This window comes from Cornus florida, unplaced genomic scaffold (genome assembly GCF_030987335.1).
Source record: "Cornus florida cultivar Cherokee Brave unplaced genomic scaffold, ASM3098733v1 CherokeeBrave_3.0.0_Hap2_Chr08, whole genome shotgun sequence".
NCBI classification, from domain to species: Eukaryota; Viridiplantae; Streptophyta; class Magnoliopsida; order Cornales; family Cornaceae; genus Cornus; species Cornus florida.
Window position 1 is genome coordinate 97,958,167 of NW_026775578.1, and position 72,089 is coordinate 98,030,255.

The window sequence follows — 72,089 nt, forward strand, 5'->3', positions numbered from 1 at the left end:
ATAATTTAGTTTATCTAATTAGACAAGGAAATATATAAAAAGTTTAATAATGAATTCCTATTTAAAAGTTTAATACTTTAAATCCTATTAAAGTTTAATAGAATTCCTTATAAATTATTCCCATAATTTAATACATAATCATTTTATATATTTTACATAAAAATAAAAAAAGTAAATAATATTAAGTATCTCTCAAATTTTCTTTTCTCATTGATTTTTCCATTCACCAAGAAATTACTATAAACTTAATTTACTAAAAAAAGAAATATAGATTTTTATACTATAACACAAGTTTATATTTATTTCTATATGATTTTACTTAATTTAATCCAAAAAGTAATGTTATTTTCTAGTGTTACAAGTTTAATCTCTCACTAAATAAAATATAGTTCATTAAATCAATATATTTCTTTTCAATATTCTTCAAAAAAATTTGTGTTGGAACTTTTATTTTTTTAATTTGATGTTTTATAGTTTATATGAAAATTTTAATCAATAATTATTTTTGAAATCGAATTCTCTCCTAACTAACTAAATGAACCATATTGTCCTAATTATATTTTATATGTAGGAATGAAAGTACACAAAGTAACAAATTCAATTATATTTTCACAATATTTATCTCATACTTCATTTTTTCAGCTATTCACGATTCAACATTCACAAATAGTGGGTTTAAATTATCACTACCAATATTACCATCCATTTTTAAAATTATATTGTGAAAAAAAGTCCGTTAGAGCTACCTTGTCCAAACAAAAAAATAAAAAATCTATTAAAGCTTCACACCCAAAGTAAAAAAAGTAGTTAGAATTATTTTATACACTTATGACTCACAATTATGACTAATGGTTTAAAACTATGAATTTTAATATTTATCTAAAATTAGTATTTATATCATAGTTAATAATTATTTAAGTAAAAATTTGTAGCTCCTTCAATTTTAATCTTTACTTTTAGAATACTATTTGTTGCTCATGATTCATGAACATGCAAAATAATAGTAATACATTTGATTTCATTAATATTTAAAATTATAATTACCCAAACAAGTTGCTAATTCGTATATGTGGCAAGCTACGATGTTGGCAGCCTACCTTTCGGCACATAGGCGATTCATATGGAGCAGCTAGTGTGGTTATCCTATTCGAGGATTGACTCTTAATCCTATTCTCTGACTGACATGTCGTTTGTGATTCCACCTTGTAGAAGTAAATTCCTACACAAAGTAGCCCCGCTGGGAGCTAATTGTCCCTCGCGAAATAAATCTCTATTAGAACTCTACCATAAATCTCTTCTTTATCTTTTATGTTCTTCTTCTATAAATCAAGATGGTTTGAGTAGAATTTATTCAAATTATTTCCATTTTTCAGAAAGCCAAGTAGTACCAGTCGTAGTGAAGTGGTAAGTTCCATGCCCTTGTTTTCTTCCTTCTTTTATTTAACTCGTTGTTGCTTCTTCCTCCGACTCAGTAATCCAAGCCTTCTCTGTCATTCAACTAGATGAAGCGAGTGACTCCGAGTAGGATAAATGTGTAGTTATTCATTTATTTGCTCCCACTTTTCTCTTTGTGGCTGAGACTTCTCTTTATTTGCAATTAGTTTCCATTTATATGTGTAGGGTTGATGAGTAGGATGGACAGTTATGTTTTGCCATTGCGATTGTCGCATTATGTTATTTTATAATTGAGTTTATTGACATCTTTAGTCGGCTCGTCCCTTTAATAAGGGAAGTAGATTAATACGAGCTTCACCCAGCTCACCCTTTAACGAGGGAAGTAGATTACTATGAGCTTCACCCAGCTCATCCTTTAACAAGGGAAGTAGTATGAACTTCACTCAGCTTATCCATTTAACATGAGTATTGATAATATTTCTTCAGATGCTCAACATTCCATGGGTGAGGCAGTGACTTTCCCTTTAAGTCCTCCAACCAGTATGTCCCTGGTCTCTGAAGGATTGTTCTGTTAGTGACTTTGACTTGTCCATTCGCCTAGGGTGTAGTTATTATGCCTACCTGGGCTCACCGGATGGCGAGACGATCTGTTAGCCTGGCTGCCTGAGAATTCCTTGTACTTCGATTCATTTTCCTCCCTAGTGCTAGGTGCTGGCCTCTTTTTTTCGAACTTCTTATCTTCCCCATCTTTGTTTTTTCGTGCATTCATAGCATCCTCAGCGTTCATATGTTTCCGCCCTCGAACCATCAACTTTGCTATGCTCATAGGGGCTTCCTTTGACAAAGAGAATAGGAACTTAGAGGTCTGTAGTCCTCCCATAAAGGCTATGAGGGCAACATTGTTGTCCAACTCTTTTACTTGCAGTATTACAGTGTTAAAACGACTTATGTAATCATGAAGAGGCTTTCCCTTCTACTGCTTCACATTCAATAAGTGTGTTGCTGGTCTCCTATGCCTCTGCCCAACAATGAAGTGTCCTATGAATTGTTTGCTCAACTCATCAAAGTTTTCAATGGAGCCTGGTTTTAATTTATTGAACCAAATACGAGCCCAATCCTTTAGTGTGGTAGTGAAAGCCCTGCACATAATCTCGTTCGGTACGGCTTGCAAATACATAAGAGCTTTGTAGGTCTCCAAATGATCGACAGGGTCCCGCGTCCCATCGAAGCTCTCCAGAGTTAGCATATTGAATTTACTAGGTAGAGGACAACTCATAACAACTGGGCTAAATTAATGCTAGGTTGGTCTTCTGTACCAGATCGTTCACTGCGGCCTGGCCCTTCCCTTTCATTGCTTGTATGACGTCTTCAACCCTAGCTCTCAAATCTTGCATCTGTACATCGAAATGAGTGACATCCTCAGTTTTGTCACCAACACAACCAGAGGTATCTTCACGGAGCGGGGTGGTATTCTATTCAGGAGACCGATGGTGATGGCTCCTCTGTTAACCCCCTATTTGACTAAGCTCAGCGTCATTGTTAACCCTACAGGAGTCATTGTTGGGTACTTTAATGTTCCCCACCTCGTTGGGGGCGTCTAAGCATTGCAGAATTATCGCATTTTGCTGGACTAACTGGTTCATTCCCTCATTTAAGGTTTGACCCTATTGTTCCAATGCTGCAACACATTCCTGATTGTTGGGACAACAGGGGGTTGCCTTGTCGAGTCCCCTTGGTCAGAAGCCTATAACGCTTCGTCCTCGCCAGCAGCTAGACCAGATTGCAATCGAACCATGCTTTTTTAAGAGAACTAAAATCATTCCCACAGACGACGCCAACTGTTGATGATGGATTTTGCGCAACCCAGATCTGATCTAACTTCCTGAACAAAGAGAAAAAAGGTGATCTTACAGGCACCGGTGTGTTACCGGAGGAGTAGGCTCCGACAAACAAGTCAGTGTATAAAGTAATCTCTTTGGAGAAATCAAGAAATTGAGTTAGGATCTATTGCATACCTTAAAACGTCGATTAACCCCTTTCTTTATAGGGCTTAGGTCAGGATGTAACGTGTCGTAACCTATGAGAGAAGTTAGTCTTATCCTTATCGTAATCTGTAGAGTCTATCTCAATTTTATGAGATAATGCATTAATTTAACAACCTTCCCCTATCCTCAGGTATTTAAAATATTCATTCATCACAAATAAAGAAGTGTTAGAAGTTTGACTAGTAGATGCAGAGAATCGAAGTTTGGAACACCAAACTCCACCGAAGGCACTAACCCACTGGACTATTGAGGCATCTATAATTCAAATAGTTGATAAGTGCTTTAAGCAAATAATAATAAGAGTAAATTGCAAAAAATCCTTTTTACTTTTAATTTTTGACAAGAAATCGGCATGAAAAAAAAACTTAACAAAAAATCTCCCTAAATAACTAATTTATTGCAAAATGATGTTATAATGATGCAAATCTCCTTTAAAATAAATTTAAGAAATATTTTTTATTTTATTTTTATTTTTTCCTTTATAACTTTTTAAAAAATAAAACTTTAAGAAAATTGTTAAAGATGCACACCATTAAAGTGAAGTTATAAAATGAAAATGCCCCTTTAATGTAAATTTAAGAAAATTTAGTTGGATTTAAAATGATTTTTACATTTTATTATTATTTAAAAAAAATTATTTCAAGGTATTTTTTATTTCCTTATAAATGCATGGTAATTTTTTTTTTTAATTATTTGTATTAATTTTAATTTTATATTAAGAAAAACCATTTTTTGAATTTATACTAAGGGACATTTTCATAATAATAACATCATTTTTGCAACAACTTAAATAATTTAGGGTTAATTGTCAAATTTTTTTTGGAGGAGTTTCTTGCCATAAATTGAAAGTAGAATTCGCTTTTCTACAATTTAGCCTAATAATAATGATTTGTTTATATTTATTTCGGAGAAATGGAAGAAACTTCAACTCCCCCAAAAAAAAAAAACTAAACCAAGTAGGAAAGCCTCCCAGGAGAAGCTGGTGAAGATTGAAGAAGGGGGAGTGAGTGACTGACTGGCTGCGTATGAATTTACAATGAGCCGTACGTGGATTCGGCAACGTCATGCCGGATTCCCTGCCATGTCCCTCTCCTATTGGCGTTATATTTTGTTTTCCTCTCATTCATCTACTGCTGCTGCTGCTTCCTCCTCCTCCAACAACAGTAAAGTACCTGTTGTTTGGGATTATTTTAACAAACCCACCACCACCACCACCACCACCAATCTTGGCGGTGGAGGTGGCGGTGACGCAATCACGGTTCAACTCTTTTCGTGGGGGCATGGCGCCTCTGGCCAACTGGGCGGAGGTATCGAAGAGATCCGACTATACCCGGCTCCTGTTGCCTCCCTCGTCCTCCCTCCCTCTTTCCGCATTTCCCACCCAATTCCTGGCTGTCTCACCACCACTTTACCGCCATCCCCACTTAACAACAACAACAATAACAATGTGGCTATGGATGTGGGTATCTTTTGCGGCCTTTTTCATTCGGCACTGCTGGTGGATGGCAATTTCTGGATCTGGGGCAAAGGTGATGGTGGTCGACTCGGCTTTGGCCATGAGAACTCTCTATTCTTCCCCACCTTAAACCCTAATTTAGATTGCATTCGAAGGGTTGCTCTTGGTGGGCTTCATTCCGTTGCTCTTAACTCTCTTGGACAAGTCTTCACATGGTCAGTAATACTGCAATCAAATCATTTATATATTAATTTATTTTTAACACAGTATTCTAAAATTTTAATCCTATAGTTGCTTTAAAATCATTCAGACATTGATTTCTAGCCTACTTCCAGATGGGCAGAACTCCCGTGATTGATTGTAAATATTGTCATGATTGTTTCAATTTACAAGCTTTCCCAAGGAGCACTTGGTCTTCAACACTCTCAAAGGATAGGAATTAAGTTCCCAGAGTTACAATGACATCTGTGAAAGATAGATGTGCATATTTAAGCTTACACACCTAGACTTACTAATACATTAAGTATTCCATAGAAAGCTCTTCTCTAGTATTTTAAACACTATGAATGATAATGCAAGGTTTATGTTCAATAGTGGTGTTACCAATTCAAGGTCTAAAGCTCAAAAGTAGCTTCTACCAACAAATGATAATGAAAATGTACGAACAGTGGTAGAAATCTCTTTCTCTCTCTCACTTGTAAATGACCATTACAAGGATAATTTATAATCCCATTTTTGAAATATAGCCGTTAGACACATTTGGCACTCATTGGGATTGCTGTGCTAGCCGTTTGTAACATTTTACTCTACCACATGGTATGATATTGTCTACTTCGGGCTTAAACCTGTTCGGTTTTGTTCTGGGTTTTATCCCAAAAGGCCTCGTACTATTTGGAGGTAGTACTAGCACATATAAGTATTTCACCTTTACGTTACCCAAGCAATGTGGGATTGTGCAATCTATAACTCGCCCAGTGTCTCACTACACCTGCTAACATAGGTCGCCACAATCACCCCTCCAAGTGGCCTAACATCCTCATTGACCACACTTCCGGCTGGGCTCCAGCTCTGATACTATTTTTAATAGCTCACTCCACCACATGGTATGATATTGTTCGCTTTGGACCTGAGCCATCATGGTTTTATTTTTGGGTTTTACCCTAAAAGACCTCATACCATTTAGAGATAATACTAACACATATAAGTACTTCCTCTTTTCCACACCTAGGTGATGTGGGATCGTGCACCCGTAGCTTACTAGCAATGGTAGCCTGCCAGTGCCTCGCATCCACCTGCGCACACCGCCCACAAAGTTGCCACAATCCACCCCCTAAGAGGCCCGGCGTCCTCATTGGCACACTTCTGGCCGGGTGAGTCTCTGATACCATTTATAACAACCCACTCCACTACATGGTATGATATTATTTGCTTTAAGCTTAAGCTCGCACGGTTTTGTTATTGAGTTTTATCCCAAAAGGCCTTGTACCATTAAGAGATAACACTAGCACATATAAGCACTTCACCTTTGCCTTACCCAGGCAATGTGGGGTTGTGTAATCTGTAGCTCACCCAATGTCTCACAACACCCACCCACATAGGTCGCCACACCGTTACATTTGAAATGTCAGAAACAATCTACTGTCATGAAGAGCAGTCGACTAGTTTGGCTAGACAAGTAGACTGATCAACTTCGTCAAGTGTTCTACTGTTAGGTTATAATCAGCCGGGTCCTTTTGGGATCAGTTGCGAAGCCAATAATGGCTACTTTCTGCTATGTATGAGTTGATGGAACCAGTTTAAGCTTTTGCTAGAGATGCCACTCGGATAAATGAGTTGACCAGTGCTTAAAGAGCAATCCAAGTTGGCTTGTTATGAAGATTTCATCCTCCTTTTGAGTTTAACATAGGGTCAATTTCATTCCATCCTTATTTAGGACTTCAAGAAAATATTCATTTAGTTCAAGTCCTAATACTTTGAAGCTCATTCCACATCTCACACAATGAAAGACAAACTATTGAGGTATTTGTTTACAGCCACCTTATGGTGCATTTGGAATGAAAGAAATAATAAGGTTCATGGTGGACACTCTCTCAACCCTCATCAGCTGGCAGTGAAAGCTTGCTTTGAAGCCCTTGATGCAGTTGACCTTTCTTTAACTGATCTAGCATTCTTATTTGATGTTGCTGGAAGTTGAAATTGCTGCAGTTCCTTTGTGTCTTTCACATTTCTGTTTGTTTTTCTTTGGCATAGATCAAAAGCTTTTCCTACTTCTTCTCATGGATGTAATCTTAGTTGTTTATTGTGGTCAGTTTTGATCACTTTTCCCATGTACTTATTTATTCTTGTATCAATAAAATTTGTCCCATTCAGGAAAAAAAACAAAATTAGCTGAGACTGCACTAGGTAATGACCCTTTCTGAGACCTCCCCCTTGCATATGATGTCTCTCTCCCTAGTTCGTTCATCTCTCTTCTCTAATCTCCCATTCCCTCCCCCCGCCCCCACAAAGAATGCCCGACTTGGTTTGTATGAGCTCATGAAAACAATACACTCAATTAGCTGAGACTGCACCAGGTATATGACCCTTTCCTCTCCTGCTCTCTCGCATATGATGTCTCTCTCCCTAGTTTGTTCATCTCTCTTCTCTAATCTCTCATTCCCTCCCCCCGCCCCCCTTCTGTTTCATCTCCTTGTTTTAAGTCCCCACCCCCTCTTTGTTCAGAAATCTCTCGCAGCTGAATCAACCACTATCACTGTCATTTGTTGGAGAAGATTCTAGATTGGACTGGACATGGGAGGTGAATATCGAATGTGTTCTTTCGAAGTCTAAAGACAACCACAAAGGCTAAGAAGAATGGACAAATCTATGAAGTAGCATTATCAGAGTCAAAAAAGTGTTGGGCACTCCTGAACATGTCTCCGACACATCTTTAGCTTATTAATAATTGAATTAAAAAGAGATTCTTAGTCAGATACATAGCTAACACTTCTTGAGCATGTCCTAACATGTGATCAATGAACCTGATCAAATTGTAAGACACCTTTTTGATCTGGAAAAAAGCATGATAGTAAGATAAATCATAGGGAAAGTTTATATAAAATATCATGTATAGCTTAACTACATGTAAAAATACAAAGGAATGACTCGCTGAATGAGTGAGCATGAAAGTAGGAGAGGAGCCATCAATTTATATTTAAGGGGTTGACACAAGCGGGTAAGTCACCTGGCCTGGTGCCTCAGGAAGCATCAGGTCTAAGGTTTGACTCTTATGTGTATACATATGTATATACATACACAAACAAGCACGTGCTTAAAAATGCTGTATCTTGTTGTGTCTTTCTCTGCAAGACATGGTTAATTAAAAATTAAAAATTATCTGATTAACAAATTACAACTGTCATGTTACAGTTATAGAACATTATTTGACTTATAATATATTTCTTTGCTTCAAAAATATTTGATTGCCATGCCCATGCTGCGTTCGTCTCCAAATTTTTAAAGATTTATCTTGTCTTGTTGTAATTGTGTCCTGCGTTCATATTAATGCCTCTTAGTATGAAGGAGACTCAAAATCTAATATCGGAAGGCGGAGTAAGAGGCGATAGACATGTAGTTCTTCATCTATATGTCTCTCTTTGTATATATGGGTGCCTATGTTCTCTACATTATATATTTATATACAAACAAACTGATGTATGCATATATATATAACCTACATTCGAAAAACCAAAAAGAAGCAAATGAACTCAAGCTCACCCAGGGTCAAGCTCAAGCTTGGCTTAACAATGTCGAACCAAGTTCAAATGAGCTCAAGCTGAGCCAAGGTCAAGCTCGAGCCTGGCTGAACAATGTTGAACCAAGCTCGAACTTGGCTAGGGGAAGCTCACTTTTCATGGTTACCCGAATATGAGCTAAGCCTGAGCATTTGTCCAACCTTGGCGAGCTGAGCCAAAAAAGCTAGAGCCCTGCCTGTCTCTGCTTGGCTCGGTTCATAATTCAGCCGTTGTCATTATTCAGATATTTTTAGTCATTTTGCACATTTTGTTTCACAATCAGAATTGCATTACAACCAAATACGTAGAGTCCTGTTGCCTCATGAAGCATCAGGTCTCACTATCAATTCCTGCTAGGTGCAAACAATTCTTTGGGGTGGGGGGAGGGGGGAAGTGAGTACCAACTATGAATATATATATATATATATATATAGATAAAGTCCTGTTGAGTAGTATTTTTATTTATTTTTTGTTATATTGGATGATTATTAGCTATTTGAGGGTCAACTATAGTTCATCTTGAATTCCTATGTAAAAGAAATGGAATGCTTTTTGATCATTCTGAGTTAAAAAAAACCTATCATAATTAAATAATCAAATAAATGATTTTATGATTCAGATTACTCAACCTAGTTGGCATCATAACTTGATGTTTTTATCATTAATAATGAAGTTTCCAGGGGTTATGGTGGTTTTGGCGCTCTTGGGCATTCAGTTTATCATAGAGAATTGCTCCCTAGATTGGTGGAAGGTTCTTGGGAGGGAGAAATATGTCACATCGCAACTAGTGGGACTCATACTGCTGCTATCACCAAATCAGGTCTGACACTGTTTATTGTTTGGTTTGATAATTTACTGAAAGATTTCTATCTTCGCATTGCTAACTCGTAAAAGTTTACTTTGAGATCAGTGTTTTCTGTTTTTATTTTTCCGACTCTGGATTGATACATTTGGGTTAGGTTAGAGTGTGTGTGTGTGTGTATATATATATATCAGAGCTTCCAATAATTTCTTTTTGTGGGTGTAAAAATTGACGGGGAACTCAGATGACTTCACAGGTTGGCTGTTACAATTGAGTTGCATATTTTATTCTCAGTTTGTCACTCAACAGTATGCTCAGAAAGCAAATTCAATATATATATTCAAAATCTGTCAACGATTATGTCCATGACAAAAATGAGTGGAGCCTTCCATGTGAAATTTCTAATCATTACTGGCTTTATCCCTGTAAATTTCGATGTTGCCATGCCCTTTTATGCCTCTAATGCATGGAAACTGCTGGTGTTCAATTAATTAAATTAAATTCAATTATAGAAAAATCTTAAGATTTTTATGATTAATGTTACTAATGTGATTGAAGTTTTAAGCTTACTTTGCTTCAACTTGACAAATCTTCTTGTTAATTGCTCATCAGTTTTCTATTGAAACAACTAGCCAGCTGAATGGCTGCTCTTCCCTTTATTACAATTCGGCCAATTTCTGAGCTTTCAAATGTGATTTTCTTTTTCATTGTGTTGATGATAACAAGAGGGTGAAATTCCTTGATTTAATCCTCCTCCTTATCGTAGTTTCTACCAACTAAATCTCTTTATCTTTCAATGTTCTTACATAACAAGAGCCTAATCTGAAATTCCTATCATAGATTTAAATTCTTTATCTGTGCTTGTCCAGAACGACGGGGGAATTCTTGTGCACTTTGTACTGCATCTGGGCACCACCTGACCCTTTTTTGAATCATGTAGAAGCTGATGCAACATATCAATTAAAGAGAACATCCTGGCATCTACTCAAATATTCTCAGCATATATGTTTACAAGGGTCTGACAATCAATTTATATGTAATGAATGTTGAAAGTAAAGGAAACGAGATTCTATGATTTCCTTTCCTCTACTTCCTATTATTCAAACGCACTAGGACGCCACACTTAACATGTTCTGTATATTCTAAGGATTCATGGTCATAGGTCTTTGACAGAGTCTTACGCTGGTTGTCAAGTAATGCAATGCTCTTCTTTTTTCTCTGCTTGGGAGTTGGGATAGGCTGTGTAATATGCGAAGTTCTGTTACTAATATGTAAAGCCCCAGTGAGGAAAAATTAATGCCCTTACATAAGCAGATGTACGCGATAAAATCAAGATGTTTAGAATTGATACAAGGAATTGGATGATCAAACATAAAATTAAAAACTGTCTGGTTGCAGTTGCACCTATTCTTTTGGTCTAGATTCAATTAATTTGAATCAACCTGATCCACGTCTCAACAGATTGTAGGCGTGCTTATAGTTTAGGTATCAAGCTATGGTCTAAATCAGAGCTGTGCTAGACTAAAATTGTATAATTGGCTACTTTTAGTTATTGCAAAATTTTTGAACAGAACATTGGACTTGGCATATGAAGAAAAAAAAGGGTAAAGTAATCCCTTATTTCATTCATTCTGGAAACCGTAGGGTACAAAGAATTTATAGGAGAAAAATACAACCAACCTATAATTAAATCTCCTTAATTCTAGCAGCTAATTACAGGAAAGAAGATCAAATCTAATAACTAACAGATTTGAAAATAAAAAAATCAAGTAACCAAATCTCCTACTTTCTATATTCACAAATTCAACTTAACTAAAATAAAAATATCTTCCCTAGAAAATAGGGATCTAAATCCGGAATTCAACACTCCCCCTCAAGCTGGTGAATAGATGTCAATCATTCCTAGCTTGGTGATTAAAGCATCAAAATTAGTTCTTGGAAGTGCTTTAGTAAGGATGTCTGCAATTTGATTGTATGTAGGAGTGTACACCATCTTGATTATTCTTTCCTTGATCTTCTCTTTGATGAAGTGGCGATCAATCTCCACGTGCTTGCTTCTGTCGTGGTGAACCGGGTTCTTAGCAATACTTATTGCTGCCTGACTGTCACAGAACATCTTCATTGTCTTCTCAGTTGGAACTTTTAATTCTTCAAGTAACAGGACAAATATCATTAACTGTATTACCTGGAAGTGACTCAGGATTGTTTGAACTCGGGTTGGAATCCTGGTTCTGCTCGGGAAGTGTATGATGCTCTATCTCCTTTTGAATTTTCTGTCTCCTTGAATAAACATGTAACTCTTTATTATTTGCACACTGTGTGTTGGTTTGAGAGTTAGTGTTTTGTGTGGGTTCAGATTGGGTATTCTGGGAATCTGTGATTTGAGTGGACTCTGGCTGGGTATTGTGTGAAGGAGGAATCGGTGAAATGGGCAATGTAACTGGTGAATTAGGTCTGACAATATCCTCATGAAACCAAAATTAATATTCTTGTGTGTTTGAGTTCTTCCCCTGAATATGAGTTTTGGGGTAGAAAGGTTCATTTTCAAAAAAGGTTACATCCATAGAATGATAAAATTTCCTAGTGGCAGGAGAATAGCATTTATAACCTTTCTGATCGGGAGAATAACCTAGAAATACACACTTTATGGCCCTAGGATCAAGCTTGCTTCTGTGATGTTGGTGAACATGAACAGATGTTGAACAACCAAACACTTTTAATGGTAAGGAAGAAATGATTCTAGTTTGAGAATAGATTCAGGTGAGGGTTTGGCAAGGGGTTTGGAATTTTAGAACTCTAGATGGCATCCTATTGATGAGATAGGCAGCTGTAAGAACTGCTTCTCCCCAGAGATGTTGGAATACGAGTTGTGAACATGAGAGACCTTGCAACTTCTAGAAGGTGTCTATTTTTTCTTTCGGCGACTCCATTTTGTTGTGGGGTGTCCACACAAGAACTTTGGTGAATAATGCCATTACTTATTAGGTAATCCCCGAGAATAGAATGAAAATATTCTCTACCATTGTCTGTTCGAAAGACTTGGATTTTGGCTTGAAATTGTGTTTGGATCATGGTGTTGAAGTGTTTGAAGATTAGACCAAACTTCTGATTTTTCTTTCATAAGAAATATCCAAGTAGTTCGAGTGTGGTCATCAACAAAGGATACAAACCATCTAGCCCCTGAAACATGAAGAAAAAAAAGGGTAAAATAATCCCTTATTTCATTCATTCTGGAAACCGTAGGGTACAAAGAATTTATTGGAGAAAAATACAACTAACCTATACTTAAATCTCCTTAATTCTAGTAGCTAATTCCAGGAAAGAAGATCAAATCTAATAACTAACAGATTTGAAAATAAAAAAATCAAGTAACCAAATCTCCTACTTTCTATTTTCACAAATTCAACTTAACTAAAATAAAAATCTCTTCCCTAGAAAATAGGGATCTAAATCCGGAATTCAACAGCATATAATTGGATGGTGACAAAACATTGATACGGATTTATAACTTCAGACCTTATTAAATTAATCAACTAGTTTCAGATACTGGTAAAAGAAAAACTGTTTTCAGGTTCTCTTTTCCCAAAACACATCATTGTACTTTGAAAGTTAGGTAATTTTAGGTTAGATTTAGTCCTCAATTTCCATTTCCCATGTTAGTTGGCAAAATTAGTAAGCTCATGCAGTCAGTACTAGAGGTGCTGTTTCTCCCTAGTAATTGTCTCTTCTAGTTGATTATATTTCTACCTCCAAATTACAAATACACTAAGGCATATAGATATATGTTTGTTTGTAGAAAATGCTCTGATTTGTAACCAAGTATATTGGATTACCTTGTAACTGAGAGAAGCCAGACCTTCCAAAGAAGGGGGAAAAATTAGGATAAATATAATTTAGGAGTATGTATTCAACCAGATTGCAGACTGGGAGACTGGAAATTATCTTGCTAATGACATGGTATAGCTTATTTGCTTAAAATTATCCTTTTATGCTGCATACCTTTTCTAGATTTTTTTTTTATATATTGGAAAGGATATAGAAATTAATGTCTTTATTTGTTTTAATTGTTCTTTTATAAGGTTATTTGGTCATTTGATGCAGGTGAACTTTATACTTGGGGTCGAGATGAAGGAGAAGGTAGACTGGGCCTTGGTCCTGGTCGTGGCCCAAGTGAGGCAGGTGGATTTAGCATTCCTTCCAAAGTAAAAGCATTACCTGTGCCTGTGGCTGCTGTTTCCTGTGGTGGTTTTTTTACTATGGCAGTGACCGATGAGGGGCAACTTTGGAATTGGGGAGGTAAGGCTATGATGTCCTTTGTTAGCAATTCCAAATCCTCCACTTCTTTTTGACATTCACATTTCAATTAAATTGGTGTACTTTTATTCTAAAAATGTGAAGTTGTAGAGGAGTGTTAAAAGGAGTAATTCCATGCCTTAACCTGGAATTTTGGAACTTCATGTTGCCTGCACCAGATAGGTGCAATACGATGTTGTAAGTGATGATGCTAATTTTATTAAGGGGAACCCGAAAATATTGAATTACTTGTCAGCATTAATTTTTCATTAATGAGTGCTCAAAGGGGGAGTACATCCCAATTACATTGCACTAAAATAACTATATCTATACTTTCAAAGTATCCACAAAGTCCATAAATTCCTTGACAGATTTACAATTCCACCCATGGACCCAAAAGAATTGAGAACTTGAGAACCCAAATGGGGATCTCCTCTCCATCTTCTATTATGCTCACGCCATAAACCCCACCACAAGAGAAAGGGGGCTGCTCTGCACGCATCTCAGGCTGGCCTCCACACTATAGAACCCTTCGAAGACTCAAGTAAACTCATCATGGGACTCGGCATAACCCAACTGTTACCGAGCACTGCAGAGAAAACATAGTCAACCCATCCCAGGCCATGGGACAGCACGAAAGGAGGTGATTCACTTTTTTCTTGTTCGTTTTGCACATGCAACACCAATTCACAATAATCTGTCTTCTCCTCCTTAGATTATCCATCATTAGTATCCTTCCATGAGCTGCTGTCCATCCAAAGAGCACCACTTTTAAAGGGGCTTTGGTCCTCCAGATGGCCTTCCATGGAAAAGAGTGCTCTCAAACATCCAACAATCTCTCATAGAAAGATTGAACCACAAATCTACCTCCACTATTCCCTACCCACATCCACTCATCCTCTATATCCCCTCCTACATCTTGGCGGTAAAGCACCACCAACTCTATAACATGCTCCAACTCCTTAGCATGAATATGTCTCACCAGCTGCACATCCCAAGTCACCCTACCGATCGAAATGATAACAATCGGCAACCAAAAACTGTTTGTTTGTGGCAATCCTAAAGAGGCTCAGGAACATGCACCCTAGAGGCCTATCACCACACCACTTATCAATCCAAAACTGTACAAGCCTCCCACTCCTTACCCTAAATCAGATATGTTTCGAAAATTCATCCCGCCCTTTTGGATGAACTTTCAAACCCCCACCCCTATTGGACTCCTCACCTCCTCTGATCTCCACCCACCCCAATCCTCTCCGAAGTTGCTCACGATAACGAATTCTAGACAATTTGATCTCGTTGTCCTTAATCTTCATAGCCACTTGCCTAACAAAGCCTTGTTGAACAAACTGATAGGCCTAACACCCAATCCTCCCATCTGAATAGGGTTACACATCTTCTCCAAATTGACTAGTTGGAACTTGAACTCTTCATCCATGCCCCTCTCTATGGGAAGTTTCCTTGCAACTTCCCTAGCTTCTTCACCACTGTAGTGGGAACCTGAATTTATAATAAGAAATAGATAGGGAGACTGGATAATGTACTCTTTGTAAGAGTTAAGCGGACCACCTTAGACAAATACTACTTCCAAATTGCAAGCCTATTCTTGAACCGCTCCACCACCAGGTCCCAGGAAGCCACCCTCTTGGAGTGTTCCCCAACGGTAATCTCAAATATGTTACAATCAATCTCCCCAACATTCCCCAATGGCACTATCTCGCTCTTTCCGGTATTGATCTTCAAACCTGATACTGCTTGAAAACACACTAGGACACAATGTTGCAAGGTCTCATCTGCGAAGATAAGATTGAACACCTCCAACTGACCGGGATGGCCCCCTTCCAACCAACACCCACCCCCCCCCCCCCCCCCCCCCCCCAAAAAAAAAAAAAAATGAAGGAAGCGTTCAGGCCCTTCTCAAACTGTCCATGCAAATTGAATGAATTAATGGATTGGATCACTTTTGTCTTAACCACCCCTCAATTCTGTTGTGAAAAGGCCATAGTAAATTTGTTTGGGCCTCGAGTCTTATCTATATTGCATTTCTTCAAAGCCGACTCCACCTCCTCAACCCCGAAATGCCTCTCCAACCAATCCCAATCTACCATCGAGATGCTCTAGAACTCCAAATCATCAAGTTTAGGTCTCCAACTCAATAGCTCTATGAATATTTGTTGGGAGAATGAGGCAATACCCCTTTTGACATCATCCTCTTTGCTAAGAAAAGTACCACCTATACGAATCCTATCAAAGTTGTTACCCTTCTGATGAGCATTAGTGAACTTCATATTCTGATCCCTTTCTCTTAACAATAAAGCCCTAAACTATTGACGCCATTATGTCTCCTCCAATTTAGCAATCTCTCCCATCTCCGCCTTGTATTCCTCCCTTGTACTCGTCTCCAAGTCATCCAAACCTCGGTCTCTTTTTTTGGTCCAAGTCTGCTATCTTTGTTAGAATTCTATTTTTCCACCACTTCATGCCAAGAACCTCCTTGTTCCACTTCCTAATATCTGCCTTCAACATTCCCAACTTGTTGACAAGCTTGAAGCTTGGGCTACCCCTGACCTTGTAGTCTTCCCACCACATCTTCACTTCCTCCTTTGAATTTTCTGTTTGGAGTCACATATATTCAAATCTGAATGGCATCCTATCCTTCATTAACCCCAACAATACCCCCCCCCCCCCCCCAACCCCCCCCCCCCCCCAACAATCTGCCAGGGCCACCTGAGCAACATCTGAAAATCTTTTTTCCCATTCCCCTGAGAGCGAGAATCTTCCAATCGAGACAATGTGGGAATCTGTCTTTCGCTGGACAATGTGTAGGAAGCACCTTCCATCGGAAGATTCATAAGCTGCTGCATATCAATGAACATTGAAAAATCCTTCATTGCTGCAGTCCACCTCCCTCTAGTGGAACAGCCATGAGAATCCACCCCCCCCGCCCCGCCCCCCACACACAAACACTCACACACAAAGGACGATTCCATCTTCTAGTAGCTCCCAACTCATCCCAGAACACTCTCCTCTCCGCATCCTCCATTGGGCCATACACTAAAGTATGCACACTGCGATCCATCTTCCTCTAAGGAAAGCAAGCAAGAGACGGAGTATCTTCCTTTACAAATGTCAACCATCGAGAACCATCTTCTATTCCACATTAATTAAATCCCTTCATTAGACCAATTGCACTTAGGGTCTTCCACTTGACAAAACGCCCTTCCAAAAGGCACCACTCAATCTTATAAGAGCATGTTGCTAACTTTCATTCCTGCAAGCATCCCACATGAGCACCTCACTTTTGTAATGCCAACTTCACCACATTCCTTTTGTCTGAGTCACGTGACCCCGAACAATCTTCTTCTTCTTCTTTTCTTTTTATTTTTTTATTTATATGTAATATGTGCATTAGAAAAATCCTTCAAAAGGGAACGTATCCCTCAAAAGCTACACAAGACCAAATAGGGCCTCTAAACTCTCAAAGAGTCCAAAAGATTAATAATATCCTCCTTGGATATACAATTTCTCCCTAGAACCCTACAAAAATGGTACAAATGATGGAAAACTTTGAAGTCCCTAAAGAGTCCCCTTTCCTTCTATTGGAATATTTATGTAGGACCAAACTGTAATTATAGTTTGTGGCCATTATGTAATTAGGCCTTTCTTCTGTTTGTATATATTTTCCCTATTTCATTTTAGCGTAATGGAATGAGAATACGTATATTGCAACCTCCATCAGTCTCTCTCTCCTTCAGTTTCTACATGGTATCAGAGTGCCGATCGGTGCCGCTTGAAGTTGTTTGTTGACATCACCGTTAAGAAGAGGGAGTCTGTGTGTTGGCCTCTTCGTCATAGAAAGTTTGTCTTTTTTGTTTTGTTTTGTTTTTTTTTTTTTTTCAGATCGTGAAATTTCCGATCTGTTTCATCATCGCGACCTAGTTCTTTGCTGTCGCCGGAGTGGAATTTTTACTTGATAGTGTCGCCCTGTGTTTTAGTCACTATCTCCATCACAGGTGTTCGTCGTCGTTGTGTGTTGTCATCTGTCGAGTTGTCGATTGTGTTGAGATGGACTTGGTTTGGATTTTGTGTCATCAACGTGCCTGTGTGGTGGCTTCATTATCAAATCATCATCTTGGTTCATACATCGGTGTAGGTGTTTGCTAGCTTTGTGAGACTCGGTTTGTTGGTCAGTGGTTGCCGTCGTCTTTTTTGGCCGGAAGTTGCAGAATTTGTTGAAGAAGAAGAAGCAGAAGTGGGTTGTTTGGCTACTGGTATTTGTTTGTCCCATGGCAGTTTAGCCTATCCCGGCAGAGTTTACATCTAAACAGGTTTGCAGATCCGACCCAGTTGCAGATCCGGCAGACTTGGTTCAGTTCAGATTTTTTGCCTCTAGTTTCTTCTCGGGACAGTGAGCTCTCTGTGCTGTTGCTTCATTCGGCACCGGGGACTACATTAAGTTTTTTTTGTGTGCATTCTTCAATCTGCTCTTGGTTAAATGGCAGAATCTATTACACATTCTATTATACCTAGCAAAGAATCGAAAACATGTACTCACTGCAGTCTTCCTAATCACAATATCAAGTATTATTGGGAACTTCATGGGAAACCAAAATCTTTTGCCTATGCACATCAGGTGTCCTCTACAGAGGATGGTTCTCATTCATTTGCTCCACCTATTGGCTCTCACCAAATTGCTGATTCCGACATGATCACTATTCCATGTAGTGAGTAGCTCAGCTTACGACTCAGCAACAAACATCCATCTCATCTACCATGGTTTCTTTCGCCCTATCAGGTATGCCTGCATGTCTCTTGTCTTCCCATCACAATCCATGGATTCTTAACTCTAGCGCATCCGATATATGACTGGTAGTTCTCATTTATTATCTGATTTTCATTCTGTCACTCCATCTCAAAGTGTTACTCTTGCTAATGGCTCATCAACTAAAGTTTCGGGTTTATGCACAATTCATCTTAGTTCTTCTATGTCTCTTTCGTTTGTCCTATATGTTCCTCAATTTCCTTTCAATTTGATGTCTATTAGTAAACTTACTAAAACTCATCATTGCTCCGTTACATTTTATCCCACATGTTGTGTCTTTCAAGATCTTACGACGAAGAAGAAAATTGGTATAGGACATGAAATAGATGGCTTGTATTACCTTGATTTTGAGCATCATTCCACTGCTCCTCAATCCTATTTGTCTCCTTTCAATTGGCATTGTTGTCTTGGCCACCCGTCACTCTCTATTTTGTAGCGTCAAGTCCCAAGTCTTAGTCGTGTTTTGTCGTTGTCTTATGAAGCTTGTCAGTTTAGTGAGCATTGTCGTGTATCTTTCAAACCTAGAGTTAATAATCGTGAGGCTAGTCCTTTTCAGTTACTTCATTCAGATGTATGGGGACCAATCAGGCATACTTCTTTTACTGAATTTCGTTATTTTGTGACCTTTGTGGAAGATCATTCTCGTATGACTTGGTTGTTTTTAATGAAAAACCGCTCTTTCTATTTTTCAAATATTTTGTAAAGAAATAAAAACTCAGTTTGGGTGTTCCATTAAAATTTTACGTTCTGACAATGCCAAGGAATATTTCTCAAACCCTTTCGAGACTTATTTTTGTGCTAAAGACATCATTCATCAGTTATCATGTACTTATACTCCTCAACAAAATGGAGTCGCTGAATGTAAAAATCGTCATCTCTTGGAAGTAACTTGTGCCCTCTTATTCCATATGCATGTTCCCAAACGGTTTTGGAGTTGTACTGTTCTTACTGCTTGTCATCTTATTAATCGTATGCCATCGTCTGTGTTACAAGGGAAATCTCGCCATTCAATCATGTTTCCTGATTCCGCACCGTTTACTCTTACTCCTTGAGTCTTTGGATGTATTTGTTATGTCCATAACCTTGGACCTGGTCTTGACAAACTTGACCCCTGTGCCACTAAATGTGTGTTTCTTGGGTATTCTCGCACTCGGAAGGGTTATCGTTGTTACAGTCCCCCTCTCCAAAAATAATTTATTAGTGCGGATGTCTCTTTTTCTGAGTCGGTCCCATATTTTTCTAATTACAGTCTTCCTCTCGATATTACTTCTGAGCCATCTTTGCCACCTCTTCCCTCTGTATCTCCCATTCTATCTCCCACTCCCATTACTCCTGATCCTCCCCGATCTGTTACCCCATTACAGGTTTATACTCGGCGACCCAAGTTGCCTACTTTGGTTCCTCCATCTTCTTCGGAGTCTTTAGACCCGACACCATTTATTGTGTCTGATTCTTTACCTATTGCTTTACGTAAAGCTTCTCAGTCTTGTGTTACTGCACATCCTATTTCTAACTTTGTCTTATATAGTAATGTATCACCATCTTTATCCTGTTTTTTTATCCAAATTGTCTGCTACCTTTGTTCCCAAGACTTTGCAGGATGCTCTTTCTAATTTAGATTGGCGCAAAGCTATGGTAGATGAAATGGATGCCCTTCATCATAATGGGACATGTGATCTTGTTCCCTTACCTCCTGGTTCCAAGTCAGTTGGTTGTAAGTGGGTTTATATTGTCAAATACCTTCATGATGGATCTATTGAGCGGTTGAAGGCTCGTTTTGTTGCAAAGAGGTACACCCAGACTTATCGTGTTGATTATGGTGAGACCTTTTCTCCTGTTGCGAAGATTTCTTCCATCCGAGTCTTTATTAACATTGCTGCCAATTGTAACTGGCCGTTGTTCCAATTAGATGTGAAAAATGCCTTCTTACATAGAGCAACCACCTGGGTTTGTTGCTCAGGGGGAGTATCGCCATACTGTTTGTCACCTTCCTAAGGCGACAAGAAAAATGACTTAGAAAAATGCCTTCCTAAGTGACTTAACTCGAGAAGTTTACATGGAGCAACCACCTGGGTTTGTTGCTCAGGGGGAGTATCGCCATACTGTTTGTCGCCTTAGGAAGGCCTTGTATGGATTGAAACAATTTCCAAGGGCTTCGTTTGGAAAATTCTCTCAGGCAACATTAGCATTTGGTCTTTACAGATGTCAGACAGATCATTTGGTATTTCACTAGCACACTAAAGCTGGTTTCATTTTTCTTGTGGTGTATGTAGATGATATTGTGATCACAGGTCAAAATCGGTTTCACACTAAAGACTTGGGTAAACTTAAATATTTCTTGGGTATTGAAGTTGCTAGATCCATGAAAGGTATAAGTTTATCTTAAAGGAAATATGTGCTGAACTTATTAGAAGAAACAGGGATATCAGGCAGGCGTCCTGCTGATGCTCCTATGGATCCAAACATTAAACTTTTGTCAGATGAAGGCGATCTATTTGACGACCCTGGCAGATATCGACGTCTAGTTGGGAAATTAATTTATCTCACTATCACCCGACCTGACATTTCATATGCAATTAGTGTCGTAAGTCAGTTCATGGGAGCTCCTATAGTACCACATTGGAATGTTATTTTTCGGATTATCCGATATCTAAAGCAATCTCCAGGTTCTGGGGCAGGGTAAAAGGTTTTACAGATACTGATTGGGCTAGCTCTCCTTCAGATAGGAGATCTACTACTGGCTAGTGCACATTTGTAGGAGTAAACCTTGTTACATGGAGAGTAAAAAACAAACAGTGGTAGCTCTGTTTAGTGCTGAAGCTGTGTACAGGGCAATGGCCCATACCACTAGTGAGTTAACATGGGTAAAACATTTTCTAAAGGAACTTGGGTTGACAATCAAAGCTCCTATTCCATTGTTCTGTGATAACCAAACGGCTATTCACATTGCTTCCAATCCTGTGTTCCATGAGAGGACCAAGCATATTGAAGTTGATTGTCAATTCATTCGAGAAAAAATATTAAGTGGGAACATCTCTACTCCATTTGTGAAGTCTGAAGATCAACTAGCTGATATGCTTACAAAACCGTTGGGTCATAATCGATTAAGGACTATTTGTTCCAAGCTGGGATTATATAATATATATTATCCAGCTTGAGAGGGAGTGTTGGAATATTTATTTTATATATATATATATATATATATTTATGTTGGACCAAACTGTAATTATAGTTTGTGGCCATTATGTAATTAGGCCTTTCTTATGTTTGTATATATTTTCCCTATTTCATTTTAGGGTAATGGAATGAGAATACGTATATTGCAGCCTCCATTAGTCTCTCTCTCCTTCAGTTTCTACACGTTCAAAGGATCTTGTATTTCTTTCAAGTCATAGTTACCCCCAAATGTATGAATGTGCAACCCTCCAAAAATCACAAAGGGGAACCACCCTCCAACACTCACGGGCGTGGGCTCCCACACGACAGCCTCGCCAAGCGTCAATCAAATCCCTTGACGCTTAACCCAATGGACGCCTAAAAGGGGAACCACCCTCCAACACTTGAGGCATAACCCAATGGACACCTAAAAGGCCAATGATAAGGCTCCATCATTCGTGAGCTATAGGGCATTGAAAAAGAAGGTGATCCACAGACTCACCACTTGTCTTGTACAAACACCACCAATTAACTGTAATCTGTCTTCTCTTTCTCCAATTATCCAGGATTCCAGGGTCAAAATCTTGCCCCAAATAGCAGCCCAGAGAAAGAAGGCCACTCTGAGGGGAGCCTTGGAATGCTGTACCGTCTTCCAATGGAAATTAGAACCATGAAATCAGAAAGACAACAGAATAGGGAACAAACCTCGAATCTACCCTGAGAGGAAGGCACCCAAACCAAAGAGTCAGTGCCACTACCATCTACCTCTTGTCCTTACAACAGCTCCAACAAACCTACAACCTCGTCCAACTCCCAATCCTAAAAGGAATGCCGAAAATGCACATCCCACGCGAGCCTACCGTTATCGAGCCGATAACGGTCGGTCACCAAAGCATGTCTATCCACGGCTATGAAGCACGGACACCCCTCCCGGGGGTCCCGTACCAATGTCGAACACGTGTCCGACACGGATACGCGTGTTTGAGCACGGATACTCGTGTCCGATACTTCTATGAAGTGTTCAGAAATTATTTTTTATTAGACACGGGGTGGACACGCGGGGGACATGTATTGGACATGGCGGGGTATATTTTATATATTTTTTTTTAAAGAAAAAAGGGGTACCTAATGTAATTTTAGATGTTTAAAAGTAAATTTTTGAAAAATTTAAAAAACAACTACATAGACGATGAACTAATGAATGAAGAATGTTAAACATGTTGGAAATGTACTTGGATCTTATTTGTCTAATTTTGTTGATAACTTTGCTTGGTTCTTAATTGCTTATATGATGAATTGAAGTATTTCTTTTATTGCAATATTTTTTGGGGAGATTAGATTTATGGTATTGTGGATTTTGAATGTAGATATATATATATATATATAATTTTATTGGCGTATCCCTGTTGTATCCGTGTCCTATTTTTTTGAAAGATGCCGTGTCGCCATATTCGTGTCGTGTCGTACCTGTGTCCCGTATCCATGTATGTGCTTCATAGATCCATGGCAATTCGGAAAAGTCTAGTAAAGGAACGAGTCAACGGGTGATCACCACACCATAAATCCTCCTAGAACCGAACTCCCCTCCCAACCCGTACTTTAAATCTCATCTGCTTAGAAAATTCATCCTATCCCTTGCGAATGAATTTCCAAACACCCACACCTCCAGCGACTCTAACCAGATCAGAGGACCACCCGCTTCTCTCCTCCTCGTAGCGGCACACAACAACCTTCCTCCAAAGACGATGGTCTTGACTTCCGAATCTCCACAACGACTTTCCCAGAAGAGCCCTATTGAAAAGGGCTAACTGTTAGCATATATGATACGACGATTTATGGTATAACTTACCATAATAGCAGAGATTTGACTATGCATATGTTAGTATATATGATACCACGATTTATGGTATGACTTACCATAATAGCATAGATTTGACTATGCTATAGAATATGCCATAGAATATGCTTTAGAATAAGTTGTGATTTGATTTTGATTTGATTTAGTTTACTTTCTTGTAATATGAACATGTGCTCATTTTATCTATAAATACTAGAGCTGTGAATGAGTAATTCATATCATTCAAGCCTTTACACAATTCTCTTCTTTTTATATATTTCTACTTGGTATCAGAGCCAACACTTTTCCACACCTTTCAGCAGCCTTGCTACTTGTGCGACAGCTACCTTAGGCTGTTTGTGACATCGTGTGACGTTGCCTACACATGTTTTTCTGTGTTGCTATTTTGTAATCGAAAACAGGTATTTTTAAGTTTTACAATTTCTTTTTCACTCTTCTATGGTTGGGTAAATTGGGATAGTTGGTTTCCAACACCTAGAAGGGCTTAGGTAAAAAATAAAAAAATTAGTCTACAAAGAGGTTCCGGATATTAAGAAAGAGGCTGTCTGGCTATATGTAAGTGGGCAGTGCTCCTTAAAAAAGGTATGTATTTTGATTTTTTGGGAATGGTCTGAGGAGACATTGTTATTGTTTATGGTCTGAGGAGACCCTTTGATTTATTAACAGAATTTGTGGTGTTTTTAGAGTTTTTATTGTCGTGTGACAGATTATGGCAGATTCAGGGTCCTCGACTGTTAATTCTCTTAGGTCAAGTTATGTGGGTGGTGGTGCCATTTTTCCCACCAACTGATCAGAAAATCCAGGACTTCAAATCACCACAGTGAAGTTGGATGGTTCCAACGATTTGATTTGGGCACAGTCTGCGAAAATGTTCATTGGTGGCAAAGGCAAGATTAGCTATATTACTGGTTCTGAGAAAGAGCTAGCTGAGTCAGAGAAGGCATATCCATAGTGGTTTGCAGATAACACTATGATTATGTCTTAGCTAGTCAATTCGATGCAACAAAATAATGTTTATAAAGACTGCTAAGCAGATTTGGGATTCAGTTCAACACACTTATTCTCAGAGGCAGAATAATGTACGATTTTTCCAGCTAGGGCAAGATATCACCTGGATTTCTCAGGGTGACTTGACAGTTTCAGGTTACATCGCCAATCTTCGTGCTATTTTGGAGGAGATGTCATATTATGATTCCTTCCACTCTTGGAAGGATCTAGATGATGCAGTTTTATATGTAGGAATTGTGGAGAAGAATCGAGTGTTTCAGTTTCTTGCCTGGTTGAACGACGAGTTTGAGTATGCTCGTGTTCATTTATTGGGCTTATCTTCATTCCTTACTCTTGAGGATGCATACTCCTATGTGTTGTCAGATGAGAGTCGCCGGACTCATCCATTCGGTGTTGCTTCTGTTGATCGTTTTGCTATGGCAGTTCGGGTTCCCAACCTTTCAGGAACCTCACCATCCTAGTCAGTTCAGAGCACTACCACCGGTCCTCCTCTGGGACGACAACGTGGACGATGTGACCATTGCGAAAAAATTGGTCACATCAAATCTCGTTGTTATGCTCTACATGGACGTCCACTGCAACAGAAACAACAGCCTCGATCCTCTGCACATTCTGTTACACAACCAGTCTCGTTGTCAACTCCTGACAACCCTGCCTCTACATCTTCTGCCACAGTTACCTTGACTCAAGCTGATTTGGACAAGTTCAAGCAATTCTTCAACCAAATGGAGGCATCATCTCAGCCAACCTCCACTTATGCCCACTCAGGTACTATTGCATCTGCACATAGCGTATTTACATCTTCAACACCATGGATCATTTATTCTGGTGCTTCAGACAATATGACTGGTATGTCCTCACTCTTCCAATCTTATAGTATCTGCTCTGGCCAACGCAAGGTTCGCCTTGCGGATGGCTCTCCATCTTCAATTGCTGGGAAGGGTCACATATCAGTTATTCCTTCATTAACTTTGTCAAATACACTTCATGTTCCAAAGTTGACTACAAATCTTTTTTCTGTTAGTAGCGTTACCGAACAATTAAATTGTAGTGTAACGTTCTTTCCCTCTCATTGTATTTTTCAAGATCTAGTGTCGAAACGGACGATTGGCAGCGGGCGTGAAGTGGACGGTTTATACCTGTTGGATGCTCCTTTGTCACCTCAAGCACATTTAGTTTCATTTTCTAATATTGTTTCATCTAATAAAGCCCAGCTTATGCGTTGGCACATGCGTTTAGGACATATTTCTTTTGGTTATTTGAAACATTTATTTCCTTACTTATTTTGTAACGTGGCAGTGTTAGATTTATCCTGTGAAACATGTCATATGGCTAAACATGTTTGTTCCAATTATCCTGCTAGTAGTAATAAATCTGCTTTTACACCTTTTGATCTTGTTCATTCAGATGTGTGGGGTCCTTGCCCAATTACTTCTAGTCTTGGATTTCGATATTTCGTGTTGTTCATTGATGATCATAGTCGTGTTATTTGGGTTTATATTATGAAAACAAAAAATGAGGTATACAACATTTTTAAAAATTTTATGACAATGGTTCAGACTTAATATGGTCGTACCATTAAAAAATTTAGATCTAACCAGGGTACAGAGTACACTTATGGGGAGGTACAACGATTATGTACAGAATTTGGGATTGAGCATCAGATGGTTAATGTTAAAACTCCTTAACAGAATGGTCGTTCTGAGAGAAAGAATCGCCACATCCTTGACTTAGCCAGAGCAATCTGCATTGGCATGAATGTTCCCCAGTCATTTTGGGGTGATGTAGTTCTTACCGTTGTTTACATCATTAGTAGGACTCTTTCTAGGATTCTTAACTTTGTAGCCCTACGCTCAATCTTACATCCCAATTCATCTTTTTTTTTTTTATTCCTCCGCGAGTCTTCGGGTGTGTGTGCTTTGTTCAGCAGTTAGGGCAGACTCATACAAAGCTTGACCCCAAGGCTTTGAAGTGTGTGTTTTTGGGCTATTTTCACTCTCAAAAAGGTTATAGGTGTTACCATCCTCCCAGTCGTCGGCGGTTTATATCAATGGATGTTTCTTTCTTTGAGCATACACCATACTATAGTGGTTCAGTTGGTTCTCAGAGTGAATGGTTCCCATTGAATATAATGGATGATCACCTTCTTCCGTCTTCAACTCCTCTACCATTACCTGTTTCTTCTTCTATGATTCCTCCTCATGATACCCCTTCAGCAGGGGGAATTGTTCCTTTTTCACAGGTTTATTGTCAGAGACAACAGGTACAAGCTTCTACTCCCACGATTGACTGTCATGTTCCTTCAGCACCAGCTCCGCCTTCTCAAGCTATTGTTTCGCTTAATGATCGCCCCATTATTCTTCGAAAGGGTAAACGTTCTTGTACATACTCTATTTCTAATTTTGTTTCTGATTATGCTCTCTCCCCCTCCTATCGGAGTTTTCTTGTTTCTGTTGCCTTGGTTCCTGTTCCTTTTAGTGTTGCAGATGCACTAGCACAACCTCAATGGCGTGATGCTATGACAGAAGAACTACAAGCACTTGAGAAAAATCAGACTTGGGACATGGTTCCGCTTCCTATTGGACAAAAGGCTGTGGGTTGTCGTTGGGTGTTTACAGTTAAGCATAATCCAGATGGGTCAGTTGCTCGTTACAAGGCCCGATTGGTTGCCAAGGGTTATGCTCAGACTTATGGGGTTATGCTCAGACTTATGGCATAGATTATCAAGAGACTTTTGCCCCTGTTGCCAAGATGAATACCATCCGTGTATTATTTTTCGTTGCTGCAATTCGATCTTGGCCTCTATTTCAGTTAGATGTGAAGAATGCCTTTCTGAACGGTGATTTGCAGGAGGAGGTGTACATTGTTCCTCCTCCGGGCTTTCGTTCTCCTGCTCATTCTGTATGGTATGTCGTCTTCGTCGTTCTCTGTATGGCCTCAAGCAGTCTCCTCGAGCTTGGTCTGATCGCTTTTGCACTGCTATTCTCAGGTTTGGTTTCCATCAAAGTGCAGCTGATCATACCTTGTTTTTACGTCATTCCAGCAGTAAGACAGTTGTTCTCATTGTGTATGTCGATGATATTGTTCTTACCAGCGATGATACTACCGGAATTGATGAGGTTAAGAGCTATATTGGCCGTCAGTTTGAGATTAAGGATCTTGGTCCCCTACGGTACTTCTTGGGCATTGAGGTGGCTCGCTCCAAGACTGGCATTTTCATCTTTTAACGCAAGTATGTTCTTGACTTGCTTTCCGCTTTTGGTCTGCTTGGCGCTTGTCCTGCTGATACTCCGATTGAGCAGAATCATCGGTTGGCTGATTCTGAGGGGGAGTTGTCAGATATTGGTCAGTATCAACGACTTGTGGGAAAGCTCATCTATTTATCCATGACTCGACCTGACATTGCTTATGCCGTGAGTGTCGTGAGTCAATTCATGCACTCTCCTTGTGCCCCTCACCTTGATGCAGCTATTCGGATCCTTCACTACTTAAAAGGGCGTCCAAGCTGTGGTATTTTGTTTGCCAATCATGGTCACTTACGTGTTGAGGCTTGGACAGATGATGATTATGCAGGATCAATTTCAAATAGGAGGTCTACTTCAGGTTATTGTACCACTATTGATGGTAACTTGGTTACTTGGCACAGTAAGAAGTAGGATGTTGTCTCTCGATTTAGTGCAAAGACAGAGTATAGGGTAATGGCTCTTGGGGTAGGTGAGTTGCTTTGGCTGAAAACTTGGATGACAGACTTGTGCCTTCCAGTGTTGCTTCCATTCTCACTCTACTGCGACAACAAGTTTGCCATTAGCATAGCAGCAAATCCCGTTCAGCATGACAGGACTAAGCATATAGAGGTGGACTGTCACTACATTAGAGAGAAGATCATCTCTGGTCAAATTTGCACTCCATTTGTCACAAGCTCTCAGCAGCTTGCAGACATTCTTACAAAGCGCGTCAGTAAGATTGTGTTTGAGAATGCATTGTTCAAGTTGGGCGTTTCAGATATCCATGCGCCAACTTGAGGGGAGTGTTAGCATATATGATACGACGATTTACGTATGACTTACCGTAATAGCAGAGATTTGACTAAGCATATGTTAGTATATATGATACCACGATTATTGTTATGACTTACCATAATAGCAGAGATTTGACTATGTTATAGAATATGCCATAGAATATGCTTTAGAATAAGTTGTGATTTGATTTTGATTTGATTTAGTTTCCTTTCTTGTAATATGAGCATGTGCTCATTTTATCTATAAATATTAGAGCTGTGAATGAGTAATTCATATCATTGAAGCCTTTACGCAATTCTCTCCTTTCTCTTCTTTTTTATATATTTCTACTCTAACCTTCTAATGCCCAGACCTCCCAACGGAATTGGCCTGCACACTTGATCCCAACGAAGAAGATGATACTTGAACTCCTCCCCCCGTAAAGGAAGTTCTGTTGAAGTCTATCAATCCTTTCAACTACCAAGGCGGGAACCTAAAAAAGGGAGATAAAGTATGTAGGGAGGCTCGACAGCATACTCTTCAAAAGAGTAACCTTCCCGCCCTTCGAAAGATACTGCTTCTTCTAACCAGACTCTCCTTTCAAATCGCTCCATCGCAGGATCCTAACCTCCCACCCTCCTTGACAGAGTACCCAATGGCAAACCCAAATAGGTTATAGGAAAAGAGCTTATCCCACAACTAAGTACTGCAGCAAGAGATGTGGTGTCCTAAACCTCCATACAAGGACAAGCATGCTCTTTCATACATTAATTTTCAAACCAGAAACTGCCTGAAAACAAACCAGGACACACCTCAAATATCTCAACTGGGACACATCAGCATCAAGGTATCATCAGCAAATAGTAAATGAGAGATCCCCATCTGATGACCCGACTCTTTACCGACCCTAAAGCCCCTGAAAAAACTCAGATCCACTGCCCTTCCCAACAACCTACTGAGAGCATCCATAATAATAAGGAATAAAAACAGAGATAGAGGATCGCCCTGTCTCAAACCCCGAGAGCTACCAAAGAAACCTGTAGGAGATCCATTCACCATAATAGAGAATCTAACTGAGGAAATACAAGCCTCAATCCACCTCCTCCATGTCTCTCCAAAACCCAACCTCCTAAGCAGATACAACAGAAAGCTCCAACTGACGTGATCATACACCTTCTCGATATCAAGCTTGCACAGAACTCCCGGTTCACCACTGCTCAGCCTAGAATCCACACTCACTGGCAATAAGAATTGAGTCAAGAATCTGTCGACCACCAACAAAAGTGTTCTAGGACTCTGAAATAACCCCATCTAGCACCTCCCTCATTCTCAAAGCAAGGATTTTAGCAATAAGCTTATAATTACACCCTACAAGACTTATTGGTCTAAAATCCTTAACATCAGAAACTCTACCCTTCTTAGGGATGAGTGCAATGAAAGAAGCGTTTGTGTATTCTTTACATGGGCGGGTAAAAGGCTTGGCCTAGTGCACGACGCTCTCGCCATTGTGGGGACAGGGAGGTTAGATGTACACAGCCTTACCTCCGTATTAAGAGGCTATTTTCGGTTTCAAACCTGTAACCTCCAGGTCACAATATAGCAACCTTACTGGTGCGTCAAGGCCCACCCTCACTCTTTGCATGGACAAATATGGGATAAAAATACAACACCCGTGGGGTTGCTAATTCGATTGAGAGGCTTCAGAGGAAATTTCTATGGGGTGGACTTCAAGGAGAATTTAAATATCATCTTGTTCGGTGGGAGCAGGTTTGTAAGCCAATTCAAGCCGGAGGTTTAGGGATAAGGAGGTTGGTGCCATTTAACAGGGCTCTTCTTGGCAAGTGGTTGTGGAGATTCGGAGTGGAACGTCATAGGTTGTGGAGGAGGGTTATTTTGTGCCAGTTTGGGGAAGAAACGGGGGGGATGGTGTTCTTGTTTGGTGAGGATTCCTGCTGGTGTCGGAGTTTGGAAATTCATTAGGAAAGGTTGGAATGAGTTTTCAAAATACATTAGATTCAAAGTTCAGGACGGTAGGGATGTGCGGTTTTGGGAGGATATTTGGTGTGGTGATTATACTCTTGCCTGTGCATTTCCTAGATTGGTTAGGATTGCTGTTAATAGGCATGTTTCGGTTGCTGACTGCTATCGGCTTGATAGCGGGAGGGTTACTTGGGATGTGCGGTTTGTGCGAGCGTTTCAGCATTGGAAGTTGGATGACATTTGTGGGTTGCTAGATCGGTTGTATCGGCATGAGATCTGTGGCAGGGAGAGAGATTTGCTTGTTTGGGTGCCTTCTTCTCGGGAATGTTTTAAGTGAGATCATATTTCCGATGCTTATCAGATAATACAGGGACTGTGTTTCCGTGGAAATCAATGTGGAGATCTAAGGTGCCTCTCAAAGTGGCGTTCTTTACTTGGACAGTGGTGTGGGGCAAGATTTTGACGCTTGATAATTTGAGGCGGCGAAGACAAATCACAGTTAATTGGTGTTGTATGTGCAAGTGCAATGGGGAATCGGTGGATTATCTTCTATTGCATTGTCCAGTGGCTTTGGATTGTTGGTGTCTTTTGCTAGGAATGTTTGGGGTTTCGTGGGTTATGCCTCGATCTACAAGAGGGTTGATGGAGGCTTGGAGAGGGTGCTATGTGGGAGGTCATGCTCGTGGGATTTGGAGGATGGCGCCCTTGTGTTTATGGTGGTGTTTGTGGAGGGAGCGGAATAATAGATTCTTTGAAGGAAAGGAATCATCGATTACTGTTCTTAAGTCAACTTTTATTTCATCTTTATGTTTTTGGGGTTCGGGTAGGTATTGCTCCTCACGGGAGGAGATGATTTATTTTATTTCTTCTTTGGGATGTTAGGCTCCCTTTGTTGTCTATGGGACACGTTCCCCTTTTGAACGTTTTTTTGAATGAATTTGCTTATTTATCAAAAAAAAAAAAAAAAAAAAAAAAATACAGCACCCGTCCCAGTTCATGGGACAAGGTTTTCTTAAACGGGGTGGGGTAGGGTTTAGGGAAACCCATCCGAAACTCGCTTTGTTGCCATCTCTAATTGGAGGATCGATAGGAGAAGTTGAAGCTTTTGGCTTTCCCCAGCCATGGAGTTTAGAGAACCCAATGAGTGATTTGAGGCTGGAAGAGGCGAATAGATGAGAAGATGATGTCGGGATAAGGAAGATTAAAGTACAGAAGAAAGGAAATGGCTATGGAGTATGGATGGGTTGTTAGTCTACACAAAGATAACGGGGGAGGAATCATTCTTTGTATGGTAAAAGGGATCTAGTTGAGAGTGGGGAGAATTGGCAGACTCCTTGTTGACAGAAGCTTCAGGTGGGATTAGGAGAATTAAACAATCAAAATGAAAACTAACTCGATAATATTAGGGGAATGTTTCTAGGATGACGGGTATAGTAATTGAACATAATGAAGATTGGAGAAATTTAATAGTGAAGTTGATAGGGAGGGAATAAAAACAATCATTGTGGATGAAAGCCAAGTAATGGTAGTTAGAAGACGAGAGCAAGCCACTCCTTTGGTTGTTGTAAGGCCGAGTAATAAAGGGGATCTCATGAGGGTGCCAGATGAGAGGCTAGAATGGAAGATTGGGTGGCGGATCATATAGAGTAGGTCAGTAATAATGTGGAGTTGACCTATGAAAGCGAAGGTGGGCAAGCCCAAAAATTATTCCAAGATATAGACAATGAATGGAAAGTAGTGAGAAGGAATAAAAATGCATCATGGAGGAGAGAGAGGGAGCTTCAGAAAGGAGCGAAGGGTAGATTGGGAAGGAGGGAAAGCCATTGTTTGCCTATGAAGCTTCGAATAGTGCCATGGAATATTCAGTGGCTGAGAGGATTGAGAGGCTACAATGAAACTTCCTTTTGGGTGGGTTGGGAGAGGAGTTCAAGTATCACCTGGTTCATTGAGAGCAGGTTTATTCTCCGATTCGGACGGGAGGCGTAGGTATTAGGAGGTTGGTGCCTTTCAACAAGGCCCCTTTGGGGAAGTGGTTATGGAGATTCGGTACAGAGACACACAAACTTTGGAGGAGGGTGATTGCAAGAAGTTTTGGGAGAGAGGTGGATGGTGCTCTGTTGAAAGGAGATTTTCTTATGGAGTCGAGCTCTGAAATTCATTCGGAAGGGGTGGGATGAATTTTCAAAACACATTAGATTCCGAGTTAGGGATGGTAAGGGAATTCTGTTTTGGGAGAACATTTGATGTGGTGACCGCTCTCTTGCCCTTGCTGTTCCCAGACTCTACAGGATTGCCACAAATAGACATGCCTTAGTGGTCAACTGCTATCATCTTGATAGTGAAAGAACGGTTTGGGATGTGCATTTCTTGAGGCATTTTCAAGATTGGGAGATTGAGAAGACTCTTGGGTGTGGTATCCCTCGGCTCAGGGGCGTTTTGATGTCTGGTCTTTTTTCAAGTGCCTCATGGATGCCCCTAGGGATCTTCCCATGGAGGGCTATTTGGCAGTCAAAGGCCCTGATCAAAGTGGCTTTTTTTGTTTGGACTTTTGTCTTGGGGAAGATTTTGACTCGGGATAACCATAAGAAGAGGAGGCAGATTATGGTCAATTGTTGTTGCATGTGTAAAAATAATGAGGAAACGGTTATCTTCTTCTGCTCCAGTGGCTCGGGATTACTGGGTTATGATGTTAGGTTTGTTTCGGATTTAGTGGGTTATGCCCAGATTACCTCCATTGTAGGGTAATCCAAGGGTCATCCTTTATTATAAAAAGGATATTATGTAATTCTGATTAGGCAGTCAATGAATGAATAACAAATCTTTTGAGATTTCTTGTGAGTGATTCGCAAATTCTGAGGGTGTGAGGCCTTCTCTAGGTGTGATACCTAGGCCTGTTGGAGTGATTCCAATAGGCTTTTCTTTGTTATTTTCAAGTCGTCTTCTCCACTAACAACCCTTGAATCTTAGCTTTGTTTTCTGAATTTCCAGCCCACAATTCTTATTTGCTTTCTTCTATTTCAGCCTGTTCTTTGTCCTACATCAGTTTTTGGTATCAGAGCTTGAGTTGACATCATGTCGACACAATCAGGAAATGAAAGATCGGGTAGTAATCAGCAAGATTAGCTGATATCTAAGTTTGTGGAGCAGCTTAACGGGTTGAATGTCTGATTCAATGCGTTAGAAGCTCGAATTTGTCAACCTATTAACAATTTTGCTCCTGTTGAACAAGTAACTGCATCCAGTACGAATGATGGCAGTGGTCGAGAGCAACAACATCCTTTAAATGTGCAGCAAAGGCAGAATTGTGAGGGCTGATCCACCACTGCACCCAATGTTCGAGTTTCTGAGAAATCTGCTGGGAATGAATTATCATTTGCCACATGATGATGCTGGGGATTTCACAAAGAAAATTAAAATGGAGGTGCCAGATTTTGAAGGTAAGGTTGATCCTACTGTATTTTCAGATTGGCTTGCTTTGATTGAAGAATATTTTGATTGGTGTGATATGAGTGATGATCGTAGAGTGAGCTTTGCTAGAATGAAGCTTGTGGGCCTAGTGGAATGGTGTTGAAGGGGATAGTAGGAGGCTGGGACAACCACCAATTAGCACATTGCAGGAAGCACGGAGTTTTCATGGGCTAGCTTCATTCTATCAGCTATTTATTAGAAATTTCAGCACAATAATGGCCCCTATCACCAATTGTATGAAGAACAGCCAGTTTGTTTGGACAAAGGCAGCAGCACAGGCTTTTGAAGAAGTGAATAAAAGAATGACTGCAGCTCCTATTTTGCGCCTTTCCAGACTTCTCAAAAGTGTTTGAAGTTGCCTGTGATGCTTCATAGGTTGGAATTGGAGGCGTGCTCAGTCAAGGACATCCAGTTGCATATTTTAGTGAGAAACTTAATGAAGCAAAACAAAGGTATTCCACTTATGACTTCGCTACTGGCGTCATTACCTTCTTTTTAAGGAGTTCGTGTTGTATTCTGACCACGAGGCCCTCAAATATATCAACTCTCATAAGAAGTTAAGCCACCAACATAGGAAGCAGGTTTCATTCTTGCAAGAGTACTTATTCGTCATCAAACATAAAGCTGGTGTTGAGAATAAGGCAGCCGATGCATTTAGCCGAGTTGTTCATATTCTTGCCGCTACGGCTGTTCAAGTTCTTGGTTTCAATATGCTTAAACGAGACTACTTATCTTGCATAGACTTCAGCATTATACATGCTGATTTGATAGCTGGACAGCAGAGTACATATCCTGATGATTCGGTGCATGATGGTTACCTCTTCAAAGGAACTCGACTTTGTTTGCCTAAAGACGTCTCTTTGTGAACATGTGATATGGGAGTTGCATGCTGGTGGGGCAACAGGTCAATTTGGAAGAGATAAGACCATTGCCATGGTGGAAGATCGTTTTTTTTTTTTTTTGGCCAAGTTTGAAACGGGATGTGGCCAAAATTGTTGCTTGTTGCAGAACTTGTCAAATATCCAAGGGAAGAATGAAAAATACAGGTTTGTATATGCCGCTCCCAGTCCCTCATGAGCCGTGGCAAGATTTAAGCATGGACTTTGTTCTTGGGTTGCCTAAAACAAGTCAAAGTCATGATGCTATATTTGTTGTTGTGGATCGTTTTTCAAAAATGGCACACTTCATTCCTTGTTCTAAGACATACGATGCTGTCCACATTGCCAAGCTTTTCTTTCAAGAAGTTGTTCGGCTTCATGGATTGCCAAACATCATTGTTTCTGATCGAGATACAAAGTTTATGAGTTATTTTTGGCACACATTATGGAAGATGCTGAATACAACGCTGAAGTTTTCCTCTTCTTTTCACCCCAAACTGACGGCCAAACCGAGGTTATTAATCCCAGCTTGGGTGATTTGCTTGGTTGTCTTGTTGGTGACCATATTAGTAGCTGGGCCCAGATTCTTCCTATAGCTAAATTTGCATACAACAGTTTTGTAAACAGATCCACAGGGCGCAGCCCCTTTGAGATTGTGACAGGTTTATGTCCTCGGAAACCAATTGACTTAGTGCCTTTACCAATTGTGGCACGTCCTAGTGCTGAAGCTGATGCTTTTAGTAAGCATATCAGAGACATCCATGCAGAAGTTCGAAGGAAGATTGCAATGAGCAATGAAACTTACAAAACACAAGCTGATTTGCGGAGGAAGTTTGCTGAATTTGAGGAAGGAGATATGGTTATGGTGTGAATAAGACCGGAACGCTATCCTAAAATTGCTTATAAGAAGCTTCAAGCAAAGAGTGCTGGCCCATACAAAGTTCTCAAGAAAATTAGCTCCAATGCTTATGTTCTTGACCTACCAGAAGAGGTGGGTATCAGTAAAGTCTTCAACATCGAAGATCTCACCTTGCATTCAGGCCAATTTACTGATCCATTTCTTGTTGATCCTATCACTCGCCTTCCCCCAGCTCCACGTTTAAAGAAGAAAATAGAAAATGTTGTTGATCACCAACTTGTTTCAACAAGGGCAGGCGGTTATAAAAAACTCCTAGTTAAGTGGAAAGGATGGCCACTTTCTGATTGTATGTGGATTAGTGACAGTGAGTTCCAACACCTAGCTCCAGACCACTATGAACAATTTCATGCATTTGCCTTGCCGGGGTCGAGTTTTTCCAAGCCGGGGAGAATTGATAGAGAACAGTGGCAGCAGCCTTTTAAAGTATATAAAAGGCGTGGCAAGGACGGTTCTAAGGCTCAAACCTTAATTTGGCACATGCTTGACGATGGGGGATCCACTTGGAGTCTTGCATGATTAGGGGGTTTGGTCAAATTGCATTATTTTGGTAATTGCATTAATTATGGGGAAATTTCATTGTTTTGGTAACTTGCATCAATTAAGTTATTTGTTACTTTATTAAGCTAGAGTCAACTTTTGATTACCTCCATTGTAGGGTAATCCAATATAAAAAGGATATTATGTAATTCTGATTAGGTAGTCAATGAATGAATAACAAAATATCTTTTGAGATTTCTTGTGAGTGATTCGCAAATTCTGAGGGTGTGAGGCTTCTCTAAGTGTGATACCTAGGCCATGTTGGAGTGATTCCAATAGGCTTTTCTTTGTTATTATCAATTATTCTTCTCCACTACCAACCCTCGAATCTTTGCTTTGTTTTCTGAATTTCCAGCCCACAATTCTTATTTGCTTTCTTCTATTTGAGCCTGTTCTTTGTCCTGCATCAAGCGGAATAGAAGATCTTTTGAAGGGGAGGAATCTTCCTTAGGGGCTTTGAAGTTTCATATTATTAGCTCTCTTTTTAGTTGGGTTTTGGGGAGAAATAGTATATCCATTGATGAGTTCATTGATTTTTTGGGTTTGGTGGGTCCTTAGGACATTGTCTCGGGCTTCGGCCTTTGTATGGCTCTTGGGAAGCGTTCCCCGTTTGAATGCTTTCTAATACATTTTACTTTTTTTTTTAAAAAAAAAAAAAAACACACAAATCCATCCACAGTGCCACACCCATCCCGCCCCGTTTTACAAAGTCAAACCCTAGTTTGACACACACAAAAACACACATATAGAGTTCTCAAATCTATATATATAGTGAAAGAAATATTTACCAATAACAGGGAATAACGCTGATTAAAGGAAATACATTATTTTTTACGACGAAAAGGGAGACTATAGTGACTGTAACTTGCTTGGTATCGGCAAACTTTGTGGAGGATGAATGGTTCTTCACGACCTTCATCATCTTTTCCACGCCCTTCACCGAGGGACTGATTGAAGGAGATACATGTTTTACAGGAACGATTGAAAGTGGGGGAGGGAGGGGTGAGGCGGCTGAGTGATGAAAGTATGAAATCTGGAAAACCCTTAACCTATGTAGTTATGTAATATATACTATAATTGAGGGTATATATACAAGAATGATATGCAATCTGGGCTGGGCAGGGCAGGGCAGGGCAGAAGACTCATAAACCCATCCTCGCTCAGAATCTGAAACGGGTTTAGTTTTTTAAACCCAACCAAACCTCTTTCAGATAATCCTACCTATACCATCCCATTGGGGGCGGGATTGGACCTGCGTGCCAGGACAAAATGCCATCTCTAACTCCGACACCCAAAAATGTAGAAGAGTGAAAGTTTTTATGTTCGTGCTATAAAAATTGGCTGGCTTGCCTTAGATTTGGGTTATACTTGGTGTTTGATCTATCTTTGACTCCCGTTGGGTCCGGCATAGTGGGCCATTTTTGGTTTTTGGCCTATGACTATTTCCTTTTATGTTCCCGCTTTATGTTAGAACTAATTTACCGAAATGATTGGGCCAACTTGAATGAGCTACCCTTCTTAGGCCCGACTGTTTAAATCTGCCATTGGGTTTAACAAAATTGTTCACCTGGTATCGGGTTGACTCGGCATGGCCCATTTGTTTTCATAATCATATGACCGACTCCCCTTATTCACCATTCTTCTCATGCCAAATAGCCTGCCAGTTTTTCTCCATTCCTTTTTGTCAGTTTGTGAAGAATGAACCACACTTTTTTATTATAAAAGAATTACACAGATATATATAAATACAAGAGTAGACCTACGTTAGGCTAAACTAGGAAACTCTCCTTACTCTCCTAAATTAAGAGCTAAAAATTAGGATCTAAATTACAATCATATCTGTACAACCTATTTACAGAAAGAATAATAAGTCAACTTTTCCATCAGTTTTTATCCTTGGAAGAGAATCCTCATGATTCCCTCCTATCTTCACTCCCTTCCCATGCGTTTGAGGCACGTGATACCCACCATCGTAGCCTCTCTACTCCTTGGAACACCACCATTCGTTTTCCGACATCAACTTTGTCACCACCGAAACCCAAGGTGCGATTATAGGGATTTAGTTATTTAAGGAAACTAAGGTTGTTTTACTAGTTAAAATAATCGTATTGCTTCAATGATTTTGTATTTAAAATTCTTGAAAATGAAATTTTCCTTGAAAGGATTTATTAGTTGCAAAATTCGGCAATATGCCTACATAATGTTGAACTTCTAAAAGAAATAGGAACCTGTCCTATACTCAAAATTCTGGAATTTGAAAGATTTTCCATTCATAACTCATAATCAGACCAAAGATACATAGAGTTAAAGTTTTAATGTACATACTGGTCCAAATTTTACAAACTTTACACATGAAGTTTACAAGCCTTTGTTTACATCACCAACTATTACAAACCTGAAGTCAAGATGTACACATAGCAAACCATACAAAACTCATCTACTTCTAGGCATGTGAGTCAAACAAGCATGTGATTAGGAAGCATCAAGTCCCAAGCTTGCAATCATCTCTCTAGCCTATACCATGGGCAGAATCTGGGAGGGGAAAATCTAGGGGTGAGCTAACACAGCTCAGTGGGAAATAACAGTATTTTAAATTCTATATATCCCTAATATGCAAGACAAAAGCAGACCAAGTCAGCATATAAGATAACAATTTAAACAGAAAACTGTAACTCAAGGTAATATCTCAACAAACCTATAGGACTCCTTCCCAGAGTATTTTATTTAACCTGTAATGTATAAATCCTTTAGGGACTTGCACCCAGGGGCTGTATCCCCTATTATCGTATAATTTTTTTTGGGGAATCTAACCCAGCAGCCGTACCCCCTATTAACAAATAATAACCTTTTGGCATTGACGAGGCCGCTTGTATACGCCAAAATAATGTAGTGAATGTGCGGTTCAAGAAAAGCCTTTTAGGTCATGTTTAAATTTATAAAAACCACTACCACCACTACTATTAACGTAGCAAGAGTGAGTAGGGATCGTCCCAAGGGATTATACGTGTTGGAATTTAACTTCGACTCTAGTGGATCACAAGATTGCAAAAGAGAGATTGATTGTTTACTCTAGAAAACAATTAATTAAAACGCAATTAAATTAAGCTAAAGTGAGATAGGGATTTAAGAGATGAGAAGTGAGGTCTTGGGGTGCATTAGAATCGCCACCAAACTTGTTCACCAAACCACACACTTTCAACTAATTGGGGAAAACATTCTTGTAATCTAGAGGTGACTACCAATTGCAATATTAAGCATGGACCATCAAATTCATGTATGAATTGTCTACCTAACCGACAAATAAACTAAGTGTAGCACAACCCATCAATTCTAAGCGTGACCCATCAAACTAGTCACAATTATAGCACACATTAATCTAGAAAATCATGGAATTTGCAACAATAAGTCATGGAATATCAAATCAAGTAAAGATTGTCTACCTACTTACAAGCATGAATTAAATTGTAGAACAACCCATCAAGCATAAGTATAATTCATCAAATTAATTGACAAACCCATCTAATAAAAATCATGTCTAGCCATCACTAGATTCTCAATCAACCACACATAGACATGTAATTAATATAGAAAACTAGTGTAGAGATCAATTCCCAAATAATCACACATAAGACAACATGTAATCAAATAGAGAATCAATAGGAAGAATTAAACCATATGAATCATGTGAGACATAATTCCCAATTTAATCACACATAGACATGTAAATAAACTAGAGAATTAATAGGAAAAATTAAACCATAGAAATTATAGAAATAATCCAAGATTCATTTTATTCACAAGGCTATAGCACTAATCACAAGATAAATTCTCCAAAAAGTATGAAAGAGATAGAGGTTTAGATTACAAACTTGGGGCTTATCTAAGCCCCAAGGAGAAGTCTAGCCAATCATGGAAGAGGTGGATGTGATCTTGGAACCCTCAAGGGCAATCCCCAAACGTGGCTCCATCTTCTTCCCCCTTTTTTTTGTTGAATTCTAGAGAGAGAGTGTGTAGATCTTGAGATGTGTTCTTGGAGCCTCCACTCTTCTCTTTTCTTCTACCCCTAATCTTTAACTTTTTTAGAGAGAAAAAATAAAATTACAATGTAAAAATAAAATGATAAAAGCTCCTCTACAAAAATGGTTCAATTCCCTTTAAATATAAGGTCCTTTTCTTTGTCACTAAGTTAGAAATACAGCCCCAGAAATATCTAATCCCGCAACTATGTGGTAGGTGGAGTTCGGGCGCTCGAGAATAAGACAGCTCGCTACCAGCACATTTTCGATCGATCCAAAATATTTTCGATCAATCAGAGTTCGATCGATCCAACTTTTCTTCGATCGATCAGAGTTCGATCGATCTCACTTTTCTCCGATCGATCTCACTTGGCAGTTTTTCAGCATCAGCCTCCTTTTGCTCCAGATCAGCCTCCTTTTGCTCCAGATTCTCACCAAGACTTACTTGGACTCCAAAAAGGCCTTAAGAAACCATTTTTAGCCCGTTTTAACATTATTGACCTGAAATAGACAAAAATATGAAATTACCCTCGCTTAGGTGCTAAAATGCGTCACATTTGAGCACTCATTAGGCACTCTCACCCAGGGGCCATGCCCTCTATTGACGTATAATGATTTGTCATGACAATACAACCTGTCTTCACTTGAATTAGGCAATCGACCATGAACGTCCACTTCGACCATTACTTGCATCCACTTAGAGAATTTTTAGCAAACCTTAGAAATCACCACTTTGTTGTAGCAATGACTAGGCAGCCCTCTAATCTTCATCCAAATGGGTATAGTACGAGCACGTCCCTCTCCAAATGAACATTCTTGGCACGTGTTTGACAATAACTGGCCAACCTTCAAAAGTATGAGCCCACTGAAGAATTTGATCACACACAAACTCATTTTGGAATTTAACTAGAAATAATCCATCCGTAATGAGATAACTTTCGCAACTTGGTTCCATTGCTTGTTAATGAAGTTTTTAAGGAAGGGGAAGAAACCTTTCTTCCCCAACGCATAACCAATAACGGAATGTCTCCAGTACTCAACGTCTGCTGCCACATCATCATCTGTAACTATGATCTTCTCCACATGACGACTCTTCTCTGTGAAAGATAGATTCACAAAGGAACTCTTGGTAGAAACCTAGAAGAAGTTCCTCCATGCAGCGGATGGTGGAGAGGTAATCTGGCCATTAGACCCCTTAGGCTTTTGCTGGGCGGAGGCATTACCCTCCTCCATGTTGAAAGCACTCTTCCTTTACACTACACGGCTACAGTAGCCTAAGGATTACGTATGAAACCCTAGTAATGGCTAGCACCATGCATATGCCCTAACCCTAACTTCTCTGCAAAAACCCTAACCCTAGTAATAAAAGAAAAGAAGTTCCCTTTATAATGTGAATTTATCACTCTCTATAACCCGCCACATGATATATCTAGGGATTCTATCATGGGCTTTTTATCTAGGGATCATCTTCTTTTGCATTGCCTCGTGGTTCATGATTGTTGGGCCTATCTTTGGCCTGTTCAGTATTCAGTGGATCATGCCACATTCTTCAAGAGGTTTGATTGACGCTCAGAGAGGGTGTCGTGTGGGTTCCCAAGCCCATGACTTTTTGAGGAGGGCACCATTTTGTGTGTGTTGGTGTCTGTGGAAGGAGCGGAATAGAAGATCCTTCAACGGAGAGGAGTCTGCTAATGGGGTTGTAAAGTTTGCCATTGTTAGCTCTATGTTTTGTTGGGTTATGGGGAGAAATTGTAATTCTACAGTGGAGTTAGTTTACTTTTTGGGCTATTTGGGGCCTTAGGAGTTCTTTTGGTTTTGGCCTTATGTTTCTTTTGGGATGCGCTCCCCTCTTGAGCGCTTTTCTAATATTTCTATACTAATAAAAAAAAGATTTTGAATCACCCCCTTATTTTTATATTTCTAAAATTACATTTGTACTACTTGTTGGGTACTTTCTTAACGGTAATTAATCTTATTTTATAATTTGTTAGCTAGATATGCTATAATCTTCTACATTCTAAGCCTCAGTAGAATTACCATCTAGTCCTTAAGCCCTTCTTATTTTCATCTTCTTCAATGCATTTTTAGTCGTCACACCCTAATACTACATTTTTTTTAATATATATAAAAAAAATAAATAAATAAAATAAAAAAAGAGCCCTTATCTTCTTAAGGTTACCATTTTATGCTAATCTAAGCTTTATATATGATAATCATTTAACAACTTCTTAAAGTAATTATTTCACCATTTTCTACACAATTTTAAGCCTCAATAGAATTGCCATCCAGTCCTTACGCCGTTCTTATTTTCATCTTCTTCAATGTATTTTATTACGACAAATGCAGCAAACCCAAGCAACAATCATGAAACATGACAAAAAATAAACATGCCAAACACAAAGAACACAAAGATTTACATGGTTCGGCAAAGCCTACGTCCACGGTGAAGATCCGGCAAAAGGTTTCACCATGCGAAAACTTGGAGATTACAAGTTTCAGTCCCCAAAACCCTTGCTTTCGCTTTCACTCTCACTCTCACTATTTTTTATGTGATTTTCAGTGTCTCTTAATGTCCCACACTCCCACTACAAACCCTAAATGCCCTTGTATATCGGGTTACAAGAGAGTACTAAATAGGATCCACGTCGTGCAAGCAAAAACGGGTCAAAAGTTTTCCTCGGGGCCGTTGCTCCTGAACCCCCGAGCTTTGGTGGGATTGGGGCCACACAAAGCTCAATCAACAGGGTCATCGGGTCGTGCACGGGTCGCAACGTGACCCTGAACCAAATTCGGGCCAGAACATAACAATTTTAATACCTCACACCTTAATCCTACATAAAAAAGGTTATTTTCTCTTATATCCTTAAGGTTACGATGTTCTGATGAATCTAAGCTTTTTATATATGATAATCATTTAACAACTTTTGAAAGTAATTATTTCACCAAAATTTTTTTTTGACAAGTAAAGATATATTAGAGAGCGTTCAAAAGGGGAACACATCCCAAAAGATATACATGGGCCGAAGCCAAGGAAGAGGTCCTAAGGACGGAAAGAACCCAAAAAAATCAACGATTTCCTCTATAGATATACAATTTCTCCTCATCACCCAACTAAAAAGAGAGCTAATAATAACATATTTCAAGGCCCCAATGGAAGATTCCTCCCCTTCAAAAGATCTTCTATTCCGCTCTTTCCAAATGCACCACCAAACGCAAAGAGGGGTCGCCCTCCAAAAGTCACAGGTGTGGCCCCAACGCTACATCACCTCCACACATCAATCAACTCCCTCACAGACCGAGGCATAACCCAAAGGACGCCGGACAAACCAAAAATAAGGCACCAACAATCGTAAGCCACGGGACAATGCAAAAGAAGGTGGTGATCCACGGACTCTCCATCCTTTTTACATAAACAACACCAATTAATTATAATATGTCTTCTCTTTCTGAGATTGTCCAAGGTCAGAATCTTGCCCCAAACTGCCGTCCACACAAAATGCCACTCTGAGAGGAGCCTTATATTGATATGCATGGTTGATTATGATTTTTCAGTCAATATAGGGGATGGGTTTTCTAGGCTTTTTGTTCTGTTTCTAACTTTTGTTCTTGTCTTCTTGGTTTACATTTTCTTTAGTTTTGATCTAGTCAATTGTTACTAGGTATTAGACTATTTAATTTAAGTTCAGTGTTTAATTTCATATAATGAAAATTTGTTTATTCCTTCCTTTAGTACAATGCAGATATTTTTTATAGACAAAAAAAGAGGTGTCAAGTTAGGTCTTTCGCAATTCTAATTGAGTTGATGTTGGATAGTTGTCATGAGAGCTCTACCTTTTCAGCTACATTCTCTTAGATATATGAATGAATTTATCCCAAGATGTATGTAGTTATATTTGGAATATTACTTTTATACATTTTTTATTTTTATTTTTGTTTTAGGCTTATTCTTGCAATATTATAAGATATTATTGTTTAATAAATTAGTTCGAATTATTTTCTACTAGTCTGGTAGAATCTTATGATTCTTATTGGGAGAAAATATAGGGATTTGATCTGTATTGGGAGTATCTTTAGGGATTGGATTTGATCTGATCTTAATTTGATTTTATATGATATTATTTTCATCATGTGCCTATTGGAGGCATAGGATCAGTGATTTGATTTACTTTCCACTTATATAATACTCAGTCTATAATATAAATTAGGAGTATGGCTAATGAGAATTTGTAGAGCCTTTTACATTCAAGTTGGTATCAGAGCCAAGAACACGACACTCTATCCACTGCTTAATCTCTACGTCATCTTCTCTTAGTTCATCCTCTCCTCTTTTTGTGCTCTTTTAATTTTTCAGTCACCAACCACTAAACCACACCCAAGCAAACCAAACCCCTTCGGGGGTATTTCTTCTTCCCTCCATCACTTCATGTGGTAGAGGGGTCTCTCTCTAAACCAATGACCGGCTCGGTCGTTATGTGCTGTTGACGAATCGTCCAGCCTCTTTTCATTCTCTGTCGACTTCCACAAGGTTAGTACATGTTATTGACGAATTGTCCGGCCGAGTTTCACTCTTGCAGACAGAGTTGCTCACTTGGAAGAGTTCTCCAACCCTTGTGACTTGCAAACAACAGTATTTATAATCTGCAATTCGGTAAGAATCTACGATTTGATTCTATATCATCACAATCTGAGAAATGGAATCTGTTCAAACTAAGGATAACGCATCCTATGGGCATAGTTCCCAAGCCCAAAGGATTACTACAATTTTATTAAACGGGAAAAATTTCCCGTCTTGGTTGAGATCAGTGAGACTTTATTTAGGGAGTCAGGGTAAAAGTGGATATTTATTGGGCACTATTAAAAAACCAGCACTTGCTGAACCCACGTTTACACAATGGGACATTGATAATTGTACCATTCTTGGGTGGTTATTCAATTCTACGGAGCGGTGTATTTATAATATGTTTATGTATCACGAAACTGTGTACTTATGGACTGCTCTCACTAAGACTTATGCTCATGCTCGTAATGAAGCCCGGATCTATGAGTTACATCGAGATATCTCTCGAGCTACCCAAGACGATTTGAAGTTGTTAGTTGCAGATTACTTTGCCTTCAGTCACGTTGGGAGGAACTTGCTCACTGTGAGTCCCTTAGTGATATCTCGGCAGAGGCTACAGGGATTATTAAGGTTAGACACAAGCGCCATCAGATTTATCAGTTTCTTATGGGACTCCGTCCAGAATTTGAGGCCCTTCGTGCTCAAATTCTGAATACTACACCTCTACCCTCACTTTTCGAGGCTTTTGCTATTATTGATGGGGATGATTGTCGACGTCAGGTTACACCTTCGATGGCTCCTGCTACACTTCCTGCATCTGACACTGATCAGATGGCATTAGTCGCTTCTTCTAGACCATCTGGTACTCACAGCCGTGGCTGTGGCAGTAACCGTGGACAGTGGAGTTCTACTATATGTGCACACTGTGGAAAAACTGGTCATGCTAGGTGTAAGTGCTCAGCTCTACCCACATCTCAGACCTAGCAGCACTACAACTTCTACTGCTGCTATTGTCGAGTCCCTTGGTGCCCATGAGCCACCTGCTCCTCCGCCTAGATGTATTGATATGCATCAATTGCATACACAAATTGGGTCTATTATCCGAGATCATTTATCACAGGCATCTCTCCCTTCAGCTACATCTGCTGCAGCTCACTTATGTATTATCCCTTCAGCTACATCAACTGCAGTTCACTTAGGTACCCCATCTGCATTCCATACCTCTCAGTCTGGTATTGTTCCTCCAACTTGGGTCATAGATTCTGGTGCTTCCGATCACATGACTGGTGAGTCTCGATATTTTTCGGATATGGAAGCGTCCTCCGGGCGGGTACACCTTGCTGATGATTCTTTTACACCGATCATTAGTAAGGGTACTGTCCCTTTATCTCCTGATTTATCTTTGAAGTCTGTTCTTCATACGCCTAACCTTTCCCTTAACTATTATCTGTAAGCCGCTTAACTTGTTCCTTGGCCTGCTTAGTGACTTTCTTTCCTGATCACTCTGTTTTTCAGGACCTAGCTACGAAGAAGATTTTTGGCAGGGGGTATGAGAGGGACGGACTGTACATCTTTGGGACATCTCCAATTCTTGCACATGCTTCCATATTACCGGACTATGGAAGGCATTCTTTTACGAACCAAACTCTTGATTTATGGCATGCTCGTCTAGGACATGCTAATTTTCAGCATTTATTATCTTTGTTCCTGAACAACTTGTAGAACCCATCAGTTTTGGTGCGTTGTGTGTGAGCTTTCTAAACACTCACGCACCTCTTATATTTCATGCATGCATTGTAGTCCTTGTTTATTTGATCTTATTCATTATGATGTATGGGGACATTCCCCTGTTCCTTCTTACTCTGGTCATAAATATTATGTGACGTTTATTGACGATTACTCTCGTTGTACTTGGGTTTATTTACTTAAGTCACGTTCTAAAGTATTGTCTACATTTATTTCTTTCTTACAAACGATTAAAACCCAGTTTAATACTATTGTTAAAACCATCCGGCCAAATAATGGGAGGGAATATATCTCTAATAATTTGTTAGATAAATTAAGCGGCCAACAAGGCGCTGTAAGCAGACGAATCTGGAAGGTCTCCAGACTCGGCATGAAGCCGAGGTGTCGAATCCATAGGAGAGGAAGGTCTCCAGACTCGTTGAATCCGATTTCATCCCTTAACATAGTCAATGTTAAGTCCATAATCTAAGCTTATTATCTTGGACTAACTGATTTACTTTTTTTCAAAAAACACCATAAATGTTACCTACTTTTCACTGCAAAGCAGTGCCAATATTGTATACTTTGCCCATAAATTAAAGCATCCAGAAGCAAATGCAATGCATCAATGAAGGGAACACCCTATAATTTACTCAAATATTTTTAGGATTTGCGTTCATATAGTCTTGACAAAGGTTTTTCACTCGTGGTCAAAGTTAACGAATGCAATCCTCTCTTTTTCTAGTGAAGGCTATCAAACGCATTGCTTAATGAACTTTATAATAAGCCAAAGATATATATTTATATTAAGACGGTCATTTTTCAGCTGGAGATTAAATTGACAATTCTATAGCATTATATTATGTACATTAGTTTATTTTTGCCCATGAAGTGGTGAGTTAGAAGTATGTTTTTCAATTTGATGAAATATGAAATTACTAAATTTTTTTTAGATCTGATTCTTTGCCATATAGGTTCAGCTGGGAATGTAGTTGCCATTTTGTTTTTTTTCCCTAAATAGTTGCCATTTTGTTTTCATTTACCATGTAAAATTAGCATATCTTACCAGCAACATTTTCTTGCTGTCTTTTCACAGCAAACTCCAACTATGAGCTTGGAAGAGGTGACAAGATTGGTGGTTGGCAACCACAACCAGTTCCTACCCTCAAAGATGTTTGTATTGTTCATATAGCAAGTGGTGGATATCACTCTCTTGCTTTAACGGGTACGACTGCAGACTCTTATGACTTAAACCATGACTATATGTGTGTGTAGATATATATATCTTTTCCTTGTAGGGTATTGGTTTGTATGATACCTGTTATATAATTTCAGATGAAGGTAAAGTACTTTCGTGGGGTCATGGTGGACATGGTCAGTTGGGTCATTCTTCTACTAAAAATGAGAAAATTCCTGTAATAATTGAGGCTTTAGCTGATGAGACGATCATCTCTATTGCCTGTGGGGGTTCATCGTCAGCAGCTATAACTGGTAAGATGAATTGAGTCATTATGTTTAGTGATGGTGTATTGGTTAATTCTTCAAAGAATTGGTTTTTCATTTTCTTTGGGGTGCATGTGTAACACAAGCGCATCATATCTTCTAATCCTGTATTTTACGAAGTCGTGAAAGCATGTCCATGTCTTCCCTTGTGACTGATGCAGAGATGCAGAGGATATTCAGATATGGATTGAACTTTATGCATTGTTCATAACCTGGAAAATATTCTCTTCCGTAAAAAACCTAAAGAGTAAATCTAGAGACATGTTTTAAGAGACTACTACAGGTCAATAATTTGGACCCTGCCTAATTTTTGCTTATGGTACATGTCCTCTTTATCTTTGGCCATGGGAATCCGGTCCCTTATTGTAGTGTGTGGACATTGTGTACTCTGAGTCATTGCATCTCACGTAATATGTTATTTCCCTGCATTTATTTTATTGATTTTTGCAGTGTAAAAATTGACAGTGACTTGTCAAAAGATACATAAAAAATAAATTACTAAAGAGTTATTTCTTGCAATGGACAGATAAAGGGAAGTTGTACATGTGGGGATATGCCAGGGATTCACAATTAGGGGTTCCTGGGCTGCCAGTGGTACAACTGTCTCCCGTTGAAGTTAATTTTCTGATGGACGACGATGGATTGGGGACCCACAACGTGCTGTCTGTAGCGATTGGTGCATCTCATGCTCTGTGCTTGGTTTCAAGGTTAGGTAGCTAGAGAGTAGTTTGCCTTTCATGACATAGTGCATCCATTGGAGATCTATTTAAATTGTTTCTCTCTGGCTTTTCTAAGCCTTCCAAATTACGCATGCTTCTGCTTTGGACTGCTTCTTGCCAATATTGCAGTTACGAGGATCAGGAAAATTGAACAAATGAAATCGTTACGGGTCACAAGTGATACCCTTGAAATTCCATCTCGTTCACGTGTATGGTAATGGTGAAAGAGTGGTTGCACAATCCTAAAAAGATGAACGTGCAAGACAGATGCAGTGAGGTCCCCTTCTCATATTCTCCTGCTGATGGACCTTTGTTGTTAAAATGTTTGAATTGTTCTCATATGAGTTGGACCGTTGTGGAAGAAAGGTTTTGTGGAACTTGAGATCCATCCAAGATATGTATTAGAACCGTTCTAGAAATGACACGATTTGCAGCAAATGTACTTCTAATTGTTAATTTGGACCTTTGACTATGCTCTTTGGGGGATCTGTATAATGTCTGTACTTTGCTATAAATATAATTATGAACCGATTCCTTTGTGCCCCTCGAGGGATGAAAAAAATGAATGGAAGGGAGAGGAAAATGGATAGTTGGGACATCCCTCCGGAGGGTCCATGAATATTGTCTTCTTCACTATTTGTTTGGTTGGATAGAAAAATAATGTGTGGGGAGGAGTGCTGGCGGCGGTCTGCCACTGTTGCATCACACTCCCTACATGGGGAGGAGTACTGTGTATTGGTTGAAAAACAATTTGACCTTTTAAAAGTTGCTCTTGATTCAAATGCAAAGTAGACATCAAGTTTTAAAAAATCACACAAATGCGACTCTCAAAGCTCGTTTGCTCCCTTCATTGTCCCCCCAAGGCCAAAAAAAAAAAGAAAAAAAAAAGAACATATAGTAAAAAGGCAAGAGAATATGGAAGAGCAAAACACAAGATAATACAGAGAATTTTAATCTCTCAAAATTTGTCCTGTTAAACGTCAGGAGAAAATAAAATAAAATAAAATAAAATCCTCAAATCAACCTTCAACTAGCCACACAATCTGAATTTACACTTAAATGTTTGCAAACACTAAAGTAAATGAACAATTAAAAAATATTTTACAAACTCTGAATTTAAATACAATCTGAATGAACGATTAAATGCACTTTTAATTAAAAAATCAACAAGGCCTATGTAAAGCAGAAAACAACTAAAAGGAATAAAGACATCCCAAACTAACATAAAACAAATATAAGCTTTAGAATAGTAGGGAGCAAAAGTTATACAACTGTCAACCAACTTCTAACCCCCAAAACAAAAAAATAGGATCAGCGAAGAAGTCCCAATTCCAAAACATCATGTACATTTAATAACTTTAACGCAAACCAAGAAGAAAAGAAGAAAGTTAACAAACCAATCAATAAGGAATGTAAAAAGAATTATAATTAATAGTTGGCAAAAGGGCAAAAAAAAACTTCTAAACTATACAATTGTTGTATAATGCTGCCCGAATTATTTTTGAGAGTAAGTTACCCCCCTCAACTATTAAAAGTAAGTAAAATACTCCCTTTAAGGCGATCAGAGACAACTTTCCAACCGGCAAACTGATACAATTATTAATTTACCCTCAGTTATTAATTTATTATAAAAAATATAAAATTCATGAATGTGAAATACTAATAATGCCCTCATATTTTTATTTTATTTTTCATTGAATGTTGTAGAATCGTATGGACGGCGGCGATTGAGCCGCCAGTAGCTGCAACATGACTTAACAATTTCCTCTGCTCTTTTTTTAGCCGAATCTTTTTATCATCTTCAATTGCCCAAGGAGAGAAGGAATATGGTTCAAGCTTTAATATCCTAGTGCCTTTTCGAAACTTTTCAATATTTTCAGCAACTTCAGAGTCTGATATTGCAATTGCATATTTGGATGGTGTACCACTTCGCTCAAATTCTGTGTTGGGAGGGGGTTCGTTGGGAGGGGATTCGGTTACTCTTTCATGTACGGGAAATGTCACACCAAGGATTGTCGAGACTGATACTTGAGTTATGATTAAAGGGATTTAGGAATTTGTATGAAAAATATTATTATTTTACATTTCAGTCACCACAACAAACTTAAGCAGATCACCTGTTTTCAAATTTTTGTTAATGTTTTTTTGTCTTTGTGCTTTCTTGGTATGCCTACGATAGCAAGGTTATCTCTTACTTCTTGTGTATGGCTACGATACCAAACTTTGTCTTTTACTATTTTCTGCCTAAGGCCTTCCTCTTTGTACTCAATTTTTATGTATTATTAAAACTGCTTAATGAGATAATCTAATTATACAAATCAAATTTCTAACGTCTTCCCTGCTTCTAAATCTTCTTAGATTTAGCATCTTCCCTGCTTTGGTCTTCTTAGATTTAATTTGTTGGTAATATTTAATGTCTTCCCTGCTTCTAAGTCTTCTTAGATCACGTAAAATTACTTTTCTCTAATGGGCTAAGAGTCCTTGTCAGTTCACCACCAAGTCTTCGAAGAATTTTTTTTATGTAACTTGCAAAGAGGCAACATCCAAAGAGCAAGACAAAAAAATCTTCCAAGAGCCTTTTATCACTGAAGCAAGGGAAAACTAGTACAAGGGAGAGGTGAATAAGGAGGAAAAACTTTTAATAGTATAACCTAAATTTGAATCTATTAAGTATAACATCTAAATTAAGAGATAACAGAAGGTTTGAATAAAAAAGCTTCTATTCAGACTTAAATTACTAAAAAGCAAATGGGCTACAATGCCTTTTGCTGATGCTCATGAAGGAAAAACGGAAACAATTATAAAATTTCTGGATCTTATCCACGTGATTTTTCATCAAATCAAGAAGTATGGAAAAAGAGATCTCATACCTTTTAGACGATTGATTAATAGTCAACACTCTAAGAATAACAGTGAATTGGATTGCTCTTCCTTTAGCCTTGAACACCATTAAAGCTTCACTTCTATATCCCCGAAATACACAATTTTATGGAAACCCTATATTTCTCACTCTCAATTATTCTGTATCCTGTAGGTTTGTGCGTGAATAATTGAATGATCAACCTGGGATATATATCACGTATATAGATGGGGCTAGAGATGAGGATCAAAAGGGATTCTTATCCTAGCTCCAATTGGATAGAGATAGAGTTCCTATTAAATTAATTACAATAATCACCACAATAGTATTGTAATTGCATTATAGGATTCAGAAATTACAACTAGGCTCTCTCCTACTAAACAATTACATATAAACCCCTCCACTACCGAATATCCATAAGTAGCCTCAAGGAAAATAAATATTGTCCTACCTAAGGCATACTTAGTTCTTATATTCCTTGAGTAACCAATTTAATCCTTGTGATCACTGAATTAAATTCTTTTATAAAAAAGATTTTTCAAAATAAATAATAGAAAAATAATTTAGTAAACATTTTACTAAAATGCCTTGGCCAGGTTCTAGTGGTCAAACTTATAAAATTGCATGAAGGGGATATTCTAACTCTTATAATGAGTGTGGATTCGATGTTGAGCATTTGTATTCCCAGAGCTCCAACATTAGCCACCCAAGATACCGTGGTATTGACCTTAAAAGATCTCACACATTGGTAAGTCAAAGTGAGTAGTATTGAAACTTGAGTTCACTAAATCCCTTAGGATTTAGAGCTTATGAATTTAGTAGATAAGAAACACACCAAAATAATAACAGTACATTGTATGATGCGATCTTATGGTGATCCAACTCCAAGCACACTAACACACTGCCTAGAGTCAACTATCCCAATGGTCGAGACAAACCATAATATCTTATAGAGGTCAAGTGTGTTATAGTCTTACAGATAAAAGTGCCCAATTTCTATCACTGATTGCGAACAATGCCAAGGTGCAAGAAACCGGTAAGCCCAAATCTCCTACGTGTAAATCTCATTTACACACTTAAGTCACCTATAATGCAACTTGAGGGCAATAATGCATTTCATGCAAATATATGTAAAGCCCAATGCATGAATATCACATTTATTAATAAAATATCAAATTAATAATAAATAATTGGCTTATAGGGCATATTATCCTAACAATCTCCCACTTGCACTCAAAACCAATTACCATTACATCTAACACCCATCCCTTTAATATGAGTCTCAAAAACCATAGTAGGTAGAGTCTTAGTGAAAGGATTTGCAAGGTTATTTGCAAATGCAATCTTATTGACAACAATATCCTGATGCTGAACTATGTCTTTAAAACACCACTACACTTCCATCACTCTTCTTGTATACACAAGGCCCATTCACATTCTAATCATGTTCAAATGATTTGACTACGATCAAAACGAATGTTCTGAGTCACAATCATTCATAACTTTTTCATAAGTATAGAGGGATCTTTGTTCTTCTGGGATCACCTCGTCAGACTTTTCCGAAAACATTAACCTATCAGATGGCCTGATAACCCTCCCACTACGTTAAGGTTCCGATATAATAAAAGATTCTGAACTCGTAGTTTATGATGTCTAATCATCAATAACTGTCATATCCACTCTTGGATTGATTGGTGTATCTATCATCTCCTTTAAAACAACCATACTTCGAGGATGGTGATTCATTATATAATCCTCCTCGAGAAAAGTAGCATTCATGCTAACAAACACTTTTTTCTCCTTAGGATCATAAAATGAATAGCCCTTTGTACCATTTGGGTACCCCACAAATAGACAAACATCTTCTCAAGCTTTCATTTCCACATACATGCAGGACACTCCCACTTACATAAATTTTGTAAACTAGGCTTACACCTCGTATACAAATCCTTGGGAGTGTTTGGAACTACTTTAGATAGAGCCCCAAAAGAATACTGGTAGACTTGAATAACTGATCATTAATCTTACCTTGTCCAGTAAAGTTCTATTCCTTCTTTCTATAATACCATTTTGTTATGGTGTGTCTGGCGTAGAAGTTTGGGATATGATCCCATTTATAGGACCACATACATCCATATGCACCAACTCTAGTATCTCTTTAGCTTTTATGCCTCTTGGCCTTAAAAGGCCTTTCGGTCATTTTACCCACTAAATAGGATTCGCAAACTGGGAATGGTTTAACCAGTAAAAAGCCCAAAGACCCATCCTTTAACAGTCTTTGGATCCTATTTAGAGTAATATGACCTAACCGCATATGCCAAAAATATATAGAGTTATTCGAAGGAATCTTTCCTTTTAATGGTAAGACATTCAATACATCAATTATTTTAGTATCATACAAGGAGTGAGGTGTAGGAATAATTAAATAAAGACCATCCATCAATGTACCATAATAAATAAACTTTTTATTTTTATTTATTAAAACTTCTGAATCAAAAGATATTGAAAACCCAGATTTTAAAAAAATTGAAATAGAAATTAAGTATCTTATACTCTCTAGTACATAAAGATAATTTTTAATAATAAATTCTTATCATTTATTTCAAAATAACTACTCCTACTGATACTGCCGCCACCCTTGCTTGTGAAGCAAGATGAAGATAGATATCTCCCTTTCACTCAGTCTTCTAATTTCCTGGAACCCTACAATAAATTGCAAACATGGTTAGTGGCTCCAGAATCTACAAACCAGGTATCCGTAGATCTAACCACATATTATGTATTAATAATGAGTGATTGAAGCATATCTTCAGAGTGCTTCTTTGCTAGATACACCTGACAATTCCTTTTCCAGTGCCCTTCCTTACCACAATGGAAACAATTTCATTTGATTTTAGCCTTGCCCTTAGCCTTGAAAATCCCAACACTAGTACCAACCTTTTTGGCGACAGTGGAACCTTGCTTCTTATTGTGGTTCTTGCCTTTCGGCTTTCCATTAGAAGAAGAACCCTTTTTTTACTATGTGAACACTCCCTTGACCCTTAAAAATTTCTTTTGCAGCTTTCAAAGCATTCATCAGTTCCGATAAAGAATAAGCCATGCCGTTCATAGAATAATTTAGTTTGAATTGATTGAATGACTCTGGCAATGATTGCAGAATTATATCAACTTGGGTTTCACCATCTATGTCTGCCCCAAGAATCTCCAGTTCATTTAAAACAGAAATCATTTTTAAAAGGTGATCGCCAACTGGAGTTCCTTCCGGCATACGAGCGTTCATAATCTGTTTCATTGCGACTTGTCGTGCCACTCTACTTTGTTCCCCAAACATTTCCTTAAGGTTCAATAAAATGTCACGAGCAGCGACAAAAGATTGATGCTGTTGTTGTAAAACGTTTGACATTATAGCTAAAATATAGCACTTGGCCATTTCATCAGCCTTTTGCCACTTCTCATACATTTCCTTTATCTCATGACTATCATCAGGGCTAGGCATAGGAGGGCACTCTTGAGCACAAAGTTGTACTCCTGTGCAGTAAGCACAATGCGAAGATTTTTCTTCTAGTCAACATAGTTCGGCCCGGTCAATTTGTTGTCCTTAAGTATAGCAGCAAGTGGACTGAAAACATTCAACGTCTGAAATATATATAAACATTCATGCATAAAAAAAGGGTATACATTCAGAAAACAAAAATAAACTTTAGTTTTCATATATTCTCTCCATAGGTCTCTTTAAACCACTAATGAAATGAAAACATCGGTAATCATAATCCCTATAGGTATTCACTCGTTTCTCCTAGGGGGCACTAAGAACATGCCACTACCAAGAGATCATGTCAATACCTTGATTAGATGGAAACAATTTCCACCATATCCCACTGTCTAGGCATCTTATGCCAAATGAAATATGGCAGCCGATTTATCTTTGGCCTCTAAGAGAAAATACCCCCTAAGGTGGAGCGTATTCCCACTTAATTAAGTGTATACCATTGTCTAAAAATAGTGCAATTGAATAAGGTCCGTCTCCTAATGGTGATCGTCCGCATCTACAATACCCCGATATTTTAAAGGATTTATCAATTGGACTTAATTACTTTTATTTTATTTTTAAATGATTTGTTTGATTTATTTGGGTTTAATTGCTTTTATTTTTATTTTTAAATGATTTATTTTATTTAATTGAGTGTTTAGACTAACTGTCTTATTTTAATTAAATTACATTTCACGATTATATATGATGATTGTTTGTGTGTGTGCTTGATTATTGATTGAATTGTTAGTGTGTTGATTTTATTGGTATGGTGTGATTTGGTTGTGATTTTTGCTTTGTTTATATGCTTCATGTAATTATTTGTTTTAATTTAAGCGATTATTTAATTATTTGATTTATTTAAATTAATTAGATTGGGCTTAAGGGAAGTTGGACCAAAGGATGTGGTCTTTGGCTTGAAAGAAGCCTTGTTGGGTTAATTAATAAGGCCCATGGTTATAAAGATATTTAAATAATTATCTTTGCATAATTATATATATATATATATATATATATATATATATTTCATCCCATAATAATAATTAATAATAATAATTAATTAATTATATATATATATATATTATGGGATGAAATATATTTATATACATATAATTATATATATATATATATATATATATATATATATACATTGATATATGTATATATGTATATGATTTAATTAGTTAATGATTAGCATGGAAGGAAATATACAAATATATATTATATAATATCTGTGTATATATATTATTTAATAATTATTATTTCTTTTATTTGGTAGTCCTACTAGGAATATGATTTGGATTTTAATGTGTATAAATATACACATAAGGTTTAGGGTTAAAAAGTTTTACACGTTAGAAAAATAAGAGAGACAAAGAGAGAAGAAGAAGAGAAGGTTGACAAAGAGGAGGCCGGATCGGAGAAAGAGGACGCCGGAATTAGAAGAGACAATCGAGGCTTGAGACGTCGGTTTCGTTTCAAAGACGAGTCTTTCTCTATCTTTCCTCTTAGAACTCATAAGGATTTCACATTGAGTATCAATGTTTAGATTAATTTTATTTGTTTAAAATTATGGTTAGATCGGAATAATTAAAAGCATAAATTATTATTTTTTATTTTTGAATTATCAAATTTTTCATTGTATATATATATATGGGTGTTGTATATATTTTTAAAATCAACGGTTATGATTGATCTATGATCCAAGAGGGTTATTTAGAATTTATAGAATTTCTAGGAATTTTTTATAATTTTCTGACATTTTCTGGACTGGTTTAATATTTTTAGAGAATTTATTGGATTTGTTTTAAATTTATTTCTAGGCATTATATACATATATTTTGTTTTTATTCATTACTAGAGGCGTAACTGTTTTGGCGTTAAAGGAGTTAGATTTTGTGCGGCGCAGCACACAAGCCTTTTGGTGCGCCCAAATCAGGACCCTAGGATGGTCCTAATAATATGCGGATGATCTTATCCGGGCGTGTACATAGGAAGTTGGTACAACCGCTAATTTCGGCCATAGGATTAATTTAATATAAATAGATTGATCCGGTGTGATGTGGTGTTGTATATATTTTTAAAATCAACGGTTATGATTGATCTATGACCCAAGAGGGTTATTTAGAATTTATAGAATTTCTAGGAATTTTTTATAATTTTCTGACATTTTCTGGACTGGTTTAATATTTTTAGAGAATTTATTGGATTTGTTTTAAATTTATTTCTAGGCATTATATACATATATTTTGTTTTTATTCATTACTAGAGGCGTAACTGTTTTGGCGTTAAAGGAGTTAGATTTTGTGCGGCGCAGCACACAAGCCTTTTGGTGCGCCCAAATCAGGACCCTAGGATGGTCCTAATAATATGCGGATGATCTGATCTGGGCGTGTACATAGGAAGTTGGTACAACCGCTAATTTCGGCCATAGGATTAATTTAATATAAATAGATTGATCCGGTGTGATGTGGTCCTATAGGGATTCAGTGTGCCATGAATCTAAGCCTTAGATGCGGCTAGATTAAAAGAGAGATTGATATGGTGCGGCGCAGAAGCATGGAGGTGCGGTGAAGTGATCTGGTATAATGCGCGCATAGGGACAAGTTACATCCAGCAAATAACAGAGCACCACGTCAGCCAGAAGGAGAATCAGGAGCTTGGGTAGCGTGTGAGAGCGCGTGAGGTCAACTGCCAATGCTAGGTGGCACGTAGAGGAGCGTACAGAGGCTTTAGGCGCGTGTGTCGGTGCGCGGGGGAGCGTGAGGTGGTGTTTAAGGTCCCGGTAAGGTCCTGTGGGGTCCAGTGAATTTCCAGATTTAATTTCAACGCTGTTAGGGTTGAAACCAACCACTAGGGGAGATATTCTTGTTGTTCTGAGAGCCATAGAGTATCACTACGGTATTTAATGTGTGTATATATAATTAATTAATAATTTGGGATGGAAGGAGGTGTGTGTGTGTGTGTGTGTGTGTGTATGTATATATATATATATATATATATATATATATATATAATTACTTATATATGTGTATATATGGTTTAATTAATTTATGAGTAGTATGGATGGATGTGTGTATATATATATATATAATTATTGATGTATATATATATATGATTTAAATAATCAAGGATTATTATGAAAGGTCTTATACATATTTATATATTATATAATATATGTGTATGCGTATATATCATTTAAGATAATTGATATTATTATTCTTATTTGGTATATCATGCTTTATAGGTAGTATGGTTGATTAAATCATAATAGGCTGGTTGTTAAATTATTGATATGCGTATAATATGCATGAGATGTTTATGTATGATTTAGGTTATTATTAAGTTTAAAGTTGGTACATGGTTAAATTGTAGGCATGAATGAGTTACCAAAAGCATAAATATATTACCTAAGTATTTGTATGAATGAAATACATACATAGGAAGTACAATTGAGTTACTAGTTTACAAGTATAAATATATATACTTCTGGAGGCATGATTGAATTACTAATGTATAAATAAATATACTTGTAGAGGCATGGTTGATTTGCCAATGTATAAATGAATATACTTAAAGGAGGCATAGTTGAATTGCCAATATATAGAAGTAAATATATTTATAATGGCATGGTTGATTTGCCAAAGTGTAATTAAATTGTTATGTGTTAGATGATTAAAATTTCATCTATGGTTATTGTATGTGACGGCCCAAGTTTTGTAAACCCGGTGCGTCAGTGATGACCAAAAGATGACTCGATAACGGTCCGAAACGCGGAAGTGAAAGGTGAAACAACGGTCTCTAGAGATACAATGTGTCTCTAAGACACCAATGTGACCCTCAATGAGGTCATGGAACCCAAAGGAAAACCAATGCGGAAGAGTCGTTTCAAAAACGGACAAAAAGGAACCTAGGGGCAAAATGGTCATTTTGCAAAAAAATGGATTCAAGTGCTATCGAGCACACCACTGGGAAGACAATGAAAAATTAATCAATTTTAAAAAAAAACTCACTTGATTTGGAGTCCGGATGAGGGAGAAAGGTCAAAAACAAAATCGACGTCGCGGCGGCTCGACGAAGGCCGTGACAGCTACAGTGCCGTCAACCACTACTGCTGCAACTGAGAGTAAAAATGGGCATCTAAACGGACTTTTCTGGAAAAACTCAAAGAAGAAACCCCCCCTAAAATCAAGTTTTCTACCTGACTTGTGAACGGAAACCAAAAAAATGCATTGCAAAAGGTCCAAAATACCCTCAAGAAAATCAGGTCTAGAGGTCAAAAATCGTTCCAAGCTACTGCCCAAAGAAAGGAAATGGGGCTTCGGAAGGTTTTTAAATTGCCTAAATTAAAAATCCAATCTTAAACTACACCCACAAGACCCCCGGAAGTTTTGGATCGATCGTCACGCTTTTCAAAAAAAAGTCGATGAATACTACCAAGTATATTTGCACTAAAGTTGGCAAAAACCTGGCAGCAATGATTTTTCGGAAAAAATCAATTTTTGAGGGCCAAGATGGCAGTTTCTGGAAAAACACAAAGAAGAAACCCCCCCTCAAAATTGAGTTTTCTATATGACTCGTGATGAAAAATGAAAAAAACGCATTTTGAAATACCCGAAATTCCCCTAGAACATAATAGGGTAAAACTCCCTAAAAATGCTACTTGGAGTCTTTGTTTCATCAAGGATGGTGTTGTTTGCCAAAGTGAGCATGCAAGCATATGTAATGTGATAAAATAGATGTGTTGAATTGGCCTATGGCCTCATGGCATGTCATATGCAAAATAGAACCCTTCAATGCATTAATCCACATATCTTCCATAGGCAACAATGAAGTTCAAAGTTAGCATACATTTCACGTAAGTGTATTTGGCCCTTGGCCTCATTAGAACCACATTCTAAGAGTTTCAAAAGGTGCACTTAAGTGCATATTACATAACTTAGACAATAAGTACAAGTTTTATCAAAGTAAGCAAAAGTAGGACAAGATATGCTAACATATGCATATTCTATGTCATTAAAATATACTTCAAGAACTCTAGTGAGTCTAAGAATGCTGTGCATCCCATACTAAGGCTTCTTTACCTGCAAAACACCCATTAACTTAGGGGTGAGTAAACAAGTTTACTCGTAGGGAATGCATGGGTTTATCTTTGTACCAAGTTACAATCCAATACCATTTAATTTATGCTATCAAGTGACAATAGAACTTTCAACATAACACAATGAGATGTAATTTTACAAAGTTAACAACTTGGAATTTAAATGCAAAATCAAACCAAAGTGGATACTTGGACGTCACGCCGGATCAAACCGACAATGTGGTTACTTTAGGGTTACTAGCCCATGGGTAACCTCCCTATGTGCGCACTAGACTTATAGAGGGACTTTCCCCCGTACTAGAACCATGCCCTAGCCATAGTCATAACAACGACATCCCCAAGTTTCCAAAATCAACATTTTATGCACATTACATATATGTATCAACATAACATATATATATACAATGTAAAGCCATCAACATGCACAAATCAATTTTGAAAACACAATACATGCCCTAAGTTCTCAACTAAAATGGCATGAAGAACATTGAATGATCATTATGCTATTTGCCACTAATTACAACAATATCATTCAACAACAAGAACATAACCTCACAAGTATGATATAAGTTAAAAATCATAATTTAAACAATTTAATAAAACAACTAAATTCCCTAGATTTCACTTCTCATCCAAACATGCTCAATTTAATATATGTTGTAGTACATGTCATGGTTATTATATAAATCACTTCAAAATTTGATTTAAGTCGTAGGAGCATATAAATAAAAATTAATTAAATTAATTCATTAATCCCTCTAGATTTTAAAACAACTCTAAATGACCTCAAATTAACATAAGTTATGAATCAAGCCATGGTCATGTTATTTATCAAGTCTAAAGTGAATTACATATAAGTCACAATTAATCATTAATTTCTCATTTTAATACAAGACAAACATATAACTTAGATATCACTATAGGAACAAATAAAATCACTTGGAAGATAAATGATAACACCCCCTACCTCAATAGAGAATTGAATCTCTATAATCCAAGCAACCAAGCTCAAAATGGAAAACAAGTTTAGGGTTAATGAAGAGGGGAGTGAGAGGAAGTTTTTGTCTTCCAAGGTTTTATGTCTAAGGTGGGTGGAAGGAGGCCAAAATGAAGAAAAAAGCTATTAACCAAGCTTTTCTCCAATCGTGGCTAGGTTATGGTTCTTGAAGACAAGTGAAAATGAAAATGATAAAGTGTAAAATGGTGAGTGGAAGGGCTAGAAATCCTCCACTCACTATGTGCTCTTACACTACCTCTCTCACACATATAATGCAAGACTAAATGGTGAACCTACACTTGTCATGAATCTATGGTTCATTCCTAGGCTTAATCTCAAGCCTACACTTGTCACCATCCTATGTAAACTTCCAAGACTTAATATTGAACCTACATTTGTCAACCATCAATGCCAACAAGTGTACCAATCCTAGGCCAACAAGTGGGTGAATCTCCACCCTCCACATGTCATCATCCAACGCATCAAAGTGTTTCCACACAAATGTCAACAAGTGGACCAATGAGAGTGTGACACTTGTTACACTTTCCGGAAATTGCAAACAAGTCCTTTTTGAAAATATCTTCCAAATTAAATTGCAAAATGGTCCCTAAGACGAAAAATAATTAATTTACCTAATTACCCAAAAACCCCTCAAGTTATAGATAATTACAAAAAGTCTTGTTTTCTTGGCTTTTACAAAGAAAGTAAGCATTTAATATGCATTTCTACAAAAGTAAAAATGTAAATGTCATGGAATTTAAATACCATGAATGCATGCAAAACCGGAATCAAATCCGAGCACAACAAGTAAGGTTATGCATGGAAAAATGAAAGAAACGAAAAAAAAAAGACGAAATAGGGAAAAGACAAAATAGGAAAAAGACGAAAAAAGAAAATCGCCAAAAATGGAAAAGGAGGAAAAAGGCCGGGTCATTACAACCTACCCTCCTTAAAAGGATTTCGTCCCCGAAATCGAGTCGTACTTGAAAAGGAAAACAAATGGGGATACCGTGAGCGAACCTCCTGTTCGAGCTCCCAGGTAGCCTCCTCAACACCGTGATGTCTCCACAAGACCTTAACCAATGGAATGGTCTTGGTCCGCAAGACCTACTCCTGTGAATCAAGAATCTGGACCGGACCTTCCTCGTAGGTCATATCCTCATCAACAACCACATCAGTCCACCGTAGAACATGCGATGGGTCCGGCTCGTACTTCCTCAACATAGAGACATGAAAGACATCGTGAACCCTATCTAGGTTTGGCGGTAATGCCAAACGATAAGCAACATCACCGACGTGCTCTAAAATCTCAAATGGTCCGATGAACCTAGGCGATAACTTGCCAGTCTGCCGAAATCTCAGGAGCCCCTTTCGCGGAGAAATCTTAAGAAAGACATGATCCTCTACCTCAAAAGACAATGATCGCCTCCTCCTGTCAGCGTAACTTTTCTGTCTACTCTGTGCGGTAGCCAACCGCTGCCGAATCAACTTGATCTTCTCTGTAGTCTCAATAACAATGTCGGGACCCAAGGCAACAGTATCACCGACCTCGGTCCAGTAAACTGGAGATCTGCAAGGTCTGCCATACAATGCCTTAAAAGGTGCCATGCCAATACTAGCCTGGTAACTGTTGTTGTAGGCAAACTCAACCAAAGGCAAGTAGTCCTCCCAACTACCCCTAAAATCTAAGATATAAGCCTACAACATATCCTTCAATACCTGAATGGTGCGTTTCGATTGTCCATCAGTCTGAGGATGGAATGCCGTACTAAAATGAAGCCCCGTGTCAAGAGCCTCCTGAAAACTCTGCCAAAAGTAAGAGGTGAACCGCGGATCCCTATCCGAAACAATGGATACAGGAACCCCGTGAAGCTTGACAATCTATCTCACATACAGTCCACTCAGTTTCTATGCACTATCTGTCATTGCCATTGGTAAGAAGTGAGCCGTCTTAGTCAACCTGTCAACTATAACCCAAACGGCATCATTCCCTGCCTGAGACCTCGGAAGTCCCGTCACGAAATCCATAGTGATATACTCCCATTTCCACTCAGCTACTGGTAATGGTTGCAACAATCCTGCCGGTCGCTGATGCTCTGCCTTCACTTGTTGACAAGTAAGGCATCGAGCCACGAATTGTGAAACATCCCGTTTCATGCCCTACCACCAAAATTGTCGTCACAGATTGTGATACATCTTTGTACCACCAGGATGAACTACGAGCCTAGAGTGGTGGAAATCCCGAAGAACGTCCTCACGACAAGACAATGGAACAAACATCATCCCCTTGTACCTGAGACCACCGTCTGAATGTAAGGTCCTACCCTTTACATTTTTACCGCCTGAAATCCGAACATGGATGGCCTTTATCTCCCCATCCTCCAACTGTGCCTCAATAACTCTGCTAACAAGTGCCGGTTGAGCCACAAGGCTAAACAAAATAGCAAGTGAAACATCTTCATAACACTGTAAACCAAGATCTGCAAGCTCTTCTAGCATCTTCCATCTTTAAAGGGAAATGCTAGCAAGAGTTCCCCGTGACTTCCTACTCAATGCATCGGCCACCACATTGGCCTTACCCGGGTGATACTGTAATTCAAAATCGTAATCCTCCATAAACTCAACCCATCTGCGCTGTCTCAAGTTCAAATCCTTCTGAGAGAAGAGATACTTGAGACTCTTGTGGTCGGAGAAAACTTCAAACTTCTCCCCGTACAAATAGTGTCTCCACCCCTTCAGGGCAAAGATAACTGCTGCTAACTCCAAATCATGTGTTGGATAGTTCAACTCGTGAGTCTTCAACTGTCGAGACCCATAAGCAACCACCCGCTCTGTCTGCATCAAGACACAACCCAAACCTTCTCGTGAAGCATCACAAAAGATCACATAACCTAAACCACATTCAGGAATGATCAAAACTGGAGCCGATGTCAACCTAACCTTCAACTCCTGAAAAGCAAACTCACATGCCTCGTTCCATACGAACTTGACCCCCTTGCGGGTAAGTCGAGTCATAGGTACTGCTAAACGAGAGAAATCCCGAACAAATCTCCGGTAATAGCCGACTAGGCCAAGAAAACTCCGAATCTCAAACACTGTCTTTGGACGCTCCCAATCCATCACTGACTCAATCTTCGTTGGATCCACTGCAACACCGCCCCTTGACACAACATGTCCAAGGAACTTCACTTCTGGTAGCCAAAATTCGCATTTCTCGAACTTGGCGTACAACCGATTATCCCTAAGGATCTGCAACACTATCCTCAAATGATACTCATGCTCCTCCACCGAAGCTGAGTATACAAGAATGTCATCAACAAAGACTACAACGAACTGATCAAGATGGTCACTAAATACATGGTTCATTAAGTCCATAAAAGCTGCTGGAGCATTGGTTAAACCAAATGGCATCACTAGAAACTCATAATGGCCATACCGTGTGCGGAAAACGGTCTTGGATACATCCTCATCCTTAACCCTCAACTGATAGTAACCCGATCTCAGATCAATCTTCGAAAAGCATGTCGCTCCCTTCAACTGATCAAACAAGTCATCAATCCTAGGCAAAGGATACCTGTTCTTGATTGTGACATGGTTCAGCTTGCGATAATCGATGCAAAGTCTCAAAGACCCATCCTTCTTCTTCGCAAAAAGAACCAGTGCTCCCCAGGGTGAAGCACTAGGACGAATAAAGCCCTTAGCTTTCAAATCATCCAATTGAGCTTTTAGCTCATCAAGCTCTGCCGGTACCATACGGTACGGTGCCATAGAAATAGGTGCAGTACCGGGAATGACATCGATGGCAAAGACAACCTCCCGAAGAGGAGGGAGTTCTGTCAACTCCTTCGGGAAGACATCCAGAAACTCGTCTACAACTGTCGGAAAAACACGGCCCAGACTGGTACCCTCGTCAACTAATAAGCTAGCCAAGTAGGACCTGTGGCGACTTCAGTCACCGATACTGAAAATCATCGTCGGGTGGGAATCGCTCCGATCTCCACGAAGTGAAAACAATCCCCCACGGGAGTGCGAACAGGCACTCGCCCATGGAAGCAATCAATCGTGGCACGAAAGAAAGACAACCAGTCCATCCCAAGAATGACGTCAAAACCCGTTATGTCGAAAATAACAAAATCAAACTCCAACGTCCGTCCAGCTATCTCGATAGCATAACCTTGACAAACACGGTCCAAAAACACTGGACCACCAACTGGTGTGTCAACACAAAGGAAACCATCCCGCTGCGTTACCTCCAGACCCAAAGAATGTGCAAATGATGCAGATATGAATGAATGTGATGCACCTGTGTCAACAAGAACTCTAGCCCAAGAACTGAAAATTGGAAAGATACCTCGAACTGTAGAAGTCCCTGCGGAGGTATCGGCCTGTGGCAGTGCGTAAGCTCGTCCCTGAGCCCCTGATTGCTGTGAACTGCCCTGCTGAGCTGACTGATGTCTGAAAGCAGTAGGTGTAGGGTTCCTACCTGGATACGAACTGACTGGTGCAACTGGCTGTGGTGCTTGAGGCACCCTGAAACCTGACTGTGCAATTGTCGACTGTACCGATGTAGCCTGTGGGCCTGCGCCACTCTGTGCCCTATTCTATAGGCGCGGACACTCCCTCTTGAAATGTCCAGGCTGGTTGTAGTAATTGCAAACCCCCTGAAGTCCCTGCGTCGAAGCTGAAGACTTACTAGTCTGAGAACGACTGCCCTGAGACTGCAACTGTGGGCAACGTGGCTTGATGTGCCCCGGCTGCTGACAGTGGTGACAAATGACTCCCCGGGCTGACCCCGAAGATACTAGACCTGCAGATGTAGACCGAGCCTGCTGTGACTGTCCTTGAGTGCGTGAAGTGTCCCCAGCCTTAGCCTTCTTCCACTGACCCCCAACGGATACTGATGAAGCCTCTCCACGTGGCTGCTTATATGAACCCTTGATCCTAAGCTGATCTCGGTCCTCTGCCTCAACTAGCATAGCCTTTTGTACTACCTCCCCATAAGTCCTCAGATCCAACACTGAAATTCGTGGCTTAATATCAAGATGTAACCCATCCTGAAACTTTTTCGCCCTGAGCTCATCGGTGGCTACCATCTCTGATGCATAGCGGGAAAGAGAAGTGAAGCGTGTCTCATACTCAATGACATTCATCCTGCCCTGATAGAGACCTCTAAACTACACTCTCATATCATGCCTCATAGCCTTTGGAAAGAAGTGGTCAAAGAACAATGTCCTGAATTCCTCCTAAGTCATCACCTCCACATCGTGGATATTGGTCATAGACCTCCACCAGATATCGGTATCTCCCATGAACATAGAGGCTGTCAAGGAGATCCTCAATCGGTCTGTAGGTACTGCCATGCTATCGAGCTTGCGTACCATGAGATCAAACCATGCCTCTGAAGCAAGCGGATCCATACTCCCTGCAAACTGGTCGATCTTAACCCTCTGTAACTTTATGAAGTAGTCCAATGCCTCATTAGCAACTGGTGTCGGTGCTAGTGCCGGTACTGGAATCTGTATCCCCGCCATTTGCTGGCGAAACATCGCCTGAATGGACTTTGACATCCCCAGAGCCACTCCCTGTGCAATCTGCTCCTCGTAAGTCGGAGCTCGTGGTGGATTTGGACCCGTGCCACGAACTGGAATCCTATGCCTCCCTGGACCCCTCGTAAACTCGGTGTCATCCACCTGCTCCTCAACGCCCTGACGCGAAGACTCCCCACGTGTCAACAACCATGATGCTAAACATATGCAATGAAAGAGGTCAACAATAACATAAGTTATTTTAACCGAATGCAACTCGTACTATGAAAGTAAGAAATACGAAGCAAGATGAGGTATGTAACATACAGTCATGATAAGGCAATCAATGAAGGCTGTTTAAACAGTTAAGCACTTAAGCAATATGTTAAACAAGGATGCTTCTTAAACATATAAGCATACAAACATAGAGACATATCATAATAACAAGTATGTCACCAAGAAACATGTAACCATGTTATAATGCCAAAAACATGTTATCAAATGTATGCTAATAAACCAAAGTACACTAACAAAAGCATGTTATGCACCCAAAACCTATCGTCCTAAGGTTTTCGAACCTAGGAGCTCTGATACCACTTGTGACGGCCCAAGTTTTGTAAACCTGGTGCGTCAGTGATGACCAAAAGATGACCCGATAACGGATCCAAAATGCGGAAGCGAAAGGTGAAACAACGGTCTCTAGAGATACAATGCATCTCTAAGATACCAATGTGACCCTCAATGAGGTCATGGAACCTAAAGGAAAACCAATGCAGAAGAGTCGTTTAAAAAACGAACAAAAAGGAACCTAGGGGCAAAATGGTCATTTTGCAAAAAAAATGGATTCAAGTGCTATCGAGCACACCACTGGGAAGACAATGAAAAATTAATCAATTTAAAAAAAAAAACTCACTTGATTTGGAGTCTGGATGAGGGAGAAAGGTCAAAAACAAAATCAACGTCGCGGCGGCCCGACGAAGGCCGTGACAGCTATAGTGTCGTCACCCACTACTGCTGCAACTAAGAGTAAAAGCGGGCATCTAAACGGACTTTTCTGGAAAAACTCAAAGAAGAAACCCCCCTTAAAATCAAGTTTTCTACCCGGCACATGAACGGAAACCAAAAAAATGCATTGCAAAAGGTCCAAAATACCCTCAAGAAAATCAGGTCTAGAGGTCAAAAATCGTTCCAAGCTACTGCCCAAAGAAAGGAAATGGGGCTTCGGAAGGTTTTTAAATTACCTAAATTGAAAATGCAATCTTAAAATACACCCACAAGACCCTCGGAAGTTTCAGATCGGTCGTCACGCTTTTCAAAAAAAAGTCGATGAATAGTACCAAGTATATTTGCACTAAAGTCTGCAAAAACCTTGCAGCAATGATTTTTCGGAAAAAAAATTGATTTTTGAGGGCCAAGATGGCAGTTTCTGGAAAAATACAAAGTAGAAACCCCCCTCAAAATTGAGTTTTCTATGTGACTCGCGAGGAAAAATGAAAAAAAATGCATTTTGAAATACCCGAAATTCCCCTAGAACATAATAGGGTAAAACTCCCTAAAAATGCTACTTAGAGTCTTTGTTTCATCAAGGATGGTTTTGTTTGCCAAAGTGAGCATGCAAGCATATGTAATGTGATAAAATAGATGTGTTGCAATGGCCTATAGCCTCATGTCATATGCAAAATAGAACCCTTCAATGCATTAATCCACATATCTTCCATAGGCAACAATGAAGTTCAAAGTTAGCATACATTTCACATAAGTGTATTTGGCCCTTGGCCTCATTACAACCACATTCTAAGAGTGTCAAAAGGTGCACTTAAGTGTATATTACATAACTTAGACAATAAGTACAAGTTTTATCAAAGTAAGCAAAAGTAGGACAAGATATGCTAATATATGCATATTCTATGTCATCAATAAATACTTCAAGAACTCTAGTGAGTCTAAGAATGTTGTGCATCCCACACTAAGGCTTCTTTACCTGTAAAACACCCATTAACTTAGGGGTGAGTAAACAAGTTTACTCGTAGGGAATGCATGGGTTTATCTTTGTACCAAGTTACAATCCAATACCATTTAATTTATGCTATCAAGTGACAATAGAACTTTCAACATAACACAATGAGATGTAATTTTACAAAGTTAACCACTTAGAATTTAAATGCAAAATCAAACCAAAGTAGATACTTGGACGTCACGCTGGATCAAACCGACAATGTGGTTACTTTAGGGTTACTAGCCCATGGGTAACCTCCCTATGTGCGCACTAGACTTATAGAGGGACTTTCCCCCGTACTAGAACCATGCCCTAGCCATAGTCATAACAACAACATCCCTAAGTTTTCAAAATCAACATTTTATGCACATTACATATATGTATCAACATAACATATATATATAATGTAAAGCCATCAACATGCACAAATCAATTTTGGAAACACAATATATGCCCTAAGTTCTCAACTAAAATGGCATAAAGAACATTGAATGATCATTATGCTATTTGCCACTAATTACAACAATATCATTCAACAACAAGAACATAACCTCACAAGTATGATATAAGTTAAAAATCATAATTTAAACAATTTAATAAAACAACTAAATTCCCTAGATTTCACTTCTCATCCAAACATGCTCAATTTAATATATGTTGTAGTACATGTCATGATTATTATATAAATCACTTCAAAACTTGATTTAAGTCATGGGAGCATATAAATAAAAATTAATTAAATTAATTCATTAATCCCTCTAGATTTTAAAACAACTCTAAATGACCTCAAATTAACATAAGTTATGAATCAAGCCATGGTCATGTTATTTATCAAGTCTAAAGTGAATTACATACAAGTCACAATTAATCATTTATTTTTCATTTTAATACAAGACACACATATAACTTAGATATTACTATAGGAACAAATAAAATCACTTGGAAGATAAATGATAACACCCCCTACCTCAATAGAGAATTAAATCTCTATAATCCAAGCAACCAAGCTCAAAATGGAAAACAAGTTTAGGGTTAATGAAGAGGGGAGTGAGAGGAAGCTTTTGTCTTCCAAGGTTTTATGTCTAAGGTGAGTAGAAGGAGGCCAAAATGAAGAAAAAAGCTATTAACCAAGCTTTTCTCCAATGGTGGCTAGGTTATAGTTCTTGAAGACAAGTGAAAATGAAAATGATAAAGTGTAAAATGGTGAGTGGAAGGGCTAGAAATCCTTCACTCACTATGTGCTCTTACACTACCTCTCACACACACATAATGCAAGACTAAATGGTGAACCTACACTTGTCATGAATCTATGGTTCATTCCTAGGCTTAATCTCAAGCCTACACTTGTCACCATCCTATGTAAACTTCCAAGACTTAATATTGAACCTACATTTGTCAACCATCAATGCCAACAAGTGTACCAATCCTAGGCCAACAAGTGGGTGAATCTCCACCCTCCACATGTCATCATCCAACGCATCAAAGTGTTTCCACACAAATGTCAACAAGTGGACCAATGAGAGTGTGACACTTGTTACACTTTCTGGAAATTGCAAACAAGTCCTTTTTGAAAATATCTTCCAAATTAAATTGCAAAATGGTCCCTAAGACGAAAAATAATCACTTTACCTAATTACCCAAAAACCCCTCAAGTTATGGATAATTACAAAAAGTCTTGTTTTCATGGCTTTTACAAAGAAAGTAAGCATTTAATATGCATTTCTACAAAAGTAAAAATGTAAATGTCATGGAATTTAAATACCATGAATGCATGCAAAACCGGAATCAAATTCGAGCAGACCAAGTAAGGTTATGCAAGGAAAAATGAAAGAAACGGGAAAAAGACGAAATAGGGAAAAGACAAAATAGGAAAAAGACGAAAAAAGAAAATCGCCAAAAATGGAAAAGGAGGAAAAAGGCCGGGTCATTTCATTGTATGTATAGGTTGGATTAGGATTAGATATTCTTAAATTAGAATAATCTAGTAATTACAGGTAAGTGTATTATTTTATGTATATTAATAAAATAATTTTGGTGGAGACATGGATGATTTATCAAAGCCTATATATTGGTTGTGTGATTTAAATAATTAAATCATTATTGGGTTTTGGATTAAATATAATATTCATTTAATTATATTTAATTGTTTAAATGATTAATTAACTGTCTAGGACGGGATTAAGGTTAATGAACTTTTCTTTAAAAGAAATGGTGGATTGGTCTAGGTATGATTATTATTTAATCATTGTTAATGGTTTTGGAATTAATGAACTTAGTAATGATGTAACTGTTGTATTATATATAATTATTTATATATGTGTGTGTGTGTGTGTATCATTGTATATTAAAGATAAAAACTTAATAGGATTGGTTTTGGCCAGAGATGATCTTTTTATTGGTTTTCAGAGGCTTGGTAGAGATAACTTGCTCGTGGGTCCAACTCACGATTTATTGTTCAGGTTATTAGAAGTTTCAGTCTCGAGGTTGAGGATCCGCAGCTGGGAGACTGTCATTCATCTACTCATCTTGTTTACTTTTAAGTAATATTATTATTTATTGGATAATGTTTTTAGGGGTCCTTGAATTTCGGGATTCTCGAGTTGTAATTTTGGATAAGTATTAAATGGAATTATTATTTAATAGATTTTCCTTCAGCGAGTTATTTATTCTTTTTATTTCTTTTTGTAATCTGTGCTTGGTTGAAATACTTTAATTGTTTTGATATTCCCTGGTTTTGTGCGTGGATTTGATCAACCCGTGTTTCGAAATCAGGGGGTATCACACCATCCGTCTGCCGCTAATTCCATCATGTGAGATCTATATCTAGTAACCAGTGAAACAAATACCCTCCGGAGGAGCACCCAAGATTGGTGGCGTGGTACTTGTTTCACCTTACAATAGATCGACAATGGAAGGTTGTGGAATTTAAGATTAAATCCTGCTCCCACTTAACTTTTGAAATTAGAGAGTTTTAAATTCCATACATCCTATGCCTAATATCATCATATTACAATATTAATTTTAATCTAAATAATATTGGAATCCATTTTAAAATTTCTTTTAGGCTCAATGAGCCTAATCCATTTGGGTCAACTTAGCTTAATTTCTTGATCTTAACTATGGGATAATCCCACACTTTCCACAAAATTTAATTAAAAATAAAAATTTTTAA

The 72,089-nt window shown here is 38.6% G+C and overlaps 2 protein-coding genes across 3 annotated transcripts; one reads left to right on the top strand and one right to left on the bottom strand.

Annotated features, from left to right (window-relative positions):
• Window positions 1-4,342: 4,342 nt before the first annotated feature.
• On the top strand, window positions 4,343-49,800 carry LOC132268303 (RCC1 domain-containing protein RUG3, mitochondrial). 2 transcript variants are annotated; one of them, XM_059769137.1, is made up of 7 exons: window positions 4,346-5,111; window positions 9,350-9,489; window positions 13,573-13,767; window positions 47,784-47,912; window positions 48,023-48,178; window positions 48,717-48,897; window positions 49,039-49,800. In XM_059769137.1, the coding sequence occupies exons 1-7, from the start codon at window positions 4,477-4,479 to the stop codon at window positions 49,058-49,060; spliced, it is 1,458 nt and encodes a 485-aa protein (XP_059625120.1). In that variant the 5' UTR covers window positions 4,346-4,476; the 3' UTR covers window positions 49,061-49,800. The 2 variants fall into 2 exon arrangements, with proteins under 2 accessions (XP_059625121.1, XP_059625120.1); XM_059769138.1 differs by lacking the exon at window positions 48,023-48,178 and having other exon boundaries at window positions 4,343-5,111.
• A 4,964-nt stretch (window positions 49,801-54,764) lies between these two features.
• Window positions 54,765-55,265, bottom strand: LOC132270605 (uncharacterized). Its single transcript, XM_059771778.1, has one exon. The coding sequence runs from the start codon at window positions 55,263-55,265 to the stop codon at window positions 54,765-54,767; it is 501 nt and encodes a 166-aa protein (XP_059627761.1).
• Between the last annotated feature and the right edge of the window lie 16,824 nt (window positions 55,266-72,089).

Excerpts from the sequence above, each read along its gene's own strand:
- LOC132268303 (XM_059769137.1), top strand. The coding sequence starts at position 4,477 with ATGAGCCGTACGTGGATTCGGCAACGTCATGCCGGATTCCCTGCCATG. Across the intron at positions 5,112-9,349 it reads CTTGGACAAGTCTTCACATG|GGGTTATGGTGGTTTTGGCG; the intron begins GTCAGTAATACT and ends TGAAGTTTCCAG. Across the intron at positions 48,179-48,716 it reads ATCGTCAGCAGCTATAACTG|ATAAAGGGAAGTTGTACATG; the intron begins GTAAGATGAATT and ends TGCAATGGACAG.
- LOC132270605 (XM_059771778.1), bottom strand. The coding sequence starts at position 55,265 with ATGCCTAGCCCTGATGATAGTCATGAGATAAAGGAAATGTATGAGAAG.